General features: G+C 48.7%; 8 protein-coding genes across 8 annotated transcripts; 3 read left to right on the top strand and 5 right to left on the bottom strand.

The window, feature by feature from the left end:
• Positions 1-3102: 3102 nt before the first annotated feature.
• EI90DRAFT_3118990 (uncharacterized protein) lies at positions 3103-3584 on the top strand (the record flags this gene model as incomplete). The annotated part of the gene is made up of 2 exons (XM_039063163.1): positions 3103-3459; positions 3531-3584. The coding sequence occupies 2 exons, from the start codon at positions 3103-3105 to the stop codon at positions 3582-3584; spliced, it is 411 nt and encodes a 136-aa protein (XP_038920018.1).
• Positions 3585-9961: 6377 nt separating this feature from the next.
• EI90DRAFT_2909896 (uncharacterized protein) lies at positions 9962-10393 on the bottom strand (the record flags this gene model as incomplete). The annotated part of the gene is made up of 1 exon (XM_039054379.1): positions 9962-10393. A coding segment is annotated over one exon (432 nt), but the record flags the coding sequence as incomplete, so codon positions are not given.
• A 5321-nt stretch (positions 10394-15714) lies between these two features.
• Positions 15715-19142, bottom strand: EI90DRAFT_3013741 (uncharacterized protein; the record flags this gene model as incomplete). The annotated part of the gene is made up of 11 exons (XM_039056691.1): positions 15715-16125; positions 16212-16367; positions 16396-16631; positions 16710-16999; positions 17047-17076; positions 17128-17330; positions 17389-17559; positions 18001-18140; positions 18187-18408; positions 18610-18744; positions 18806-19142. 11 exons carry the CDS (start codon positions 19140-19142, stop codon positions 15715-15717), a joined length of 2331 nt encoding a protein of 776 aa, XP_038920020.1.
• Positions 19143-19676: 534 nt separating this feature from the next.
• EI90DRAFT_3118996 (uncharacterized protein) lies at positions 19677-20016 on the top strand (the record flags this gene model as incomplete). The annotated part of the gene is made up of 2 exons (XM_039063164.1): positions 19677-19746; positions 19790-20016. The coding sequence occupies 2 exons, from the start codon at positions 19677-19679 to the stop codon at positions 20014-20016; spliced, it is 297 nt and encodes a 98-aa protein (XP_038920021.1).
• Positions 20017-20237: 221 nt separating this feature from the next.
• EI90DRAFT_3013742 (uncharacterized protein) lies at positions 20238-20669 on the bottom strand (the record flags this gene model as incomplete). The annotated part of the gene is made up of 1 exon (XM_039056692.1): positions 20238-20669. One exon carries the CDS (start codon positions 20667-20669, stop codon positions 20238-20240), a length of 432 nt encoding a protein of 143 aa, XP_038920022.1.
• Positions 20670-36834: 16165 nt separating this feature from the next.
• Positions 36835-38325, bottom strand: EI90DRAFT_3118999 (uncharacterized protein; the record flags this gene model as incomplete). The annotated part of the gene is made up of 5 exons (XM_039063165.1): positions 36835-36948; positions 36995-37246; positions 37299-37789; positions 37849-38004; positions 38058-38325. 5 exons carry the CDS (start codon positions 38323-38325, stop codon positions 36835-36837), a joined length of 1281 nt encoding a protein of 426 aa, XP_038920023.1.
• Positions 38326-38827: 502 nt separating this feature from the next.
• On the bottom strand, positions 38828-41541 carry EI90DRAFT_3119000 (uncharacterized protein; the record flags this gene model as incomplete). Its single annotated transcript, XM_039063166.1, has 9 exons — positions 38828-38949; positions 39004-39229; positions 39292-39486; positions 39536-39645; positions 39703-39772; positions 39835-40012; positions 40175-40435; positions 40498-40750; positions 40803-41541. The coding sequence occupies 9 exons, from the start codon at positions 41539-41541 to the stop codon at positions 38828-38830; spliced, it is 2154 nt and encodes a 717-aa protein (XP_038920024.1).
• Positions 41542-42099: 558 nt separating this feature from the next.
• EI90DRAFT_3013744 (uncharacterized protein) lies at positions 42100-43139 on the top strand (the record flags this gene model as incomplete). Its single annotated transcript, XM_039056693.1, has 6 exons — positions 42100-42168; positions 42218-42293; positions 42333-42377; positions 42492-42562; positions 42613-42616; positions 42820-43139. 6 exons carry the CDS (start codon positions 42100-42102, stop codon positions 43137-43139), a joined length of 585 nt encoding a protein of 194 aa, XP_038920025.1.
• Positions 43140-57828: the final 14689 nt, after the last annotated feature.

Consider the following 57828-nt stretch of genomic DNA (forward strand, 5'->3'; position numbering starts at 1 on the left):
GGAATCCTTGTTCCGTGGTACTTCCATCCTTGGCTACATGTGCGGACGTGGGAAAGTAGTTTCCGTGGAGGTTCTCTGATTGTTTTTATAGTCAAATCTTGGTCAATTGTCCTAATTCTTGTTTTAATATTTGCTATAAATTCCCCCGGAAATTCCGTCTCGTTGATGGTAAGCTTGAAGTATTTTTGCTATTTTTCTTTCTTTCAATTTATCGTGTATAGTCATAATAATTCGTAAAAATTCGTAAATATTCGTCCTTCTGTTTTCTCATATCTACTTGTTGTATGAGGTTTGTGATTTATCTGGCATATTTCCATAATGGGTTTCCATAGCGTGACCGTTATTTCTCCTACAACGTGCGTGAGAGGGGGTGGTAGTTGGTAGGGGTTGTCCTAGTGGGAGTGGGGGCCTGGATGGCGGTGTGCAGGGCTGCATTGCCTGGAAACATCACCATTGGTTATCGAGGAGGGTGGCCTCACATTTCCATTCAGCCCAGGTGGTGGGAATGGGACGGAGGTGGTAAATGCTCTCGTGGAGCCGGGCCTTGATTGCTTGCTTGAAGCAGTCAACTAGCCCAACGTCACCCAGCTGCAAGGCGGGTCCCAATATTTCAAACTCATGGATAACCTTATCCACAGAGTCACTCCCCTGTCAGATGTTCACCAGTTTCTGCCGGGCTGTGGCTTCCCGGTTTGGATCCTGGAACATGGCATCGAGTTCCGTGTTGAACTTGTCCATGGTGAGTGCAGGCGAGCCAGCCATCAGCAATGTGATGGTGTGTTGCATGGCCCATGCTCCTGCAGTCCCTCCCTTCATATAGGAGAGTATGAAGAGGATCTGCAAGAGGGCGCTGGGGAACTTGGCCGTGTGGACGTTGTAGGAGAAATAACGGTCACACTATGGAAACCCATTATGGAAATATGCCAGATAAATCACAAAACCCCATACAACAAGTAGATATGAGAAAATAGAAGGACCTGAATTTTAACGAATTTTGACGAGATTTTACGAATTATTACAACTACATACGATAAAATGGAAGAAAGAAAATTAGCAAAAATACTTCAAGCTTAGCATCAACGAGACGGAATTCTCGGGGGAATTTATAGCAAATATTAAACCAAGAATTAGGACAATCGACCAAGATTTGACTATAAAAACAGCACACATAAGCCCACTGCATTGAATTGGTAAGTTTAGTTTTACTGACAGACGGACACTTCAATCCTATCAGCAAGGACATAGTACCACATTGTTCTCATGTGTTTCCCTCCAATGAGAGACCCAAAGCCAAGCAATCAATTAGCAAGAATGTCCAAAGAAGAGGGGGGGAAAGTTCAGTTGTCCACCCCATGCTTGAAGGTTTCGGATAGTGCATTTGATGTTAATTGCATCGTAGACATTTCTGAGGTGGTGCGCCTTCTGAGCTGTGTAGAGGCAACACTCCCGAGTTGGACCAGGGCAGACCACCCCCAGGGAACCTCCAATTCCACACGCACTCCGCTCGATGGTCATTTCCCTCATCTTGTCCTGAATCGGGGAACCCAGCCGAATCATCAGAGCTAGATTCTCGAGTCCGCCTGCCCGATTCTTCGCCTCGCAACCCTGAGCGCTTGCTGCCTTTGTGCTTGCACCATCCGGACTAACAACTTGTCCATACTTAAGTTCCCAGATATTCTCGCATTGTACAGTGTGTCCCACTTCAGCTTTTCTTCCGCCCATCGGTGGACCATGTCATATCCATACAATCCCGACCTCTGCTCCGGGCTCCCAGAACTCCGAAACTGATTACAGAGCCCTACTTCCCTTCTGCCACCTCCTCCTTGCTGACTTCCAAGAGGTTATCCCACCTCCGGCTCCAACACCACCTTCGGTCCGACTCCAGTCCGGGTCCGACCTCAACCTCGACACCTCCCAGACGAGCACACAACACCTATGCCCCTGACTCCGGACCTCCGCTCCGGAATCCCGTTTCGCATCTCTGTCTCCGGAACCTCCGGTCTTAGCTCCGACCTCGGACTTTGACCCCACCTCTGCTTATACCCATTGTATTGGTTAGCTCATTCCATTTAATTACATTTGCCAATATTCCGGAGTTTAACTTCCGAGTTTGGACTTTCGGACTTATGTCGGACCTTGCAACTATTGCATTGTTCCATTCAATTCCGCTATACTCCCTCATTCCTATTTGGGCTGCTGCTTCCTTTCTATTCAGTCAGCTGGCCATTCCCCACTCCCATCCTCCTTCCTTCCTCCTTGGGCCTTGGCCCTTCATTCCTCCATTGGGAAACACCATTGAGTCAAACCCTTGACCCTCGGTGTTGTCCCTCCTTTCAGCTCCCTTTGTCTCCTTTCGGAGTACCCTCGCTCCTTTTGATTCCGGACCCCTCCTTATATACAATGTACATAGTAACTTGTAACCTCAGTCCGAAATCGACTTGAATTCCCCCAAGAGACTTTCCCTCTGCTAGATCCATAATTAGGGACCCCCAGGACAACCAGCAATGGCACAGTGCTCCACCTGAGTCGCTGAGGCCGAGGTCCTTCCATGCTAAGTCTCCGATTCCACCCTGGAGTCGTCCGAATCCGCACATTCTAACAGACTGAAGATCATCTTAAACTCAAGTTGCGATCCGGGGTTCTCACTGACAACTGTTATGGTTTAGCCGTAACCCCGAATGGACTTGATGGACATCTCACGTGTCGACTTGACGGATGTCTCACATGTCTTCCTCTCACGTGTCTTGCCTATTTCAGTTCTGTCCCAATTCATGTAGCTTTGCGACTACCTGTATGACTCAGATGTCTCTCTTGTTTCATCTCGCATGTGTTAGCCTGTTTTCATGTATATAAGGAGTTGACCAGTGAAGACGGATTCTTCAACTGGTCAACACAGGTTGCCAACCTGAATTGACTTCTTGTGATCTTGTGACTTGTGTGGCTCGTGATCTTCTTGCTCATGACCTTGCTTCTCATGATCTCACAACTCTCGCTCCGTTCCGCTCCATTCTCACGCTCTTAGCACCGAGAGGTTTGTGACAGTTTGACCAGTTCCAAAACACACAACTTCCGGAACAGGTTATGTCTTTCTCGGATCAAATTATGTCTGCAAGCTCTACTCCTGGTCCTAGCAATCAAGACCCTACTGTGCTCAATTTGGAAGTCTTGCTGAACTTGTTACAGCAGCAGATGGTTCAGCATCAGGATCTGATGACTGCAATCCAGGCACAGCAACAAGATCAACAGACTTTGATGAACATGGTTCAGATGCAACTTCAGAATGTAATGCCTGCTCCAGCTCCTGTCCCTGTGGTGGTGACGACTTCTAATCCTACCATCAAGTTCCCCAATCCTACAGCTTTTACTGGCAAACCTTCTGGTGTTCGTGTCACGGCCATGCATTCCAGCCCATTAGCTGCCCATCCCGATGCCGCCCGAGCCCATTCCCACTACACAAGTGTGAGCGCGAGCCCTGACCTCAGCCCTATCCTCCATGAGGACTCCCTGCTCACTCCCCCACTTGCCCCTAGGCTCCCCTGCACCTGGCTGACTCCCCCACTGCCACACCAACCTTCCCGCCCTGAGTCCGCCTCCGGCACCATGCCCAGCGTGACTCCTCTACCCCACCCACTTGGCCCCTACAGGGCCGCTACCATTCCTGTGCCCGACTCCGGCCCAACTCCGAGTCCAGCGCTGCTACGATACCATCGCTGCTATCGTGGCCCTACGCTCCTTCCTTTATTTATCTGTTATTGTTTGTTTTGACCCTCAGTCATTGCCGGCCACTGTGTGGCCAACCCACTCTTTTGCTTCCGGACCCTTCGGCCTTCAGCCTGGGTCCGCTTCCATTCATTCTTTCTCCCTATATATATCCTGTATGTTACTTTATTGTACCTTAGCTCTAATATCGGTTTGACCACGACTCCCCAAGTCCTGACCCCAGCAAGGCAACCCCAGTGAGTCTGAAATGAGGGCCAAGAGACAGCTAGGGGGCACAGCGCTCCTTTAGAGTCGCTGAGGCCAAATGCCCTACCCTTGGGCCTTGTTTGCGGCATCATGGCCATCATGGCCTATAGCGGCCCACAACGGCAACCCTCGGTGCCGACCCCGGACCAGTGTCTAACAGTTCGCTCCTACATCACCGAAATCGAGTCCTGCTTCACACTTTATCCGAACCAGTTCAATACCAATTACACTAAAACTATGTATTTTGGCACTTGGCTCAAGAATGAGACTGCAATGAAATGGTTTATGGGAGTTACTCGCACTGATGCTACGTTGTTGAGCAATTTTACGCATCTCAAAGAGGCTTTTGAGAAGCACTTTGGAGATGTGGATTATGTCAAGACCACTCATCGCAAACTTCGAGCTCTCAAGCATACTACTATTGGAAAGGCTGCCGATTACGCTGCTGAGTTCAAGCACATCAAAGTTGACTGCCAGCATTCCGATCATGACTATAGGTCGATTTACTTTGATGGACTACACAACACAATCCAGGCTTACTTGATCATTAACGTGCCTGACAATTTGGACGTATTGATGGCTAAGTCAATTGAGATTGATCTGCATCTGTCTAAGATGATTGCCCGAAAGGAGATGATACCTGCTACTCAGACTCTCATGGAATCTGCTCTCCCATCTCTTCTTGGCTTGGCTTTGGATGGTCCTAGCCCAATGGAGATCGACATTGTCAGGACGAGTTCTAGGATTGCTACAAGTGGATCTAGGTTCGCCTCAGGCTCTAGTAACAATCCTCAGGGTACTCATCACCCTCGACTCAGTCAGGATGAAAAGGACCATCATTGCCGTGAAAATCTTTGTCTCTATTGTGGACAGCCAAACCATCTTGCTGCCAACTGTCTCAAGAAATCTTCGGGTCAGTCAGTGAATCGTCCCACTGCCACCATTGCCGCAACTTTGAGCTCGATTCCGAGCACCGAGCCTGTCTTGGATGATTCCGAGTCGGGAAAAGTTCCCCCTCAGATGTGAGAGCCCATACATCTGAGGATGCTCCCAGGGCATATCCTTGACACATTCGTTTTTTGAACAGCTCTTGGATGCCTATGGGGACTGCTCCTTCTTACAATGCCCATTCAAGTTCTGAATCGCTAGTATCGCAACACTTGCTATGTAACGCTATAGTCTGAGTACGAATATGAAAGCATTTGTTATGCGAACTATGATCGACAGTGGCTCGCAGTCCTCGTTAGTATCCGAAGATTTCGTTGAAAAACATCAGTTAAAACGTGCCACATTGAATCCTGCTATTCCCATCTGGGGCTTGGACGGAAAACCTCTATCCAATGGCTCCATATCTAAGTTGTGACTCTCAATGTTAAGATTGGGAATCATTTGGAATTCAAGTCATTTGGCATCGTAAAGATGCCTTGGGATCTTCTGTTTGGTGTTGATTGGCTTCGGAGGCATACTGTATGCACATGACCAACTACCTGTCATGTGTCATGCTGGCCTCGCAGTCCGGCCAATTTGACCATCATGTCACACGTCACGCTGGGCAAAAGGTTGAGTGACCGGTGTCATGCAACACATCGCTGGTGGCACAGTGGCTGTGCAAATGTATTTTTCGGGTACATATTTAGGTTAGAAATGAAAAATTGCCAATTCCTCATCCAAATTGCGTGCCCGTCTGACTCACATTCCATGGCCAAGGTCACAGCTCTGAAGGTTAGATGTAGGAGGTACTACAGTGGTCCCATCAAGAGTATCGGACTCAGCTTCTTCAGCACAAGTCCATGCAGTTTGTAAGCCACTGTTGACTTCTTCAACCCCATCGGGCACATGACCAGCCACGGATTCAAACACCTCCTCCACTGTCACATCAGCATCATCTTCCAGGGTATCTGTGAACCCCTCCTCATGTATGACAGGACCAGAACATGGGTGGATGCCGCTGTCGTCATGGGGTCACTTTCGTGGTGCTGTGATCGCTCTTGCAAGATCAGGAATGGTTTGGTGAAGCTCATCAAGAACTTGGCATAGTGGGTGGCTCGATAGGCTGGGGTGGGATAGGTTAAAGTTGCCTGAACGGCATAGCTCAAAGGCCTAGGTATAGTTAGCATTGTCATGTAGAAGCATCAATTTGTTCTAACTTACTTTCTGAATTCTGTCCTGTTGATTTATAGCATGGAACGTATGAACCAACATCTCGGGGACACGGTCCCTTAGTATGCCAAGTCTGGTATCGAGTTTTATATCACTTGAGTGGATCCCATTTTTCAACTGCGAGAAAACCTCCTTTATGGCTGCAGATTGCTGACACTGTTTCACAGCTTGTTTCAATGGATGCTGGATACCCACATCGCAGGGCTGCCAGAGACCTGTACAACTGCCAGGAACATAATCAAGTATTATCCAAGGATAGTTATCGTAAATCCAGACACGAAACTCGAGGGATGCATGAACCGGCCACACATCCAGTTGCCACACACTCTTGCAGTGGATCGAGAGAAAGCTGTGACTTTTTAGCGTTGAAATAAGGGACCAGGATGTGTGTTACAAATGACTTCATAGTCATGATGTTTGCCCAGTATGTGTCACTTCCAGAGACCTTGAAGATGAAGCCAAGTCTCATTGCTTCCTCATAACTTGGGACACTCTTTGATGGCAAACTTGTGGAGGTCTTGCCACGGAAGATGGCCTGGAATGGAAGGAGAACTCCACTAGCAGAGATTGCGACATTAAGAGTGAACGCACTGAAGGAGCGGAGCTGGATCACCTTATGTAACCAGTTTCCTATGTCCAATAACAATATTAGAGTTTGTGCTGATTTGCATACTGACCGTGTTTTGGTTGCCAAATATATAATTGTTCACTGTCTAAACAACAATAAACACCCCCCAACGATCTCACCTGACGTATAGATCGTCTATGGATAAAATTCTATATTGACTTTACTATGATTTCTAGTCAATATTACACCTAGATATACCACTTTTCAGTAGGACGTGATTTTCCTGATAATTTACTGAAGGAAAACTACTAATAAAATAATTCCGCAATAAATGTTACTCAATACAGGAGTGACCAAACTGCTCTTTCTATCGCTTAGAGTGCGTGCTAGTTATCTAGCAGGTTCAGGATCGCTCACTTTTCTCCTGTGGTGTGATAACCAAGTATTGCTGAGAGATTATTCAATTAAGAAGTCCCTCCACCAAATTCTCACTAATTCTCACTATGACACTTTTGTTCAGCTGTGTCTAACTGACCCTAACTCATGCTTAGAGTGATGTGTTAGTTTTATATTAGCTAACAACTAATATTTGCTTTTATCTTTTGGAGCAAATGAACCAACCACTGGTGAGGAGAATTAAACTTATATTTCTACCTGAGGTTTGAGAGGGGGCCGAAGCGGTGGCCTTTTATGCTTTTCAGAGGCCTCTATACTCCCACGCCTCGCACTAGTTACATGTGCTACATTTGTATTATAGATAGTTCTAGAATGATATAGGGGCTTGGGCTGTGTAAGCTTAATAATGGACTTAGGACATGACTCAGCAATAAGTAATTCAGTTATTTGTCTTATGGGCCGATCTTAGCAGAGTCTTGTAGCGCTAAAGCTATGCTCTACACCGCCTTAATTACGAACGGTTATCTTTAGAAATGACTCAGCTATAAAGGAACTTTCTAGACTGTTCTCTAATTCACCCCTTTTTGTGAAGCTGCATCATTACCAATGTTCTAGAGCTTTCCCAATTAATTAACTGATCCGCGGACTTCTGAATCACTTTATGCTTATGATCCGAGATCCAGATCATCAATCATTCCTTTGTTCCGATTTATTTGAGCTTAAAATCAAAAAGTTTTGATGAATCATGGGAAAATATACAAGATCCATCTTTTTAGCATTTTCTCCTCTTCTGATGCGATCAAAAACTGTCCGCCCGCGCCGGGGAATACTCTGTCATATGGTATTTGATCCGCCAGACTTCCGGGCGCCAATATATTTCCCTTGAGTCACATTACTTTTTATAAGAATTAGCAAATAAATATATATGAATTATAAGGTGTTTCGCCGTTTGAGCGATATCTCCGTCAGTTTTGAAGCTTTTAGAATGAAACAAAACCGTGGATAAAGTTTAGAAACAGTCCTTTCAGATGGTAAAAAGATTACAGTCAAAAGTCTACTGGCTCCCGAGATATTCACATTTCTTTCCCAATGTTCCTTCTTATTCTGCCATCTATGTGCTATTTTCTTGTTGTAGGGATATATTCTTTGAATATTACACCTATGCCAGGTTCTAGGCATGCTTGTAGTAGATTAAATCTCATGCTACATGGGTGTGGATAATTTATAATGATCTTCTGATGTCTGTCCAGTCTCATAAAGATCATGAGATCTGTTAAACATCTGAACTTGTCACCTGGTTGTTGACTATTCTGATAGATCATTGTTTCATTCTTTGAATATTATTTCTCCTACAGCGCACTTTTCATCATGGCCAACAGCAGAGACCTGGTGTGATCCCTTCTGTTCATATGTGGATGCTGAGTTCTGTTGATAGATGACTTGCATCTGATCTGAATTCATCAGAGACTGCTGGGGATTGCATAATGGTGGATAGAGTAAGCTTGACGAAGCAATGAAGCGTGAATTTTCTCATCAGCATCGGCAGGTATTTTTTGTGTGGCGCATGTCACATGTTGCAAGGTCCAATTCATTTCCCCTCAGAGAAACTTTCGAACCCAAGACATGCTTGCTGCAAACACACTCCCATCTTTGTTGACAACAGTTCTTAGGATGGTAGGTTGGGTGTGTTGAATTTGGGTGATGATGATGCCTCAGATTTGGTGAGCATCTAATGCAGCACCAGTCTGTCAAATGCTCAGTAGCGTCTGTTTAATTGTGGCAATAGTGTCTGGGTAGGACACCTGTCCCAATCATCTCTTAAGCTTTCAGGATAGCTCCAACCATTCTTGACTCACCAATATCCCTTGCTGTGTAACCTTTCCTCCCAGACAGTTCTCTTTCACAACCTTTGCCAATGTTTCCTCAGACCAGCATGGATGTGTCCCAGTACAGTCAATCCACTTGCAAACAACATCTGCATGCAACAAGCGAAAGAGCTTTGGGCTCCTTGTTTGGCACCCCTTCACTATTTCAGTGGGACTCATGTTCCAGTCAATAGTTGCCACCACTTCGGTTATTATTGTCCAGAAAACAGGTTGGAACCAGTTTGTTGCCTTAGCAAATCGGTGCACCCTCTGCCTAGGAGGCCGGACCACATTATTTGGGTGGTGAGTGATTTTTTGCTGTTTTTGTTCCCTCAACCATTGCTCAATGCAACGCTTCAGCCTTGATATCTCTGCAATTTGGGCTGAGTGTCTTGAAATGCTGGTACTTCGGTCCACATTAAGCAAGTGCTAGAAATTATCAGCAGCCATCACAATCCTGGTGAATCAACATCACCTTTTTCTTCATGTTGTTACTGGCCACTGCCAAGCTTGCTCGGTGACACTGCTGTCTTTCCCGGGCCAATGCTTGACTTCTCTCCAACTTCACTTCTGCTGCTAGCTCTTTGGCTGCCCTCACTTCTTGATATCTCTCGGCAATTTTCTCAAATTCAACCAGTGATTGCTTCTTAAATTCCTCGTGGCTGGTTCGGCTGAAGAACTGGAGCAACCCATGCCCCTCATCCCCTGTTGGGACCATGAGGTCCAATTTTGTTCTCTTCCTTTTTGATTCCCTGACATCAGAATTTTGCAGGGATCCTGTCGAGGTGTTATTTTCCTGGGCTACTGTTATTAGTTCCCGAGTTTCCGCCACTGGGACAGCCACCAATGATGAGAATGCCATTGGTGCCGGCTCTGCTGTTGCTTGAGCCAACATTGTTGCTGCTGAGGTTGGTACTACTGGGGCAACTGTCATTTCCAGGGTGGTTGCTTTGGGGATAGGTGCACTCTAGTCACAGGCTGGTGAGGTTCCGTTCCATTCTCTTGGCTATGTGTGTTCACTTACATGTGTAGCATGGTGGTTAAGGATTGATGTCAGCAATCTAATGTGCAACATTGCAGTATCGATGCAGTCACAGAGTGAGTATTTAGTCGGGTTGAGATGATGCATCAGTGCATTGAGGGCGAAGAAGCCGCATGAAGAGAGGTCATTTTGGTAAGCAATAGGCAGCCATGCGATCCAGAATGGAGACACTGATTTGTTCAATTCCAAGTATGATGCATCAAGCCACCACTGAAGGGCACAAATTGCTTCAGTGGCTGGAACTGATGTCTTGTCATCTCTGGTTGGTGCACGTAAGGAATCTGCAAGGTAAATGGTTGATTCCGTGGGGGAGATGAGGAATGCAACCCAGTGGTTATTGTTAACATGCGTAATTCCACCAAACTGAGTCACAGATCCAGATGACAGCTCAGAGCCAAATTGATGGAGATTTTTGCAGTATGATCATGCCAATACCTTTCAAGGCCATTTCCATCTGGTTGTGTGAAACACCCAGTCAGGTACTGAACATCAATGGGGCTCAAGAGCCTAGCGCTTATTCCACTTGCCATCAAGTCCCTTTCCAGAAGTTCGATGTGATATGAGATATTGGTAGTCACAAGACAGGATAAAGTGAGGTGCCGTAGCAGTCCCCCAATAGAACTCAAAATTGATTTTGAGAACCCAAGGACTTTTGTGTTCCACTCACACAATAGCAGCTGCTTTTGGGCTCACTTTATAGCAGTGCGGTGAGTAGGGTAATTGCTTGCCAATTCCTCGACTTGTCCTTCTGACTCTTTCCACATTTTCTGGACATTCCTGACCTGAAACAGGACTTCCCAGATTCGGAGGATGCAGATTGGGACATAATGGATGCCAATCTTGACTGAACAAGGAGGGTTGTTGTGGTCAGGATCATACTCAGAGATAAGTTTCTTTATGGTGGGGAGGGATGGACTGGGGATGTTGCGGAGGTCGCTTTTGGCTAACTCTGTGATGGAGGGTGGGTGATGACTGAGACATGTGGATATTGTTTGTAAATTTGTCTGGATAGTTGGGAGCTTAAACCGGAGAAATTCAGCAACACACAGGGTTCCCTCAGGAAAGTATGGCCCGATAAGAGCACTTGGGATGTCACTATACAAGATGGGCTCATCTGTGCAAGAGCAAAAGCATCCATAAGTGAATTCCCAGCTCAAAGAAAATTTTTGCGAAGATGGCAAGCATATTTTCAAATTAATTACATTAAAGCTAAATGTGACCACTGGCACACTGCTTCCTATCTGAGTCACGCCCCCAATGGGTTGGGTGTCACACATCAAAATGAGGTGCCGGTTCATCATTTTGTGTCACGCTTGGGACCCTGCCGGTTGTTGGTCATGCACGTACAGTAATCCTGATATAAATTGGAGTAGCAGCTCCATCCGGTTTGCTTGCTGCAATTCTGACCACTCACATGCCATTTGGTCAAAATCAGGAAATGTTGGTCCTATTGACATTGCAATGCTTTCAGCTTGTGATTTCTTTAGAATCAACGATGTTTCTCAATTTGGCCTTCTTGCTTATGATCCAACTCCAGTCTCAGTCCTTGGTGCTACAACCATGCCTTTGGGTTCAAAGGACATTCCCCAGCCCTCAGATGTTCCCATTGCATCTAAGGTCCCAGCTAAATATCACAAATTCCTGAAAGTCTTTGTCAACAAAGAAGCCACAGAGCTTCCTCCCCATCGTCCTCATGATATAGGAATCGAGTTGGAAGAAGGGAAAGTTCTGCCCTTCGGACCAATTTACTCATTGACGGACAAGGAGAGGGAAGTTTTACGGGCTTATCTAGCTGACAATCTAGCGAAAGTGTCATATCCCGGAATCCCGACCCCGTGCACTCCCACCACATCACACCTTCCTAACAACTTCACCATCCCCTACACCTTGCCTCCCCACTCTCCAAGTCACCTTCCCTCCTGACTGTCTCAGCTCCGGTCTGGTTGCGGCACACCGAACCTTGGCCACTCCCATCCCGGAACCTCGGTCCCGAGTCGGAACATTCGGAGATCCCGGATTTGCTCCGATATCCTGATGGACCTCCGACATCCTGTGACATGCCCTTAAACCCTTCCTCCACCCATTTCATTTATTTGAGTCACCCAACATCCTTCGGATACGCAACTCCGCTTTCGGAGCTACCCGCATCCTTCGGTGATCTCCCTCACGTTATCACTTATTAGTCATCTCCCATTCTTAGCACGACTACCTTCTTACTACCATTCAGTCGGCTAACCCCCTTTATCCATTTGTCTTCCCCATTCATTTTCCGGCCTCCAACTCCGCCCTCCTTGGCCCGACACCTCGGTTCCCCGTTTTAGATATCGTTCGGAACCTTTCGGTACCTTTCGGTGTTTTCCCCATCTTGTCATTTCGGGCTTTGATTAAAGTCCTCCCCATCCTCCTTTATAAATACACGTAGATTAGAACCTGTAGTTCCTTAGTTCTAATCTCAACTAAAATGCCACCCAAAGTCCCTCTGAGTGATTCCTGTCCCTGTTCTACAAGACACCTCAGACATAAGAAATACAAGGACTAACTGAGACGTAACGGAGGCACAGCGCTCCCTCCGAGTCGCTGAGGCCGCATCCTTCTTAGAGCCTCTTGTACCATCCAGCAGAACCGGGCTCCCTGAGAAGCTTCGGTTCACTACCGGAGCCCTCGGACCCCCCTCTAGTTGAGCCCCGCCTGCATTCGGACTCACGCATTTACCCCTCTTCCACAACCTCCGGGGTTTTTAACAGAAAGGGTTTATCCAGCCCTCCACCTCCTCTGCTGCCTCGCCAATTTTGTTTGTGAAGAAAGCAAACAGATCGCTAAGGTTATGTGTGGATTATCGGGGTTTGAATGCGATTACGAAATGGAATCGCTATCCACTGCCGCTTGTCAACGACCTTTTGGAGGCAATCCGTGGTTGCAAAGTATTCACCAAGACCGACCTGAAATCTGCATTCAATCTGCTTCGAGTCACTGCCAGGGATGAGTGGACAACCGCATTTAGGACAAATGAAGGGCTGTTCAAGTATTTGGTCATGCCTTTTGGTCTCACAAATGCTCCCGCAGCATTTCAGAGTTTTATCCAATGGGTTTTACACAAATATCTGGGAATCTTTTGCATGGTCTATCTTGACGACATCTTGATCTTCTCACAGTCCCAGGAGGAACATGATCAGCATGTTTTAAAAGTGTTACGGGCCCTTAGTGAACATGGGCTGCTTGCCTCAGTGGACAAATGCAAGTTTGACAAGGATGCGTTAGAATATCTGGGATTTATTATTGGACGAGAAGGCATTTCCATGCATCTGAAGAAGCTCGAGACAATTATTTCTTGGCCAGTACCGAAGTCAACGAAGGAAGTGCAATCTTTCCTTGGTTTTGCAAATTTTTATCATCAGTTTATATCCCATTATTCCAAAATCGCATCTCCCCTCATTGAGGTCACCAAGGAGGGTCCTCTTGAAAGGTTTCCGCTCAAGGGAGATGCATCGGAAGCATTTAATAGTCTGAAGAGAGCATTCACAACGACACCTGTCCTTGCCCATCACAATCCTAGCCTTCCTATCTTCCTGTTCACTGATGCATTGGATTTCACGATTTCAGGGATCCCCCACCAGCCGGATGAATCAGGGAACCTACACCCATTAGCATATTTTTCAAAGAAATTATCTGAATCCGAGATCAACTACAGCATCCATGATAAGGAAATGTTGGGGATTATGGAATCATTCCGGGAGTTTAGGCCATGGTTGTCTGGAACAACTATCCCAATATCTGGCATTTCGGACCACAAGAATCTGGAGTATTTTATGACTTCACAACGTCTGAATCGCCGGCAAGCTAGATGGACTTTGGAATTGGCTGAGTACAACTTCAAATTGTCCTACACTCCAGGTGCAAAGAATCCTGCCGATCCTCCATCTTGACGACCAGACTTCGTAGTGGGTGATGGAGATGTTCTGAAGGACTAATATGTGCAGAGGTTGTTATCTCCCTACCACACGGAGAGATTGTGGTCCAGCGATGCGGCATCCATTTCTGCTGCAGTCTCGAATCACATGGTCACATCAATCCAAACTATTCAATCATACTTGTCCAACGAAGAATTTAAGGAAGCTCTTTCCAGGGACGAGACCTGGAAGGATGCTTCTAGGTTGGATAAGGATAATTGGAAAGTGATCGACAGGGTTGTTTTGTATCAGGATAAAATCTACATTCCACCTGATTTGCATCTGATTATCATATCCGAACACCATGATAGTCCCCTAGCAGGGCATTTGGGCCTGGCAAAGACTACAGTCATTCACCCCCCAATGGTGCAGATTTCACTAATCCGGGCCTCAGTGTAACGAAGTTCCATGAAAAAAATTGATAAATTTGAATAACATGAAGAACATAAATATGAATCAGTGGCCGGCAATATTTTGAGTGGAGTCCTGTCATGAAGTGAGTACGGGAGTATGAAATGGGTGCTTTCACCCCTCAGTGGTATCCTGTGACAGAGTGTGACAGTGCATTTGCATGCTCATGTTGGACCCCTGCTGACCCCATCAGCCACTTGTTCAGCACACCCTGGCACCTCCGGCATTGCAGGGGGCTTGTTCTGCTGGAGCTGTGGATAATTCTGAGCCATCCAACCCCTCATTCAGATTTCCGATGGCTTTGCTGGCACTCTTTGTTTGAGCACAACTGTGAGGCCCCAGCCCATGTCTATATTCCGCCCACAACATCAGTTGATGTTGTGTTGTCTAATAATTATGTCGCAACGCTAATTTAGCGTCGTGGAAGCTTCTCTATTTATTTGTGCCGAGAATGCATTAGATTGTATATAAACCCTCGGGGTAGCTGTAAAAGGCGGATCAGCCTTTACTTCTACCCCGTTAATATACAGCAAATCAAAGCGTATAATCAGACGGACAACTGAGGCCTGAGGCGAATGGGGGAACAGAACGTTACCATCCCCAAAATAGTAAGATACCTTTCACTTTTATATGCTCTATTCTCTTTTCCATTCTCGGCACCGCGTTACCAGCGCCGAAACCCCATTTGGCAACATGCATGTCGTCGGCCCCTGACAACGCGCAACTTCGATCAAGTTCTCACGCTGTAACGGGTCTATCGCCTAGACTTGAGACAGAGAGAAGGGGGAGGGTGGTAGTGTGTGCGGGTGTGGTTCGTGGAGCCGGGTTTTGGTCCTGGGGCACTACTGAGTCTGCAAAAACCTCAAACAAACACTCACCTACATCTCTCTTGGACGTCAAGGCTGAGTATTATGATGAGAGGGGTCTTAGACATGAGCAACAATCTCAAGGGGGGTGTTAGGGTCATGGATGGCACCTCTGCCACTTGGATGCAACTTCTGCTTGTCCCTTCACAGGTCTATTCAGTACTAACTTGTTATGTACAAGCTGTTATCTAGTTTATATATGTTTGAAATGGAATGAATGGCATGGGGGAATGTAAATGGGCTGTTAGGCAACCGTAAATGATGAATATCCAATTGGCAGGTGGCTATGTCCCGTTTGGGGGGAATGCATATGGTTGCATGATATAGGAGTGATGGGGTATGAGTGGTCAAATGGGGGTGGCACTGCCACCACCCACTAAGGTGTCAAAGGTGGGAGGCTCACCGCTTAGGCTTGATACGGATGATGGTGCCTCCGACAGTGCCCGGGACGTTGGACCTTCATTCACAGTGAGGTGCATACTTCCATTAATCTTTAACACTGGTTGAACTTTGAGGGGAGTACTATGCGGTGTTGGATGGATGAGCCTAATTGGAGGGATGACCATTGGCATATGTGATTCCGGAACGGCTTGCTCCATGAAGACGTCGTTTCTGGGTCATCAGGGAGTTTCAGCCCACATCCTTGCTGGAAGCCTGAGCATACACCCGATGGGAACATTGTCAGGTTTATTGCCTCTAACTTTACTGATGATGATGAAGACCCGCCTGGTTCAGGTGAGTTGTGAGGTGGTGTCTCGGGTACGATGCCATCATCCTGTGGACCTTTCACCTCGTTCTCTGGTACCGCAGCTTCATTCATTTGGTTGTGGCCCCCAGGTGTCACACGGGGGGGTTTTGCCTTCGTGAGGGTGCGTGTGCGAGTGGCTTTGGACTTCTTGCATTGCTTGGGAGATGGGGATGATATTTGATTATCACCAACTGAATCTCCTTCCATCTCCACAGTTGGGGAGTTTGGCATGCTTTCCTTACGTTTTTGGGTTCGTGCGGGACGACCGCTGTCCTCACAATTGCCCTCCTTGTCTCATGTTCAGGCAATAGGTATTTCGTAATATTCCCTTTCGCATCTGGTGCATAGTGTAGCACCTCATGCATCAGGTACTCGTCTGGTAAGCCCAAACCGGTGAGCTGTGTTTTTTTTTGAAGTTTCATTGACATTTTCCTCACCATCTGTCATTTGTTCCACCCTCAACATCTGCTCCGGATCCTGGTGAGTGAGCTGCATTATACACCGTGCAGACTCGCGTGGGGTCCAATCACATGGTAGTGACTTGTTCAAGTGTGGGACACCACGATGCCAACCAACAAAACGGAGACGATGCTCAAGCATGAATGAAAGTATGTTGGCAACTCTCCAGTTGTGCCCAAGCTCAGTTATCCCTGTTGCCTCCACTACAAGTAGATGTCAGATGAGCAATCAGACGGCACGGCAAAAGGACATATGAATGATTGCTTTAAGCCACCCAGCACACTCAGTGTGGCATTGGGGATGCGAGCTGTAGGTCTTGTCTGCAAAGGCGAGGCCTTCCTTCCTTTTTAATGCGGGTGTGTGGTAATCCATGTCATTCGCATCGCCCTCAACCTCTGATTTGATGGCCGTGTTTCCCGTTCCATTTCCCAAATACCTGTCCAGATCATTGCTGAAATGGACACTTTGCTTCATGTGCATCATGATGGTCTTCATGAGGCTTGAGGCACCAAACACCTTGCTGGTAGATTTATTGGGGTTCGTAAACACCCCAAGATGTTGAAGAAAGGTTCTGCGCCTATTTCAGCCAATGCGGGCTAGGAGACAAATTGCTCATACCTCTGTTTAATGGTGTTGGGTTGATATGGGCTGGAAGGATATGAGTAAGTTATTTGTGCCTTTCCTGCATAAACCTTGTACCTGAATGCCTTTATCCCGTCGTAGAAGTTCCTCATGGCTAAGGCACTATCCTCTGTGAGGGGTAGGCCCATAGCTTTGACCATTTCCGCAATCATTGGTGAGCTCGTAAATGCGATAGTCGAATCCCAAGGGGCAAGCTTGTCATCTGCTATGAACCCCACTAACACCACCCCAACAGGATGAATGGAGCTGAGTGCAGCGAGCTATCAGCAAATTTTTCAGTACAATCGATTGTGATAGTTACTGGATTCTGTACTATACCTGAGCAGCATATTTTCTCGTTATTTTCTGCAACAGATAAAGGCCTTCATTTGGTTGAGCCTCCCTCTCGTCCTTCGATAAAACAAGGTCCCTGCAATGTATCAGAATTTTATCATAGAATGCTTTTGCTTCTTCTGCCTGGTCAGGGTACTTCCTATCGATATCCTGTTGCTGTAATTTATGCAGGCATTGTTAAAAACCCGGGTTGTGGGAGAGGGGATAAAATGCGTGAGTCCGAATGCAGGCGGGGCTCAACTAGAGGGGGGTCTGAGGGCTCCAGTAGTGAACCGAAGCTTCTCAGGGAGCCCGGTTCTGCTGGATGGTACAAGAGGCTCTAAGAAGGACGCGGCCTCAGCGACTCGGAGGGAGCGCTGTGCCTCCGTTACGTCTCAGTTAGTCCTTGTATTTCTTATGTCTGAGGTGCCTTGTAGAACAGGGACAGGATTCACTCAGAGGGACTTTGGGTGGCATTTTAGTCGAGATTAGAACTGAGGAACTACAGGTTCTAATCTACGTGTATTTATTAAAGGAGGATGGGGAGGACTTTAGTCAAAGCCCGAAATGACAAAATGGGGAAAACACTGAAAGGTACTGAATGATACCGAGAGGTACCGAAAGGTTCCGAACGATATCTAAAACGGGGAACCGAGGTGTCGGGCCAAGGAGGGCGGAGTTGGAGGCCGGAAAATGAATGGGGAAGACAAATGGGTAAAGGGGGTTAGCCGACTGAATGGTAGTAGAAGGTAGTCGTGCTAAGAATGGAAGATGACTAATAAGTGATAATGTGAGGGAGATCACCAAAGGATGCGGGTAGCTCCGAAAGCGGAGTTGCGTATCCGAAGGATGTTGGGTGACTCCAATAAATGAAGTGGGTGGAGGAATGGTTTAAGGGCATGTCACGGGATGTCGGAGGTCCGTCAGGATATCGGAGCGAATCCGGGGTCTCCGAATGTTCCGACTCGGGACCGAGGTTCCGGGATGGGAGTGGCCAAGGTTCGGTGTACCGCAACCAGACCGGAGCTGAGACAGTCAGGAGGGAAGGTGACTTGGAGAGTGGGGAGGCACGGTGTAGGGGATGGTGAGGTTGTTAGGAAGGTGTGATGTGGTGGGAGTGCACGGGGTCGGGATTCCGGGATATGACAGGCATGCTGCTTCTTGACTGTCAATTCCAGCTAGGAAATGATTAGTTCCTAATATCTTGCGAGTATGTGGTTAACTTACGGTGAAGCTTAAGCCATGTTTGCCAAGCCATTTGGCCCGCTTCAGTGGGATTGTGTAAACGGAACCTCTTCATGACTTCTTGGGGGGACTTCCCCTTTTTCTGTGCATAACCGGCAATGCAAGCTTCTAAAAAAACTGCAGGGGGGGGGTCTTTGAGTATTTCTAAACGGTGTAAGCAACAAAGACACCAACACACCTTCGAGGCTCAAATCATCTGTAACGAGTCCCTTCTCCAGTATATCGCCAATATCTCCGACTGTCTCAATAGATGAATGACCCCATATTTTCTGCACAATTCCCTTCACAATTTGATCGGGGGGGACAAGTGGTTGGAATTGTGGCCTGTCTTTGATGGAAGTATGTTGTGCAATAAGCTCTTTCAACTCTGCGAACGGGCCATCTGTAGCTCTGAGGAAGTTGTTGGCAGTGGAAGCCGTAGTCAACAAGGTCATGCCACTGGAGAAAGTGGCCTGAAGGGTCAGAATTGATGAGTCAAATGCATTTGAAGATGCATTCTGCAGGAGGGAAGGCATTCTGGGGTGATTTCTTGTTCTACCAGTGATTTTTGGTTTGGGGGGAACGGAAAATTTTCCTCAAATTTGCATCCGAACTATCAATTTTGATCTAGCAACAAGCCTGAAGAGAGGAATTTGTATCTATGCCATTTCACCAGCCTTTACCCCGTTTGACCCATCCTCTACATTGCAACCTTGTATCAGGTAGCAGACACAGAATTCAAACAGAAAATTGGACATTCTGACCCTTTCCTCAATGCTGCACATCTACACCCATCTGCAACCAACTACAGGCCGATTTCCCCTTTAGCACCCTGTTTGACTTGTTCGCCGGTCCAACACAGTGTGCAAGAGCTCTAAGTGGCACTCCAGAACATCGAGCAGGCTGCGATCGGAGCCGCTATTTGTATTGTAAGTACGGTCAGGGTTTCAATGTAAATAATCGGCATGTGAACGAAATGTCCCTGGATCTGAATCGTGTGTGTCGGCAGAGACAGTGGGGCCCAGGCTGCATCCCTCAATAACCCAAACGGTGTAATCTGCACAAGGTCTATGGAGGTCAGGTGTGTTCAGGTGTGCACGAAACTCAGTGTGGCAGGCTACATCGAAAATGTTGCCAGTGGTTCGTTTGAAGGTGCTAATGGAAGAAAACGTTGAACTCCTAGTCAACATCGACATCATTGCCCTGCACATTACCGAGAAGGAGCCACCTCCTGAAGTCTTAGATGTCGCTCAACACTGGAGAATGATTAGCACCGTTGGAAATGAGCTTCGTGACAGGGGGGCTGATGTAGGAAAGGTTGCCAGGAGGGTGGTCCAACTGCTTGACGAGTTGGAAGTGAACGACGACGAGGATGTGATAGCTACGTGGATACAGATGTTGCCCAGTTGAGTGACCCAAACATCACAACCGATCATTGGAAGGATACAGTATCTTACAATGAAAATATTGCATATGTCATTATTAAACCTATGGGCTGGGCACAAGTGCAAGGCATAAGCTCAGCAAACGTAAAATACATTGGGAAGTTATATGCTACAAATTATTCTAGAGTATATACAAAGTGAACAGAAAACGGTCACAGACAGCTACTGCGTGATGCTCTCCAACTACTACTTGCCGCTTAACTCTTCTGGAGTCGGCTTGTTTGGGGGAGCAGGAGGGCTCTCTGCAACTTTGAGTGCAAAAAGACCAGTTTTTGGCTGCCAGTGAATGGACTCAAACTCTTCTTGAGGCGGGTTTCCTGATCTCTTCAACATCTTGGTTGATCGGAATTCGATGCCCTCGAAAAGCTGCCTCCCAGAATTGGCAATGAAACGGACAACACGAGGGTAAATAGAGTCTTCGGCAGGGTAGATCCGCTGGCGGAATGCACGTTTGAAGCGGTGAAGGCGACAGAGAATGAGACAAAAATGAAGGAGGCCAAAGTACTCTTCTTCACTTAACTCGAATGGCCTACGCAGGCATATTTTTTTTAACACTTCGCATTTGAAGGTCACCTCCACCATATTGAACGGCATACGCCCTTGGCTGGTTGTCGTCATCATAATCCGGAAGTGATTGTATTCAAAGATCCTGTGAATACATGCATGTCCATAGCTCTGTTGCTTCAGATGGTAATGTGTCGGGGCCCTGAGGGATGAGCAGGGGCAGAAAATGTGGTCTTTTATACCTTTCCTAAGGGCTCTGTTTTCACATGTCACTTTACTATTTACATTGCTGAGTAATCTTATATTGAGCTTAGTAATACTCTTATGTAAGCAATCAGCATCCCATTCTGCTTCTAGAACTTTCTGGAAGTTTTGGTGTGGGAATCAACCAATTGCACTGTCTAACACCCATCATGACCTTGTTTACCCTTGTTTACTTACTTTATTCTAAGTCACATGTCATGGGGTTATTTGTTAGCTTAAGAGTGTAGCTTTCCGTCGGTATAAACAACAGTAAACTACGAAGATTATTTATGAAGATATGAATTTTTCAAGATTTAATTTCAAGGTTCTCCAGATTGCTTTGGCATTAGCTCATCCATTTTCTTACAATTAATTCTGGATAAATTATGCCTCGTTCCTGGACTCGAACTCTTTAGTTTCGCATTTCTAGCTCATCCGTTTCTTCCACAAACTTAGGATGTTTGAGCCAGTCTTCTCTGCAAGTGTGTTTTAATCTTGTTAAATCCGTTTCTCTCTCAATTATTCAGATTTTAACATGAAATCTTTTCGCACACAGACCTATACTTCAACTCTTTAAGACTGTCAAAGATTCATATTTTTCCCTATTTTCCTCGTATAAATATTCCCAATTCTTTCATCTTTTCCTTGTACCCGACCATTTTTCATTATGTGAATTACTTGATTTTCTTCCGATTTCTCTTCGTCATTCGTTTCGTACGTTCGTAAAACTATTTTCCCACGTTATCGCGAATTTCTAATATTTTATTTGATACAGGAAACCTTGTTTTTGTTTTCATGTGGGTTTATTTGCTGTTTTTCTTCATTTTCTGAACCATCTTTTAATCCATAGACCTGAAAGTTCGCGTAGATACTCATCCCATTGACTCTGTTCTTCAGTATTTTTCCGATAATTTATTTCAATTCATTTCGCTGAGTTATGATTTTATTACTATTTTTATTTCTGGTCCGCAGAGGTTGTATGATTTTTATCTAATTGTTTCTGGTTGTTTTAGTGTTGTAACTTTTATATTCCTACAGCGGAGATGACGTGGCTTCCTCCATGTGACCCTAGCCGCATGTATATAATAGTGCCTGGGGTGAGAACAGAAGAAGCAGCCTTCTTCTCAACTTCCCACTTCAGGTAAGTACTGTAGCTTTCCCCCTTTAATGATAATCCCAACTTCCCACTTCAGACTAAGTGGTCAGGGATGCTCACCCCGCGACGGATTGCCACTACGCACAGCCGCTATTCGTCCCACCAAGTCCCATGCACAGGGACCTCGCCGCTTTTGGAGCTGTCCCTGACAGTTTTTCACCATATTCCACCCTCCAATGAGGAACTCCCCACCGTTCCAGAGTGAGGGCAAAAGCCTGAGCAGAAGCACTGAGGGTGGAGTCATGGACCTCGGTGTGAGTGCTGTCCGAGCTGTCGAAGATGGTCCCAATGGCTAATTTTTGAATTGGCCATGTCGGAAGTTCCATACCACCCAGTATGGCACATGCATCGAGGGAAATTGTCAGGGCACGCCGCCGCCACCACCTCCTTTCCTTCCGTCTCATCCTCTCATTCTCTCTTCTTTCCCTCTTCTCTTTTTTCTATCTTTATACAGACAACCTCTCTCTTTCTTTCCTACACTTGTAGCACGGACACGCCCGATGCTGAGCACCCCATAGGGGCACCGCCACGCCAGATGCGCTGTGCACTCCTACTTGTACTTCCCCTCCAACACTCGGGATCGACCGTGGAGCCACCCGCGGTAACCCGGCTTTGTCCGAAGGTGACGTGGCACTTCCACGTGACCCGTTCACACATGTATATAAACTAAGCCGAAGCAGGACCGAAGAAGTAACCTTCTTCTCATTTCCCGCTTCAGGCAAGTACCCTAGTTTAGTCTAGCTGTTACGGATACGGAGTCTCCAACGACCATATCCATCGCATGGTCAAAGACTTCCCCTCTCTATCGTTCCTCCCCTCTTTCTCCCTTCCATCCTCTATCCCGATACCCTATCCTCCTTACCCGTTCTACCCCTTTCCCCCCCTCGTGCAAAGCTTTCCCCATTGGGGTTTTGGTGCTGGCCAAGGTTATTTGTGTTTTGCGGGATTTCCCGTGACCTTACCATTTGTAGATAGTCACATGTCTTGTATGGAAACCACCGAAGGCGGTTCCCGCTAACTAACAACTGCTCTACAACTGTCTCATGTATCGTCTTCTGTAACAACCCACCCTGTGACTCAACTGAACCTGTGTGACTGTACAACTCTCAATATGTCTTATAAGTCTGGTTATATCAAGTCCTCTAACGGCCCTCGCCGCGAGAACTCGAGGTCGAGAGTCAAAGACTCTCGACATGTGTATCGTCCTATTGAATCTGTACCCTATGGGTCCTCATCACTCCGCTCTCCCCCCAGTACTCGACATACGACGTCACATCACGATCATGGAGATCGTGAATACTTTGAGGCCCACTTTCCTGTGATGCCGGCACGTTCGCTACACGAACGCCAAGTCGCGCCCATCCACCGTCTGTTCCCTCCTTCGTCAGTCATCATGTTTCCCCCCAACGGTACGTTCCCTTTGGGAATGCCAAGTCACTGAAGGCCCTACTAGTCAGTCCTCATTGCACGCTTATGACATCAACCCGCTACCGGTACGTTCGCACTGCGAATGCCAAGTACCTGATGGCATCTATACGAAGTTCTCACCCATCTCACAAGTCGTGACCTTGCACACAGTACGCTCCATTGAGGAGTGCCAAGTACCCGTGGCTGACCCGTCCGTCCTGGCATCTCCGACTACCTACCATCAATCCCTTAATAGCTCACTACATCACCAATTGTGATCGATGGGAATTCGATCGTCCACTCCCAGGCAAGACTGGGATCACTCATCGATTACATATCCTGTTATGGTACAGACCAGATATGACCTTCGTCATCCCACTATAAGAACGGATTGAGGAATGGGGAATTTCCCCCATCCCCATAACACTAGCTTCCCACCCTAATAACAATACATTTCCCGCTTCAGCCTAAGAAGCCACACAGGGACGTAAGCCCTAGTGAGGGCTGCCCACTATACGGTCTTACTGCCCCGCCGCCGTCTGGGCCGCTAGCGCTGAGCGCTACACCGCTACCTCTGCCTCCCTCGAGCCGTCCCTGACAGAAATGAGGAGGCAATAACAAAGATAGCCTCATAGCTCTCCAATCCGACGTTCGATCCCAACTGTTTCATGGTGATAGTTCTCAAACTCCGCAATCATCTGGGATTGAAGCAGCTTCTCAAGGTAGACATCCGATTCATGCTTGAGTATCGCCATAGTTTCACAATGTGAAGGGAGGATTTCTGTGCGGCAGAGATGAGAAACGGTAGTCTGAACGTGGCGAAGAAGTTGTTTCAGCAATGAGTTCGTGCCTATAATCGAGGTACTCTCCAAAAGTGTAATCCTGCGTCATGAAATCATGACTCCTCATGACGTGTCATGAAATTTCATGACTCCTCATGACATGTCATGACAATTGAATTGAATCAAACATTTTTTACATTGAAAATTTTGGATTTCATGACAGTTCATGACTGCTGGTGACACAATATGACATGATGCCTCATGGAGGTTCATGAGTGGTCATGATGTTCATGAACCTTCATGACCTTTCATGACAGGTCATGAAGGTTCATGGAGTGTCATATGTTTATTTTGACCTTTCCCCATCATGTAAAATGCTATAATGTCCCATGATGCATCATGGACATATGAACATGTATGATGAGTCAATGCATGAGATGTCACAAGCACTTATGAACTGTCATGTGACAGACCTTATTTGTGACAGTGCTGACTGATCAACCTCCAACTCATGGACTTGTGTCAGCACTGCACTGAACTCCACTTTTCCTCCAGCCACCTTTGCTGCTTGGTGTCAGAAACAGTGCTTGAGGGTATTTGTGGGAAGTGGAGCAGAGTATGGCAGTGTGAGTGATCACTTAGCTGATAGGTTACTCCATTGCAAGGCATCAGGGGGTTGGGATGTTGGTTTCAACAGCTCAGTGGGAGCATTGTGCCACATGCTCTAGGCTATCCTGTATTCAGGTGTAGTGGAGGGAACCTGGTGGCGATGTAGGCTCAAGTGAAGACAAAGGTAGAGGTGAACTATTGTCAGGGCATACCCTGCCTGACCCCACGCCACACTGTGCCACCCTACTCCACTTCCCCTGCCATCACTTCTTGCTCCTCCTATCTCACCTTCCCCCTCACCTTTCCTTTTTCCTCTTTCTCTATGTACCACCGGTGCACCCACATACCTGGGAACGCTGCACACCCCTCCTGTACCACTACACCCTAATGCCACTGCCCCTATCACCACACCCACTGCACACATTCCCACCCACACAGTGGCCACCCCCAGGATCTCCCACAGAGACACCCAGAGGGGTGCAGCTGTGTGCAGAGTGACATGGCTCCTTCCATGTGACCTCAGCCACATGTATATAACAGCACCTGGGGTGGGAACTGTCATATCTATACATACCCGATCCCGATCCGACTCCTGGACCCCCATCTTCACCACCTCTGGAGTCCTACCCTACCACCATCCGTTCCAATATTCACCTTTGGACCTGACACCACTCCTCCTCTCACCCCTCATGCCACCTCCACCCTTCCATCCTTCTCCTACCTGTCTCCATCCGCTCTGATACTCACCTCAGACTGAACATCACTCCTCTCACCACCCTCCTCCTCTTACTCCCCACAACACCTCCACCCTTCCATCACTCTCTTACCCTTCTCCCATCCGCTCCGATACTTGCCTTCGGACCTGACACCTTTCCTCTCCTCCACTCCTCACCCCACTCCTCTCTTCTCTCTCTTCCCTCTGACCCTCTTCTGCTGAACCTCTGCCAAGTTACAACCTTCCGCTGCTGTCCCATACCCTGTACTCAGACACCGCTCATACCTTTGCCCCGAGATCCCATCATAGTTCCAACCTTGGACTTTGACTTCACCTCAGCTTAAGTCCATTGCATTGGTGACCTCATACTATGTAAACACCATTGCCCATATTCCTCAGACTTTCAACCCCACCTCTGTAACCTCCATAACCTCCAAGCTCCACAGATCATACTTGGTGCTTTCACCGCTTGTAATGTATCTTTCGCGTTTTCCCCTCATCCTTATTTGGACTGCTGCTTCTTCCCATTCTAGCCAGTTAGTCATCATCCCACTTCACCTCATCCTCCTGCCCCCCCCCCCTATCTCCTTTCAGATGTACCACAGGTTCTGACCTATGACCTTTGGTACCGCTCCGCTTTCGTCTTCCCTTTGTCCCATTCAGACGCCTTTGTTCTGATTTGGATCCTCCTTGTTTCCTCATGCTTTCACCCTCTCCATTATATACTGGTGCTTGTACATACTCGTTTTAGGCCCTTAGTCTAAAATCAACCTGAAATGCCCCCTAGAGACTTCCTGCTCGCTGCCTCTGAAATTAAGGACCAAATGGACAAACAGCAATGGCACAGCACTCTGCTTGAGTCGCTGAGGCCAAGGTCCCTCCTTGCTAAGTCTCCGGTTCCCCTCTGGAATTGTCCACCCTTGCCCAGTTCTAACAGGAACAGAAGAAGCAGCCTTCTTCTCACTTTCACACTTCAGACTAAGTGGTCAGGGATGCTCACCCCATGACAGGACCACAGCTATGCACAGCCGCTACTTGTCCCATTGAGTCCCCTGTGCCGGGACTTTGCCACTTTCGGAGCTGTCGCTGACAACTATGGACAAGAGGACTTGGGGGGGGTATTCTAGTTGACATTCAAACTGGGGTACATAGGTAGTATACTATATACAATGCATAAATATGAAAGGGAGAACAGAAGAGGGGCTGGTCAGTCTGGCACCTGAATGGGAGGCAGAGTGGTGAACATGACAAACTAAATGAGGGACGAGAACCAGGGAGACAGAGAGTGAGAGAATGAATGAGAGTGGAATGAACAATTAAACAAAGAGGCAAAGTAGGGAGGCAACTGACAACTTGGGTGCCAATATAGTAGCAGATCAAGTGTCAATATTTTACTTATTCATTCTTCACCTGGGTTCTTGTCTTTGATAATCCCCACTCATTTCTGGACTGACTGGCCCTTCCCATGATTTCTCTCCCTTATTTATACCTTGTAAATACTTTCAGGAACCATAGTCTGAAATCAACTAGAGCAACCCCCTCTTGTGTGATGCTTTCATATCACTTTCAACTTAAGGGTAACATGTAATTAACCATTATGCCCCCAACTGTCATTGTTGTACCAACAATCCTAATTTATGATCAATCACAACAATTCTTGGGAAGACTCATAGTGATTCATGAAGGTCCATGAGGGTCCATGATCCTTTATGAAGGCTCATGACACTTCATGGCACTTCATAGACAGGCATGTAACCACTCAAAACCTGCCTGGAACCACTTAAGTCATGAGCAATCATGACCCCCCATGCAGGTTCATGACATCTCATGAAATTCCATGATGGTTTGTCATGAACCGGCATGACTGTGTATGACACTTCATGCTGCTTCATGAAGTTTGGTGACCATTCATGAAATGTCATGACTTCCATGACGGTTCATGAACCGCCATTACACTTTTTGCAAGTTACTGCTATAATCCACTCCCTCCACTCAGACGTTGGGAGCCAATTCAAACCGTCAGGGGAACGTTGCAAGTCAATATTAAGAATAGGTGACGGGATATAATGAAAAGGGGAATGGCATTCGATAAGCGGGAGGTGCAGGCGGAGCGGGTTGAAGCTGACTGGTCTCCGACAAAAGTCCACAAACTCGTGATATCTTTGAGAGGTGTTAAGGACACTTGTCCTCGTTGAAGGGGTGGCGTTCACCCATGAGGCATACGATCCATCGTAGGAGCACATAGCATGGGTGTTCACCGCCATGATACGAATCGGTGTCTGATGGTAAGCGCGCTTCACGGTGCCACCTAGGACATCCTTTATGTATTAGACTGGGAATGAGGCGATAGCGATCAGCTTACAGGATAATTCTGTTCTCCAATTTTCAACATGGGCTGCAGCCTCGGGGGTGGGGGAAAGTGGCTGAATGGGTCAAAGAGGCGCACCTGGCGAAAACATCACACTGTGTGAGAATAACAATTAAAACATTCCTAGACATACTATGCATACCTCGAATAACCATAGCATCTCTTAGCAAGGACGTTGTTCCTCCGTCCTGTGCCATGATCTGTTCAACTGAGATGAAGCATGCGATATCTGGTGGTGGTGCCCTTAGTCTTGGTGGTGGATCGTAGGAGGATGTCAGAATCTGGAGATTATTGTCAGAGTCGGAAGTACTGTCAGAGTTGGAACACTGTCAGAAGGTGGATAGAAGGTGGATTGGGTTCTGTCTGAGTTGAGGTCAGAGGTGATGCAGAGGTCTGTTGGAGCGCGCACACACGGATATGCGGGCGGAAATGTGCGGCATGTCCGGAAGTGCTGTTCAAGGTTAGCAGAGTGGGATCGCGGCCTCAGCGACTCAGGTGGAGCGCTGTGCCCTGAGCTTGACGTTTGGGGGAGATCCCATATTTACGGATTGACACTCACAGCGGACTTCAAACAAGACTTGCAGGTGGAGCGGACCTGTAGGAGGAGCGCGGACTCCACGAGCACGGACTCAGAGGGGGGGAAGCCCCCTTTGCAGAAGGAGGGACTCAGACCAGACAGGGGGGAACTCTAGTTGATTTCAGACTGAGGTCCCCAAAAGTATTTACAAGGTATAAGTAGGTAAGAGAAATCAAAAGAGGGACCGGTCGGTCCGGTGTGGAAATAAGCGGAAATGAGCGGGAACTTGTCAAACTAAACCAAGGACAAGAACCTGGGAAATGGGAGGCAAGGAATGAATAAGGTCAAAGCGGATCAAGTACCAATATTGACAGATTAAATGAATGAATAGGAAAGTGCAATAGCACATGGATCAAATGCCAATATTGGGGTGAGCATAATAGGCACTTGGCAAGGAATGAATGTTATGTTGCCGAGTGACAAAAATGGCCAGAGGACAAAAGTGGAGGTCAGCGCACGGCGCCGATACAAGTCCGCAAATAAGCGGGGTCAGTGCGGTGCCGACACAAGTCCGCAAACAGAGGTTGATCTGTCAGCACTGTCACACAAGGACAGCATGAAGGCCAACAGAGGTACAGAGGGGAGTGGGAGTGTTGACCTGACCAGAGGTGTCAAGGGCAACCAGAAGTGGGCAGAGGGTGCAGAGATGGGCAGAGGGCATGGAGTGGGCAGAGGGTGCAGAATGCACGGAAGCGGGGCATGGCTGTGACCACATAACAGGAAGCAATGAGTGTGGTTCAGATGGAGACAAGGCTGGCATAGGAACTCTGAATTCCGGGAGTGCCAAGGGCTCGGGAACTGGAGGTAAGGTCGGAATGCCGGCAGGGTCTAGGTTCTGATTATTGGCCAAGTCTCATGCAATAAGGCAGGGGGCCAGACATGGGGTTGGGGGCTGGTTAGGATGGGTTTCAGGTTGGCAGATTCGCCTATCGGCATTGGTTCGCTGCTGACAGAGCCCTGGGATTTGTCGGTCGTGACAGAGGAGGGCAGGGGGAGTGGACGATGGGGCGGGGATTCTGGATGGTACTGCGAGATGGGGACTGGGGTATGGGCCGATGGGATTTGGGCTTCGCTGAACCAAACGTCTTCCATGGATGGAGGAGGGTGATGACGTTCTGGGTCATATGGAGGTGCTGGCAGCTCTGCGGAGGATGGCAAGGGAAGTGAACGAGAAGGCTGGAATTCTGGTCGGTATTGGGGAATGGGAACGGAAGCTTGGGCCGATGGCATTTGGGCTTCGTGGAATCGACCTTCCATGGCTGGAGGCAGGGCGTGGTGGCGTGGTGGCGTGGTGGAGCGTATGGAGGCTTTGCAGGCCCATGGCGATGGCGTGCAAAGGTTCTGGATCCTGAACGGTGCGTGAAATGGGAAGAAGGACGAGAGACTTCGTGGGGTGAAGGCGATCTGGAAGACACCAGACGTGGATGCCAGGAGCTTCGATGAAGTGGACGCTGCTCACCCTCTCGCACCTCAGAGCGATGGTACGAATCTGGTGGGAGACCAGGTGATCCTCTTCTTTGTGCAGGTGAGCGCTGGTGAGGGGAACAGCTTCGTCGACGCCACTGGTGAACAGAGCTTGGCCTCTGAGGGGGGACCTGTGGATGTGGCGAACGCCCCCTAGGCCTTCCACCGTGCTGGGAGCGGAGGCGAGAGGTGCATGACGTTGATAGTACAGGAGAATTATCCCTTTCTGAGGCTGATGCAGAAGGCTCCTCTTCATCCCAGTCGTTCTCGCTAAGGAACTCTTCTGGATCAGATGAAACCCCATCATCATCCTCCAGGCGGCAGAACGGATGACCATGGAATCTCAGCAGGATATGTCCATCCTGTGTCAAAGTGTACAGAGAAAAGAACTGAACCGCCCCAGGAGGGTACGTTGGTCCGGCGGGCCTGTAACAGTTGCGATAACAGGTATCGTCGAATATTGAGGCCATCTCATGCAATATGCCGAGCGATCCTGATGCTGCATAATCGATATTCTCTATGTAGTGCTGCACGCAGATGCATTCCACAATACCCTGGTCATTTTCCATTGTCACCTTCCTCATAGACTTCGTCCACTTGGATGGGTCAAGCCTCTTGAGGAAGACTTCTCCAAAAGTCTTTCCTACAGTCCAGCCAGCTTTACCGTCAGGGTATGCAAAGGGAATAGGCTCGGGCGATGGTATAGGCGGCAGCATAGGATGAACAAAACACCGCAAATACCGTCGCGCTCCATGGGGAAATTGGTTATATTCTGGAGGAAGGAGTTTGGAGTCGTTTTGTATACATGAATTAATCACGTTTTGAAGCCACGGTCGGGGAATGAGGATTAAGGATGGAAGGACGTATACATCAAACACAGCATGGTAGTAATGCGTCGAGTACGATGGATCCAGTTTACATCTCTGAAACGTTCCATCCAGTGAATGATCCACAACAGGACTAATCACCTCCTCCACCTTCGCAATTCGTTCCACACCTGAAAGAAAGCGACCGGGATGCAGTGGGCCATCCTGTGTGGGTGGCCCAAGTGCATGAATATAGAATACACCCTGATGGTTTACTTTCCAGCCTTGGTGAGCGCGCTCAGCATTGGGAACAGGGATAGGTGATGTCACAACAGCTTCAGAACTCATGTTCGCGAATGCAAATGCAGTGCAAGCTGGAGGAAAGTGGCTTCGTGGAGGAAGGGAGTAAGATGGCAGTTGGAAGATCAGCCGTGTGTAAAGCCAGGTGTGGCCTGGTATCGGGCTTCGAGCTAGGGTGCTGGGCGAAAAGGTGCAAAGGCGACAAACACAGAGATATCTATCGTACCCTGGTACAGCAGCGTGTAAGCACTCCGCACGACCTGAGTAGTTGGAGACGTGTTGAAAGCCAGGCATGGCCTACCGGTGGGCTTTGCCCTGGGATGCCAAGCGAAGGGAAGTCTGTCAGGGATTGGCCCCTGACCCCATGTCAGGGCACCCAACCACACCCCAGAACCACCCTCCCAGACTTCCCCCACTTCCCTGACCTCCCCATCCCTACATATCTCTCACAACTTCAGCCTGCATGTGAGCCCGCAGGAAAAATCACGTAGGTCAAGGCGAGCAACTCGCCTTAACCCATGTGACACCTTTTCCGAGTCGCGGGAACATGCTCAGCTTCTACCCAGAGTCACATTATGAACTGTACAGTACACTTCCCTTTTATAGTAGCCAAGCGGGGAATAGGGAGACTTACCCTTCTTCTCAACTCAATCCCCACTTAGGCAAGTTGTAGTTACCCTCTGTAATACATGACAACTCAATCCCCGCTTAGTCCCTTCAGTGAGTTTGAGGAGCTGAGGACAGGGTCTAGCACCCAGCCACCCGGAACACCGCACACACCTAGGCCTGAGGTTGGGCTGTCCCTGATCGAGGACTGAGCCCTGACAAAGTCAAAGCGATACCGCAGTGGAAAGATCTCTCACACCCTGGTACAGCAGTGTGTAAAGACCTGAGTGATTAGAGTGGGTGGGGGCATCTGATGTCTCTGTAATAGCAGCAAGTCGCTAGAACACTCTGCTTTCCAGAAACACCAAACACCGCTAAGCTGCGGCTCCTCTGTTTTGAATGGGAACTGTAGAATATATTAAGTGAGGTTGTTACTTACTTGACGATGCGGCTATACATCTGGGACCTGACTGAGAGAAAAGATGTGACACTGGCCATGGTGGTGGAGCCACAAGGTGAGGAAGCAAGATGGGGAGAGGTGGAGCAGGCAAACGAAACCACTGGCTCGTGACCTCTATTGAGTTAATTGTGACAATATTGTCATGGACAATCAAGGGGGATGCCACCCACCTCTTCTGATGGTTCTTTAATAGTGTATTATAGAACAGATGTGCACTAATATTTAATGGCGGGGCTCAGAGGCGATATGCATATTCGAAAAGATAAACAGTGTTGAAAACGGTGTTTGATCTTGCAGGCTCATGACTTCAATTGGCATGTGAAGTTGTCATAATAATTCTGAAGCTGTCATGAATAATTCTGAAGCTGTCATGAATACTCATGAGGTGCTACCTGCCTCTTCTGATGACTCTTTAACCGCTGATATAATGTATTATAGGACGGAAGCACCGTATCAGCTGGTGTTGTGGAGAAACGGGGTCGCGGATGCCCCTGATTGTACACAACAGCTGATGAGCGCCGGGCAGCTAATACACTGAAACAACGCAATCGTCGTGGAAGACTCAAAGCGTAGGAGACAATCGTGAATGTCAGAAATAGATTGTAGGCTAACATGACGTTGAATAAGAGAGATCAGGCTTGTATCGGAACCCCTGAATGCCGCAACCAAGGTATCCGCTACTCATTCAATGGGAACTCACAAACCTGAGCGGTAAGACGCCTCGCTAATAGGCAAGGCTGAATACTAAGGAATACTAAGGCAGGCCAAACCAGCACTACATCCAGTACCGCGAATGGCGCATTCAGGCATGCTAGAAATGGATGACGAATTCTCAGCTATGGAACGTTGGCCTGCCATCGGAGAGAACCTGAAGTGCCCCCACTGCGGTGTCAATGTCAACAAGTATGCATGGCTCACATCGAGATGCATGGAGCTGGAGGACGATGTTCAGAGACTTCGAACAGAGATCTCAACGGGTGCCTTAGTTTAGTTTACTTATCCAGAAGTTACTGCCCAGGTTCCGGGTGTTTGTTGGGGGGAGCTGAAAATACATTATGTTGACACGTTTTAGCCATTATACATCATGCGTGCAAACGGACAGAGCATGGGCCTGGACGTACAACGGTAGGGGAGAGGAAAAACTAACAAGAGGAGATAGGGGAGGGCGGTAGTGCCGATACAGAAGATGTGAAAGCCCAGGTTAGAAAGAGAAGAACCCACTTGTAGATGACAAAAAGGAAGGGCGGTCACAGCACAAACTCATTCAGGGCCCAACTTGCCGAAACCCACCGAAGATAGCGTCTTCACCATTGGCAAGAATGAATGACTTACTGTATCATGCAGTGAAAGGTGAGGTAGGAGAGAAGCAAGCCAACAAAAGAACAACACGCTCTGAGGAAACACAGGAAAAACTAAAAGGTACGAGATGTAAGTTAGCATAATGAACATAAAGAGAGAAGTTAAGCCGAAATGTATGGGAGATGCGGGGAGATCACTGCGACAGGGTTTACAAAGTAGGAAGTTCACCCATTATGCGCTTGGTGATGCGAAATGGTCCAGCTAGAGGTTACGGGCTTATATGATGGATGTCACTGCACCTTGTGCAGACGTCGAACACCCCAGCTCACTGTTCATGAAACCAGATGGCACACCATTCGAAATTTTGAGCGTTTTGCAGTGAGGATGGTTATGAAGTGTGGTTTCAGGCCGATCTGGATTTTGAGCATGTGGACCGCTCAAAAGCTCCGGAAGGGACGATGTCCTACAGGTGTACACATGTCCGTTTCATGCAGTGTTGCAGGAACGAGAGCGGCAAGAAGTCTCCCAATACAGGCAACCTTCTGAATGACTTCACTTAAACGAGCATAGTACCATGTAGCACCACCAAATTTATACTCGCCTACCACTTCCTGCAGTTCAAGTCACCAAAAGACGATTCGGATGGATTGTCTTCCACTTCGCCTGCCTCAACGTGCTTGTGGAGTACTGGAATGTATGTCTGCTTAATTGGGAACGTGAGCTGTTTTCATACCGATTACAACTGACAGTTCTTCAAAATGACAGAACATAAGCCAAGGAGGTTAAGAGTGCCTCTGTCAAAAACCCGTCGGTTATGGAAGAGGGGGGTGAATGCGTGAGTCCGAATGCAGGCGGGGGCTCAACTAGAGGGGGATCCGAGGGCTCCGGTAATGAACCGAAGCTTCTCAGGGAGCCCGGTTCTGCTGGATGGTACAAGAGGCTCTAAGAAGGACGCGGCCTCAGCGACTCGGGGGAGCGCTGTGCCTCCGTTACGTCTCTGTTAGTCCTTGTATTTCTTATGTCTGAGGTGTCTTGTAGAACAGAGACAGGAATCACTCAGAGGGACTTGGGGTGGCATTTTAGTCGAGATTAGAACTGAGGAACTACAGGTTCTAATCTACGTGTATTTATAAAAGTGGATGGGGAGGACTTTAGTCAAAGCCCGAAATGACAAAACGGGGAAAACACCGAAAGGTACCGAATGATACCGAGAGGTACCGAAAGGTTCCGAACGATATCTAAAACGGGGAACCGAGGTGTCGGGCCAAGGAGGGCGGAGTTGGAGGCCGGAAAATGAATGGGGAAGACAAATGGGGAAGGGGGGGTTAGCCGACTGAATGGTAGTAAGAAGGTAGTCGTGCTAAGAATGGAAGATGACTAATAAGTGATAGCGTGAAGGAGATCACCGAAGGATACGGTTAGCTCCGAAAGCGGAGTTGCGTGTCCGAAGGATGTTGGGTGACTCCAATAAATGAAGTGGGCGAGGGAATGGTTTAAGGGCATGTCACGGGATGTCGGAGGTCCGTCAGGATATCGGAGCAAATCTGGGGTCTCCAAATGTTCCGACTCGGGACCGAGGTTCCGGGATGGGAGTAGCCAAGGTTCGGTGTGCCGCAACCCGACCGGAGCTGAGACAGCCAGGAGGGAAGGTGATTTGGAGAGTGGGGAGGCATGGTGTAGGGGATGGTGAAGTTGTTAGGAAGGTGTGATGTGGTGGGAGTGTGCGGGGTCGGGATTCCGGGATATGACAGCCTCCTGGCATCCCATGTCATCGTTTCCAGGTTGCTGCTACCTGGCATCGGCCTAGAATGCTTGACTCTTGACTGGTGCATCAAGTATCTTATTAGGAGAGGCTCAACACCGGCATACATAAACTCCGCTAGTCAGTTAAATCTATTTTTTCCTGTTCATTATCTAACACTAAAGGAACGTCTGTATGATCAATTCCAAGCTGGGCATAATCAACGGGAAAGTTTGCAGCCACTTTAGCAGTTCGGCACCGCAGTTCACAAATAAGGTCAGGATTTAGGGTTCTCCAGGTAGGCTGCCAGCTTGGTGTTAACAGAGGAATAGAAAGGATTTGGTGTTTCACCCTATCCTGAAAATCATCGATGTTTGTGTCTTTCGGTGCAGCATTGAGCCCGATGTGTACAGCTTGAATGTCAGCCATGGTCCAAACCCCACAATCATACCCGTTCCATTGGCACTGTTCCATCTAGGACTTGTAATGTATATGATGTTCATACAGCAAGATGGCACACCTACAGTGTTACAGGAATGGGTTCCGGGGAACCCAACCTGAGCCGTTCGGCCCACTAATGGAGGTGGCTGCGTAACCATCGGAGGGAGAGCAGAATAGGATGAGTGTATGGAAGTACAACCTGTGTGCCGGCCAACGGTAACTTGGCGCTCCTGGGAGCGCACCGGTAGCGAGTATGATGTGGGCTCCTTGAGGGAGCCACCTGGCTGTCTGCTAACGGGGACTTGGCGCTCCTGGGAGCGTGCCGGTAGCGGGTGTGCTGGGAGTGTTTGGCTAGCGGTGACTTGGCGCTCAATGGAGTGTACGGTAGTGAGGGATACTGGGACTCCCAAAGGGAGTCACCCAGTTGGTGGCTATCGGTGACTTGGCGCTCATGGGAGCGTACCAGTAACGGGAGTTGTTGGGGAAAGCGGGCTGGTGGACCAGTGCACGGTAGTGGGTGACCGTGGGAAGTGGGACCTGCAGGTGCGTGGCCAGGCATCCTGGAGCTGCCTGGACCGTATCCTTCTCCTGAGGAGGTGGGATAGGCTACAGTTCCTGATAGGGAACTTCTGGTTGGATGGGAGTAACCACTCGACCACCCGGTGGACTGGTGGGAGCGGGCAGCAGGAGGTTGGGCATGGGAATGCCCTCCTCGTTGCGGTTTTGTCATAGAGAGGAGGAATAGGGAGGTGGACATGGTTCCAGGGTTACAGGTTGAGTTTACAGTGGTGACACAATGGTGAGGATGTTACAATCGCAGTACAAGGTTTGTGGGTTATGTATTTGATAATCAGAAAACATCTCGGCATTTGCCATACATGTCATATGACTTGTGTCTCTCTAATACAAAGGTTGTAATGGCCAAGGGAAGTCCCTTGGAAATCAACAAATCCCCCAGCCAGCACCAAAACCCAGTGGGAAAGCTTGGCATGGGGTTTGGCGAAGAACAAAGTGAAGGGAAGGAATTGTCTTACCTGTGTGCATGGTCCATAGGAATCTCCATTTCCATAACATACAGTGATTACTCTGGTGGACCAATTGGACCAGTTGTATCCATGCTCATCATCAGGGTGAATGAACAACCAGATGGCATTAACTAGGCCTCGAAGTATCTGAAGAAAGCAGTAACATTAAGACTGGAATGTGGGCTAGAATTAGGAAACACACTGTAAACACCCACTGTGGACCGTGGCGATTGATATGGGCACTTTGTTGTAGAGGTATGCTGTCAAGATAGCGCAGCTCTCATTGTTCGAAGTTGACAACACCGAGCAGCCAGTGACCATGCCTCCTTGAGTAACACGGAATCGTCCAACTGGTTGCATCAAAAAGATCGGTTCGGACCTTCTTTGTCGCTCGCTAAAATATTGGTCAGTACAGATTCCATCGGTGTATTCCCACATACATCCAACAGGCGAACTGCCATACAATGTCTCATTCCTTCACACTGGGTAGGAAACATAATCACACGGGGACGAGTGGTCTTGAGTATGTCCTGCAGCTTTTCGTCTGTAAGGTCTTTCAGCATCTCAACATAGGCATCGATTATTGCTCCATGTATCAGCCGCCGGCGATTGACTGTTGGTAGTGCATCAGGGAAGATCGCAATATGTTTGTAATATCTTGCTTTGTCTCTGGTCTTGCTGTCATTCACTATCTAATGAGACATCAGTGGCATCAGTTACAGGGGAACTTGGAAACATTCTTACTTTTTCAGTCTCTTGAGGTAAATGCAACTCCGTTATTTCCTTCCAGATTTTTGTTGGCTTTTGTTGTTGGGTAGACTGGGTGGGTGAGTGGATGGCATCAAAGATTGTTCTAATTGGAGGAAGGCTTTGGGGACGAGGGTTCTCATTCCAGAACCTCTCCTCAATATCCTCATCACAGCTGGGACTATCCACATCTCCAAACCCACTAGGAGGGACCAAGTCGGTAAGAGGCTCAGCATGTGTTTCGACATTGTCTGTGGGGTCCATTGTCTCATCTGGCCATGTCTCAGGTTCGCTATCTGGAAGGTTTACCAGCATCTCAGGGCCGAGAGTATCGCCTGGGCCACTGCCACTGTCAGTAGACAGGTAGGGCTCAACATGCTCATCATCATCAGCTACACCCAGCTCTGGGCTCATCCTGATAAGTCCATTGAGTGCGCTTAGCTCATTTCTAACTTGAGAATCATCTTTGGGGTCTATGCCGTTGGTTCCTGAGGCCAGAGTGGCAGAACCAGGGGGGGAAGGCAGAAAGAAGAATACTCCACGGTACTCGGTGCAGCTTGGGAGTCTGGACATTCTAGGTTTGCTAGCAGATAGTGCGGCAATGCATGCCATAGATTGACATGAGGAAACAGTCCGTTCACGATCGTATCACGGCATTTGAGTAACGACTTTAGGCGGAGTTGCCATCGATATTTAAACAGGGCTGGGATTGAGGACAAATCAGCGCATTGGTAATGTGGAATTTGTAGGACATACGATGAATATCGTCTGTGATCTGAATCAACAAGTCTACTGATTGGACAATCCAGGTGCACGCGTTAAGTTCCTCTCGAGCGAGCCTAAGCTTTTCCTCCTCAATACGAGCGAGTGATAGCACCGCTACTATGCCATGGCGAACCTGTTGGTCGACGATAAAAGCTGGTGGTTTCTCATCCAAGTTCCAGTTGGAATCCCACAGGCTCTCCCACATCTTTGTCCACTGTTCATCACTGGGATCCATGTTAAGCAGCTCCTTGACATTCATTTTGGCGTGTTTCAAAGAGTCTGGGAGCCAGGATGGCCTAACAGAACACTCGAGGCAGTCGACAAGCTCATTATATTGCACAACATGGGCGGAAATAATATGGGCACGGTCATTTGCGCTATTGAACACTGAGACCATTTTCGAATATCCTCAAAGTACCGGATGAATTTTCGAGCACATCAGAATTCACCTCAAATGGGGTATGCTTACCGACTTTTGTAACCAGCCGTCCTCCACGCCGTTGTGAGCTCCAAATAGGGTTAATCTTGTCCTGGTACTTGGCTAAGCAGATAAGGATGGCATGTTTGTGGAATCGGGCCAGAATGCACTTCTCCATGTAGTCCCTTTCTGTGCTAGACGGATTTTGCGGAAGTTTCAAATCGGACAGGCCAATTTGAGCTGTCAGATCGCGTAGGCATTCTTGAGATTTATCATGCAACGATCGTACACGCTGAGCGGCTTGGAAATGCTCTGTGAGGTCGATAGGACTATGGGACAGTGTTCATGCCAAGCTGATTCGGTCCAGCTCCTTCTTTACGGCATCCAATGCGTCCGAATGTGCCTGGGCTGATCGTTCAGCTTCCAAAAGTTTGGCGAACTTTTTCATTCCGGCTTGATCATTGTCTAGGGCATAACAGCATAAGTCAATGCCGAACATGAGATCGGGAATGGGCATACAGGCTCGAACGGAGAGCTGCAAAGACTTTTGCTCTTCCCACTGGGATTGAAGGAAAGGAGTTGTGAATCCCCTCTTACTCTTCAAATCTTGCAGGAGGTCGGTTAGAAGCGCCTCCTCACGAACAATGGCAGCCAATTTGGACCTAGCCAATGAAGCAAGGCGGTCTCGGCCACAGCACACGATCATCTTGATTTTGTTGTTGATAGTTGTGATTCGTTTTGCCGGCTATAGTTTTGGGACAACATTGCATAAGAGAGGGTTGTCGACCGAACAGTGTTGGGACTCACACTCATTATGCGTTCAGGCACAATTGTATCAACAATCAAGGACCATAATCGCTCATTTCCTTCCCCATTTGACTTTCCGAACCCATTTCGTTTCCAGGGGTGAAATGTGATTTGACAACAGAATTGATGTGCATAGGCATGGAAGACTGAAATGGCGATGCTCAATCTAGGAGCAATTTCGGGGATAAGATTGTACTTTGTTCAAATATCAGAGGTTGTAGTTGCAGACCATGCGAGGCCATACCTTGGCGATCAATCGATCAAGAACACACCCAACATCATACATTAATCCAATAGTGGCATTTGAGGGTAGTTGGCAGCTAAGTGCAAGGAGCATGGCAATCGAAAGTGCTGCTGTTCACCCGGAGTGCGTACATCGCAGAGGAAAAGGGGGATGTCATGACGGCATACGGTTTCCATCAGGCCCTTCAAACGGAAGGTATCCATTTTTGAGGCTGACTGCTTTCCATGTTTCATGGCTCTGTGTGATTCTTCGCATTCATCAATAGCACCATCTGGTACAAGGGATGAGGGACGAGATACTTCTGAACAGCCTCTAGATGCAGCTCGTGCATCAGAGATATGGCGGGCAGCTTCCTCGATTTCGGCATCGGTGAGGAATGTGCAAGTTTCATTCCAGGGAAGAATCATCTCTCCTCCAACAAACATGTATTGCTTATGTTGCATATTACCATCCATGGCGACGATGACATCAGGATATCTAGGGAATCGCTTAGTATACCTGTTCCCGAAGCATATGTATGAGAGGACTAACCCGTTGGCTGAATTGCCCCACATCAAGCCTCCAAAACATTGCGGGCATCTCGTGCAGAGGTATGGACTTGCACTGCTGTCAGACAGGTTGCGAATCAGCTTTGTTCACTCATGGACCATCAATGGAAGGTCCGGTGATGTCCCTATGGAGGTTGGGATGCCGTGGTTAACAGTCATCACACCATGGGATGCAGTGACCGATGGATCGCCATTGTGGGCAGGAGCGACATGGGTAAACGCAGTGGACTCGACCAGCGCGGAACGACATAGCGGTGCATCGGGTGCCGCAGGGGATGTGGGTAGGAGAAACTCTCTCTCCGTTTCAACCTCTACCGAGTCACGTAGGGCTTGAAACCATGTTATCGCCTCACTAAACGACTGCAGAAAGGGGTCCTATATGTGCGCTGGATCATGAAGGTGCCAATTCCCGACATGCAACAAATAGATCTTATGTTGTGGGTGAATTCGTAACCGTTCTCTTGTAACATGGCAAACAAAGCGGCATGAAAGGAGGCAATCGGGGTGTATGAGTCCACATGCAAAGCTGAATACAGCGAAAGGACATCGAAATGAAAGGCAACTTGGGGTGTTACAGGTGACCCTGGAAAGTAGCCAGACTGGATGATGCTAAGCGGGAGAGTATTGGACGGACATTTGCAATATTTGAACGTCTGCCACGTGGCACCTGGCTCGGGGTCATTGGGACACTGCTAAGGGAGGTCAGAACGCAAACGTACCTGAGAATGCGATCGTCATGAGTGAATGAAACTGGAAAGATGTATTGCAGTGGGAGCACAGCGATGCTGCTGGTGTTTGCAGTTTTCCGTTTCTATCATACAACGTCTCGCTGGGGGCGGCAAGGGGCACACGTCCTGCCTTCTTTGCCTCTAGACCTAGATAGATTTCCACCACTTTGTGTATTACATCGTGGCGCCAATGGAGCCATGCAACTTGCTTTTGCAGATTTCGTAATGCTCTCTTGGCCCATTTTCGGGAAGCTGACCGCAACAGTGTAGGGGACAGAGCAGTGTCTGGGCCCGAAGGAGTGGGCTCTGCGATATTTTCCAGCCAACCCTGAGGGGATGCTTCCCATATTGGTGATTCCTTTTTTAGAGCTGGCGTTGAAGGGGGAGTCGAAACATTGCTGGCATCCGCTGACATTGCATTTCCTACGTGATCGTGGCGATTTGGCACCTGCCACCAATGTGTAGGCTCAATGCCAGGCCCCCAGCGTTGTGTCATCATGGTGCCGCTGGCGTTTGCTATCTCAATGCATCGTGACGGCTGGGAAATAGGGACTTCAGCGGCTGGGACATGCTTATGTCCTTTCTTTTTTGACATTGAGGGTTCGGATTCAGGTGCGGATTGGGGGCCAAGGAAATCAGCATATTTTTTAGGTCTTTTTAAATTATATGGCTGATATTTTTTCACAGGCGAAGTAGTAAGGGGTGGAATTACAGGCTTATGCCTTGGCATGGGAGTAGCTGCTAAAGAAACTAATGGGTTCGGGTCAAAGGAGCAGAACGGGATAGGTCTCCCCCAACAAGTGTGGGTATATCGGCTGAGTTACGCCGGTAGCCGACCTGTAAGAGAGACATGCACTCAGCTGCATATTCATGTGTGTAGCTGTAGTACATACCAATAGGAACGGACACCAAACGGGGCGATTTGCGGCGAAGAAGGGCAATTACTGGTGCTCGCTCGGCACTGAGGAATATATGTATAGCACGGGCACTGGTCTTATAAAGGTCTTTGGGTATTGGATATTCAGCGGCAGGCAGTGGCGAGGGCACACGTCGGGTTGAAGTCCCAGCCCAACTGTACCGTTTCTGACGTCGCTTTAGCGCTGATTGAGGGGTGCGTGGTTGCTGGACAGTGGATATGAATACGGTCCCACTGATACGGATTGGACAAGAGGATAGTGCGCGATACGAGAGTGTAGAGGATCGTGGCGAACACCCAACAATTCTGAGATCTTTTGCACCTGTTCGATGACAAAAGACGACGCACACAGCGTTTGTCGCCGTTTTAGGGATGTATGAGCGCAGACGGCGAGATCTGAGGGTCAGTGCACAAGCATGCAGGGAGGGGAATTGTGTGTCGGTGCGTAATGCAATACACCGTTTGGGTAAGATGATTTGATGGGGGCCAGGAAGGTGTATGTATGACACAAAATCGGAGTGGGGGATCGGCTTTTGCAGCGGGTGGCCCAGACGAACCAAACAACTGTGAGTACCAGGGGTGCGTGATTGCTGGACAGTGGATAGCGAATATGAATATGGTCCCACTGATACGGATTGGACAAGAGGATAGTGCGTGGTGTAGAGGATCGTGGTGGATACTCAACAATTCTGAGATCTTTTGCACCTGTTTGATGCCCGTTTGATGACAGAAGATGATGCACAGAGCGTTTGTTGCCATTTTAGGGATGTATGAGCACAGACAGCGAGATCTGAGGGTCAGTGCACAAGCAAGCAGGGAGGGGAATCGCGTGTCGGTGCGTAATGCAATACACCATTTGGGTAAGATGTTCTGATGGGGGCCTAGGAAGGTGTGTGTATGATACGACTGGACAGCAGACAGCGAATATGAATATGGTCCCACTGATACGGATTGGACAAGGGATAGCGCGTAATATGAGGGTGTAGAGGATCGTGGTGAACACCCAATGGTTCTGCTTGCTGAGATCTTTTGCACCCGTTCAATAACAAAAGATGACACACAGAGTGTTTTAGGGTGTATGAGCGCAAACAGCGAGATCTGAGGGTCGGTGTGCAAGCAAGCAGGGAGGGGAATTGCATGTCGGTGCGACCGTTTGGGTAAAAGATTTTGATGGGGGCCTAGGAAGGTGTATAGCTGTCGATGTATGGCATGGAATCGGAGTGGGGGATCGGTTTTTGCGGCAGGTGGCCCAGACGAACCAAACAACTGCGAGTACCAGCGGTGCTAGGTGCAACCTCCAGCCCTCTGCAGGTGTCTCCATGGACAAGCCCCAAATCCTCACGCAGAATATACAGAACAGCCTGGAGAAACCGTTACTCTATGTAGATGGTGTACTCAGAGGGCTGGGTTGATTGGGGGGATCCCTGTCGTTAACCGTGGTGCACTAGCAACATGCTAAGCGCCTCCAGTGGATTTCAGTTAAATACAAAGAGTGGTCCTTTTTAATGATATCTATAACGAGATTGGAGGCGAACATAGTGCATTCTGTTAGGTGCAGGGCTGGGAATGATGCCAATGACAGATTTCGAGCTTACCGAATATGCCACTTATGGAAATAAATAGGAAGTAGAACACCCAAGGAATAGAGGACAGGTCTGTAGTGCAACGTACGGTTATCCTGATGTTGAGGACGTCGATCGATGTGCCTTACCTACAACAACGTTCACGGTTTGTGAATGAAACGGCTGGCCCGGCTTTGGCCGAGAGCCCATTTTGGGGACATGCATACCCCACGATTGAATTGGTTCTCACGGGGATGAAGGTGGTCAAATGGGTCAATATTTAGTGCCAATTGGGAACAAAGAAACAATAAAAGAAATATGAATGAATGGGGAAAATGTGACAACGAGTCCGAAATGGGAATTGTGAAAATTACCTCCGCAACAGCGCCCGCCTATCCTCCGTCAGCAACCTCCTCGTCTCCAGCTTTCCAACGAGCCCCTATTCGTCCCATTTGGTGCAGTACTTCTTGAGATGTGGCCATTGACAGGTGCTGTCAAGACCATGTGAGGCTATACACCATGCTGAGCCATCCGAATATGGGGTTGCCATTCTGGGAAGTGCTCCGGGGGTAAAGGAGGAAGGTGGAGCATCACTATCGGGTGGAAAAACGGCTGGGTTGTTTGTGTGGGTATGGAGGTCTGGAGAGGGGGTGAAATTGGCGGCATGGTTGGGCATGGGAATTTTGCTTGGGGTTGTCAGGAATGATGGGGAAAATAAGGAAAAATATGGAGTGAGTGTATGGAGTGTTGGATAGCGATAGAATGAGTATCGGGAGCATCAGCGGATATGTACTGCGTGTTGGTGACCAAATTCCGCAGAATCCGACTTTTTGCGGTACACGGAGTTGTCCCCACAACAATGCAAACTTGTTGAACGACTCGACACATCTTCTGGATGTCGTGGAGATACAACACCAGGAGTACATCCAACGCTCCCACCAACACAGCCAGCCCCTCCACTGGCCATAGGGTGGAAGACGACACCACCTCAAGTGATGGTGGTGATCTGGGCCTGCAAGGGCCCAGGGACGCATCTCACCTACATGAGAGACGTTGACCAAGTCACAATGTCTGAAGCCCTCACAGCTGAGACTCTCGCAGCATACGTCCCAATGTGCACGTCGCGTCCTCCATCCCCAACCCACTCTGTTACAGGGATGGGGGAAATTCCCCATTCCTCGATCCGTTCTTATAGTGGGATGACGAAGGTCATATCTGGTCTGTACCATAACGGGATATGTAATCGATGAGTGATCCCAGTCTTGCCTGGGAGTGGACGATCGAATTCCCATCGATCGCGATTGGTGATGTAGTGAGCTATTAAGGGATTGATGGTAGGTAGTTGGAGATGCCAGGACAGACGGGTCAGCCACGGGTACTTGGCGCTCCTCAATGGAGCGTACCGTGTGCGAGGTTGCGACTTGTGAGATGGGTGAGAACTTCGTATAGATGCCATCGGGTACTTGGCATTCGCAGTGCGAACGTACCGGTAGCGGGTTGATGTCATAAGCGTGCAATGAGGACTGACTAGTAGGGCCTTCGGTGACTTGGCGTTCCCAAAGGGAACGTACTGTTGGCGGGGAAACATGATGACTGACGAAGGAGGGAACAGATGGTGGATGGGCAGCGACTTGGCGTTCACGTAGCGAACGTGCCGGCATCACGGGAAAGTGGGCCTCAAAGTATTCATGATCTCCATGATCGTGATGTGACGTCATATGTCGAGTACTGGGGGGAGAGCGGAGTGACGAGGACCCATAGGGTACAGATTCAATAGGACGATACACATGTCGAGAGTCAAGACTCTCGACCTCGAGTTCTCACGGTGAGGGCCATTAGAGGACTCGATATAACCAGACTTATAAGACATATTGAGAGTTGTACAGTCACACGGGTTCAGTTGAGTCACAGGGTGGGTTGTTACAGAAGACGATACATGAGACAGTTGTAGAGCAGTTGTTAGTTAGCGGAACCACCTTCGGCGGTTTCCGTACAAGACGCGTGACTATCTACAAATGGTAAGGTGCGGGAAATCCCGCAAAACACAAATAACCTCGGCCAGCACCAAAACCCCAATGGGGAAAGCTTTGCATGAGGGGGGGAAAGGGGTAGAACGGGTAAGGAGGATAGGGTATCGGGATAGAGGATGGAAGGGAGAAAGAGGGGAGGAACAATAGAGAGGGGAAGTCTTTGACCATGCGACAGATATGGTCGTTGGAGACTCCGTATCCGTAACACACTCTCTCACGTCTGAAACAACGCGAGTACTAAGAAATCGCGTCAACCAAGTCGACGACGACATTGCCAACTTGAGGGGCGATGTCCATAACATGAATACCCAAATCTCTGGGAATAGCGATAACATCGCTCCTCTAGATCGCAACATCATTAAGGTGGAGGAAAGACTTAATGAGAAATTAAACGAAATTCTCCTCACGCTCTCTTGACGCAACGAGCCAAAGCCACCTGCAGCAATGGTGGATAACCCACCTGCAACCCTCCTGTGAACCCAGCAATGGGTGGGGACCCTATTGTCATCTCTGAGCAGACGAAAAAACCCGCTGTTGAGGCACAGGCACCCCAAGAGGTCCCTGTAGTCCCTGTTAATCAAACAGGTCAACCAATCATTAAACCTGCTGTGGAGGTGCAAGCGCCCCAGGAGGTCCCTGTAGTCCCCGTTAATCAAACGGGTCAACCAATCATTGGGGTCCCCATACCTGAAGGGATCCCCACTGTCACTGCCATCGCCACAGAGGCGACAAGTTCACGCCCGTCCGTCGAGGTACAAGAATCTGATGGACGATTTGTTCCCATCTTTAGTGGAACTAAGCCACCTACCCCGTCGACAGCACCAGTAACCACTGACGCAAAGGGGAAAGGTAGGGAGATCGACCCAGGACAACTGGCTGGATTGTCGACTGCAGGGGAGAGTGGAACTTCTCCATCCCATTTCAGGCCAGGCTTCGTGCCTGTGCTGTTCATTCTGTCGTCGCAACCCACAAATGGTGGGGTGAAAATACCATGCGTTGACGCTACTCAAACGCATAATTTCCCTCCCAACCATGGGAGAAAGAAAGCAGTGCCAATGAAGGCCACTGTGGAGACGATACAGGAGGAAGTCGGTGATGTGGAAGTCACCAGTGTTCCGTACGACTATTACACACGGAAAAAATGCCCGATCTACATTCAGGATCGTGTAGATGACATTGGCGGGCAGCCCACCAAGGTCAGACCAATATTTGCTGAGCGTAGTCTCAGCGAATCCACTTTCGACTTTAACGCCCGTGTCACGACCGACAAATCCCGGGCTCCGTCAGCGGCGAATCAATGCCGATAGGCGAATCCGCCGACCCAAAACCCATCCTAACCAGCCCCCAACCCCATGTCTGGCCCCCTGCCTTACTGCATGAGACTTGGCCAATAATCAGAACCTAGACCCTGCCGGTATTCTGACCTTACCTCCAGTTCCTGAGCCCTTGGTGCTCCCGGCATTCAGTCATGCCTGCCTTGTCTCCACCTGAACCACACTCATCGCTTCCCACTATGTGGTCACAGCCATGCCCCACTTCCGTGCATTCCGCACCCTCTGCCCACTCTGCACCCTCTGCCCACTCTGCACCCTCTGCCCACTCCCACCCTCTGCCCATCTCTGCACCTTCTGGCCACTTCTGGTTGCCCTTGACACCTCTGGTCAGGTCAACACTCCCACTCCCCTCTGTACCTCTGTTGGCCTTCATGCTGTCCTTGTGTGACAGTGCTGGCAGATCAACCTCTGTTCGCGGACTTGTGTCGGCACCACACCGACCCCGCTTATTTGCGGACTTGTATCGGCGCCACACACTGACCTCTGCTCTTCCTCTGGCCATTTGTCACTTGGCAGCTTATCATTCATTCCTTGCCGAGTGCCATTTATTGTTTGCTTCCCTGCCAATATCGGCATTTGATCCCCTCTTTATTGGCACTAGGTTATTGATCTCATTCAGTTATTCATCAATAACCCTTGCCACTTATTGTTTATTGATCTGTTCCTCATTTCCAGTTCCTGGGCTCTTGTCCTTATTTAGTTTGACAATCCCCGCTTATCTCCACACCGGACTGACCGGCCTTTCTATATTCCCTCTTGCCTATTTATATACCTTGTAAATACTTTTGGGGACCTCAGTCTGAAATCAACTAGAGTACCCCCCCCTGTCTGGTCTGAGTCTCTCCTTCTGCAAAGGGGGCTTCCCCCCCTCTGAGTCCGTGCTTGCAGAGTCCGCACTCCTCCTACAGGTCTGCTCTGCCCGCAAGTCTTGTTTGAAGTCCACTGTGAGTGTCAATCCGTAAATACGGGATCTCCCCCAAACGTCAAGCTCAGGGCACAGCGCTCCACCTGAGTCGCTGAGGCCGCGATCCCACTCTGCTAACCTTGAACAGCGCTTCCGGACGCGCCGCATATTTCCGCCCGCATATCCGCATGTGCGCGCTCCAACAGACCTCTGCCACAATCTCCGACTCTGACAATAATCCAGTCTCTGACAAAATCCGCGTCTCTGACAGCCCGTCTGGATACAGACGTGGCATTTGTATACAACGTGGGTCATGGGGCAAACGGTGAAAACCCCGATAGACTGTCCTCCGGCACAGCACTCAGACGGGTGCTGGATAATTACCACCATTTCTCACAACCGCCTGCAGCTCCAGAAGGGAGCAAGAGGCGTGTAGACCAAGTCAGGTCTAACTCAGGAAGAAGGCCCACCATCTGAGTGGGGATGGTGATGACGAGGATGGTGGCAAGGGTGGCTCGTCCTGGCCCAACCCACCATTTCTTGACCCATTTGGCACCGAAGTAAAATGGGAGCCTTCATCCAACTTTCCAAACTGCTCGTCTGTACGACCCAGTTTGTTTGACTCAACCATGTGTTCATATGCAGCACCTGTGGCACGAGTAGTGCCTGATTCATCTGAGTTCATGACTCTGCTTCTTGAATCTGCATGCCGAAGTGTAGAGGTTCGAATCCTGCAGCCACTGCCTGCATATGTACGCCCAGAACTGCTCAAAAAGATGCAGGGACTAACTCCGACCATCAAATGGTCTGGAGAAAATAACTCAAAGATATTCCACAACTGGCTGCACTCCTGGCTAGCCTATATGTCGTCATGTGGGTGGAAGGGTGAAGCTTATAATGAGTTTCATGTCCACACTTTGACAACCGCTGTTGAAGGCGAGGCGCAAGACCTCCTAATGCACTATATACGCATTGGAGTGCAGAACGGGGTAACTCCCCCATTCTGGGATCTACTGGAGATCCTTATCTGCACCTTCATCAAGAAGTCTGCAGCAGTAGCATCCACGAAAGCGTTCAAAACGCTTTCATATGATTCCACGAAGGGAATCAAACACTTCTATAATCAGCTGTATCGTGCAGCTGAGGAGATGATCATGCCTCCTGACCAGGCAACGTTCAATGAACGTTTCCTGAACACCATCCCTGGCGAAATGCATCGGGAGATGGTTATGCGCCACAAAATTTCCGTGGACTACACAACGAAAGACGAGTTGTGGACCGCCGTGCTCCACCTGGTGTCAGGATCGGCCCTGACCCGCTGTCAGGCACCCAACACACCCAGAACCACCTTCCAGACCTCCATTCCTACATACTCTCACAACTTCAGCCGCATGTGACCTGGAAAATCACGTGGTTAAGCGAGCAACTCGCCTAACCCATGTACACCCGAGTTGCGGAACATGCCGCTTCTACCGAGTCACGTTATGAACTGTACAGTACACTTCTTTTATAGTAGCCAAGCAGGGAATACTTCTTCTCACTCATCCCGCTTAGTCCTTCAGTGATTTGAGAGCTAAGGACCGGGTCTAGCGCCCACCACCTGAACACCGCACACACCTAGCCTGAGGTCGGCTGTCCCTGATCGAGGACCGAGCCCTGACACCTGGACCACGCGTACGATTCTATTAAGGCGATCTCTGTGTATTGTAACGACTCGCAGGCACCAACCGTGCCGAAAACGACACAAAAACATAATACCAATGCTGCAGCAGCACCCAAAAAGGCTGCTGATTCCTCGTCTGCCAAGAAAGTGTACAAAAACACATTTGGGGGAAACACGTCAACTCTGAAGAGTGGACAATGCTCGACCTTCCATGCGAGCTATTCACTGGCTCCAAAAACAGAAAAGTCGACATCGTCTACAGCGACGAAATCGATGCCATCCTTAGATAAGGATGGGAAACCGCGTTGTTATAAATGCGGGAAAGTAGGGTATCAACATGATTGCCCAAATCACGACAAGCCCAAACCACGCATGTACAACATAGCGGTCGAGTCTGACGAGCGAGACCTACAGGACTCGGAGCCTGTAGAAGAACCTGAAGGTGTTGAAGATCCTGCAGAGGTGCAGGACTATATGGCCGACGATGAGGCATTCGACGATAAACTCGTGGATGACCTGTATGACCCCAACCTCCTCGCTGAGGCGGAGGAGGAGTACGTAGAGGTGGATGCTGACATGTTCGTCGGTGCTATGACGTTCGTGGATCCCACGGATGAAAACTTCTCCATTAAATTAGCGTCTGCTCAGCAAGCAGACAAACTGCCATCTGATGAGCAGATAGTAGCTGAGCTTGTCGACGACGCAGTAAAATCCTACAAAAGGGACAGTGTAGTACCGGTCCCAAAATCTTCATCCAACAAACCGTCAACACAAAGTGTGGCGAGTTCTTCAGTGCCTAACAAGCTTCTGAAGAAAATCCTGCCAATATTCGACGCAAAGTTTAGAATCTCGCGAGAGGTGGGTAAATACCCTGAAAACCGCAGTGCTGACTTAAGGCAGATGCTCACCGGCGAGGTTAACATCACCGGGGTAAACGCTTTTGTCCTATTTGATAGTGGCACTGAAACAGATGCCCTATCTCCTGATTTTGTCCGAGCAGTACACATTCCACTGCTCGAGTTGCCAAACCCCTTGGTTCTCCAGATGGGGACCAAAAACAGTCATTCATGCATAATGTACAGCACGAATACTCCTATAACCATTCACGGGGTTACAACTACTCACTATTTTGACATCATCAACATTGACCGCTACGATGCCATTCTCGGAGCTCCTTGGCTGAATGCCAACAGAGCGTCCCTCAATTTCGAAACTCACACCATCCACATAAAGACGGGCGACATCAAAACGTTTGATATCCTAACGGAACGGGGTAAAACCTCCATGGGGGCTGCTGCACGCGGTCGCCCCAAACTTCCCCGTGCACCGAGATCCAAACTGCCATCTAAACAGACGGCATGACGCAATACGGCGAAGGCTGAAAACCCTTCGCCATGCGTCCTTGCCATGTCCGCTCAAAAAGATGCGGATACCTCCCAGTGGCCCAATCACTGGCCAAGCCCAAGGTCAAAGGACCTCAGGCTTCCCGACTGTTCCCATTTAGAAGGGCTGCCAATGACAGACCCTGAATTCATGCCACTCAGGAATTGGTGGCATGAACGTTTCAAGGACGTCATGGCACCAGCCCCTGAGGTCCTACCTCCATTCAGGGAGGTTAACCACCAGATCAACTTGATTGATCCGAATAAAAAATATATAGAAAGAAGGGCTACGTGCCCTCAAGCCCTCGAACCACAGCTTCAAGAAAAGATCGCTCGTTATGAGCGAGCCAAGTGGTGGGAACGAAAGGCAGTCGCAACGGCTGCTCCACTTCTTTGTCTTGCAAAGAAGGACGGTTCTTTACGGACTGTAATCGATGTGAGAAATCGCAACGTGAACTCTATTCTCAATGTCACACCCATGCCTGACATGCATTTCATCATGGATAGTATGGCTCAGGTAACTTATCGATCAAAAATCGATATGACAGACATGTACGAACAGATTCATATCGAACTAGACTGCGTACAATACACAGGGATGAGTACCCCGTACGGTACTTTCATATCGAATGTGCTGCAACAAGGGGACTGTAACGGCCCTTCCACGTTCCAGTGCGTTTTGACTTGGATCCTAAGGGACCAAATTGGTTGAGCCGTCCATGTATGGTTAGACGACATCTTCACTGGAACTACAACAGTGAAGCAACACAACGAGAAATTCTTGTGGATATATACTCGTCTAAAGGACGAGAAGCTCTATGTGAGCCCAAGAAAATTTGAGCCATTCACCCCGTACTCGACATACTGGGGTGTAAAGTGGACTCAAACGGAATCCACGCAGATTCCGACAAACTAGACAAAATAAGGAATTGGTGGACGCCAGAGAACCACACCGAGGTTCTTCGATTCCTAGGTCTCATTGAGTACCTAGCAAAATTCCTGCCCAACGTCAGTGCATACACTGGACCGTTGCAATCCATATGTACCAGCCATATGCCATTCCACTGGAGCACCCTACACGAGAAATGTTTCGTGCAAATCAAAGTAATCACGTGCAAAACGCCAATTCTAAAGCCCATAATCTGGGATATACCAGACTCAATTGCTTCAGAAGACCGAGACAAGTACCATGTCTGGGTGATCACCAACACCTGCCCCACTGGCGTTGGGGCTGTGCTCGCACAGGGTGAGGAATGGCAAACCTCTAACCCTGCTGCATTTATGTCGAAGAAATTCACCCCACTCAATGGGCGTATTTCGCCTATGAGCTGGAAGCTCTAGGCGTTCTGGAAGCGCTCACCAAATGGCTCGACGAGCTGACTGGTGGGCGAAAATTCACTGTGGTCACTGACCACAAGGCGCTTACTTACTTCAAAGAGAAGAATCACACTGCGCTGCATCACATTCGTTGGCAAAATTTCTTTCACGGTTTCAATTGTGACATCATGTATGTACAGGGCCACACAAACAAAGTGGCTGATGCCCTGTCACGATACTATGAATCCTCATCAGACGAGGATGTCCACTACGATGATTACGTATCCGCAGATATACGGATTGATAAAGAGGGCGACGACCTGCCCTTGGCACTGTCAGGGATCAGCAATGACCCTGGACCCTATGCCGGCTGCACATATGCGCGTGGGAAGTATGCCGGTAATTCCCGTCTACTCCGCTTACCTAAGCCCCGGTGACCCGGATCATCTCCGGCATTGTTCTGGAACATTCTATGATCACGTGATTCTATCGGCAATCCATTTGGTTTCCTTATTGCCGGACTCTACATGTATATAGCTGACCCTAAGATGGGGACATCCCTTTCCCCAGCTTTGATCACAACTAGGTTATCGGAGCATCTTGCGCAAGCATGCATGTCCCCTGACAGGTGCGTGCTGAAGAAGCACAAGAATTATTACACCTGCACAGGTTAAAACTGCAGTGCGTATGCCTGGGTGCGTCTCACTCTATCGGAGATGCTCAGGAGCCACGAGATCTCGAGGCATCCGAGCTCGATCCCCCTGATGATCGTCAAGGGAGGAGGGAGCTTTCCCTTGAAGATGTACTGCCACCATTGGCAGAACTACATCCTCATGTAGAGGACAAGGCTTTCATCGCGAGTGTGAAAGACAGCTACTCCAAGCACACTGCTTGGAAAGGGATCCTCGCAAAACCTGAGGATTTCCCTAAGTTCTCAATCGTCGATGGCCTAATTTTTCGTCTGAATGATTCAGGCGAACCACGACTTGTCCTCCCTGAATCTATTCATAAAGGGGAGAGGATTACAGGCATCGCAATCGAGCATGCACACCGAATCCTTGGTCACCTCGGTGTCAAGAAGATGCTCGAGTACACATGCAAACACTACTGGTGGTCTTCGATGCCAAAAGACATCGAGAAATTCTGCATGTCCTGCGGGACATGCCAGACGACCAAGAAAAGCAAACTCAGATATCCGGGACTGCTTCACCAGCTCCCAGTCCCTGAGAAACCTTGGGAGTCAATCGCCATGGATTTCATCGGACCATTCCCGATGAGCCTGAGTTATAACTACCTTTGGGTAGTTCTGTGCCGTCTAACGTGCCAGGTTCACCTAGTGCCTGTGACGACCCAGGTCAAGACTATTGAGCTGGTGCATCTGTTCCTGCAACATGTGTGCACTTGCACGCATGCCAACATCCATCGTGTCAGACTGCGACACGAAGTTTACGTCTCAATTTTGGACTGAGTTACACCGACTAATGGGTGTTAAACTCAAGTTAACTACCGCATTCCATCCTCAAGGGGATGGCCAAGCAGAACGAGCGATCCAGACGGTGGTCCAGATCCTTCGGTCATTCGTCTGACCCAATCAGCGAGATTGGGCCGTGCATATGCCCATGGTAGAATTCGCATTGAACTCAAGTGCGAATAAATCAACGGGATTCACCCTGTTTGAGTTGGTATACAGATACCTCCCACAGATGACCATGTCTCTGCTGTCATCCGAATTTCCAGGGGTAAAATCCTTTGCCCAGCGGGCCCTGGACAACATCCAGGCTGCTCACGATGCTATTATTAAGAGTCATGTAGAACAGGCTATCCAGGCAAACCGACATCAGCGCCCTGATTCCCCCAAACTGAAGAAAGGGGACTATGCATATCTTTCAATGAAAGATCTGAACCTCCCCAAGGGGAGGGCGCATAAGCTGTTGCCAACTTATATTGGCCCCTACGAAATACTGGAAGTATTTGAGGACTCATCAAACTACGTCCTCAGGCTTCCCCCAGTGTTGACGCAAAGAAATATCTTTGTGAAGTTCCACGTCTCACGGCTCACACCTCATGAGCCGAATGATTCTGTGCTGTTCCCTGGGCATGCTGTAGAAGTATTTTACGACTTTGGTGACAACCCAGAACGGGAATACCAGGTTAAGGAAATCGTTGACCATAGGTGGGATGACGATAAATCTTTATGGTTCCGTGTCCGATGGGGACTTGGTGACCTTACTTGGGAACCCTTGGCCAACGTAAACGATCTAATTGCATTGGATGACTACCTAACAGTACAAGGGGTAGAGAATGTCAAGGAACTGAACCATCAACGATGGGATCAGACGCTGGACAATAGATCCAGCGGACCATCACGACTGTGGCGTGAACGTCGCCTACCGGTCCGATACCAGCGGATATCAATGCCTTATCACGGCCAACTATGGCATTGAAGCCATGAGTTGCCTAAACTGGCAAGTCCGGGAATATCCGAATAAATGCGACGAAAGCGGGATCAAATCCCGCTTCCTACCCTCAAATTTGAAATCGCTCAAATGAACGCGACTGAATCCCCCCTCACTGATTCTTCCCTCGACCTTTCCCCCATCAAGGAGGCCCTCGTAGACTCCAGTCCAAACTCCCCACCTGTAAGTCCCACCACAGATGCTGCCATGTCGTCGATGGACGACAACTCCACAGTCGCTCAGACTGTCACCCCTGAAGTGCCCAGCATGGGCGTTTTAACCCCAAAACAGGACCATTTGGTCCTGCCCACTCGCATAAGTGCGAGTGAGAAATACCCCCACCTGCTGCATTCCATGCAGACAGGGCTTGATCAACTCGAAATGATTATGGAAGTCGTGTGCGCCCTATCGAGAAGAAACTCGAGAAACATAAAGAGACTATGTTCAAAGACGAACATAGGAATGATGAGCTCGACGAGCTCAGGAACAAGTATGAGATGCTGCAGAACGAGGCTGACGACCTGCGTTCTGAAAACAACGGTCTTCATCGATGGATCGAATCCCTCGAAAGGCCAATGACGAACTCAACGAGGATGTCTTTAGAGTCGCGCGCACGGCAAGGGGACGCCCTGCATCTCCCAAACCCGCCCCGATTCAATCTTCTGCTCCCTCGTCGTCACGGCCCACTGTTCCCCAAACCATTGTTATCCCCAGGGTTGGCCCGGTGGATCCTGCGTCGCCAAGTCTGTGCTGTCGAAAAAAAACCACCTCTTCCAAGAGATGGGCTCCCACGTCCGATGATGAGGAGATGGAAGGCGAATGGGTTGTCGACCCTGATGCCCCATTCGAAGAATTCATCGTGAACCGTCCACCCGGCTACCACTACTACGAGTACTACGATGTCAAACTCACTGAAGTGCATGGCGAACCCCTACCCCCACTGACATATTGTTGATCGGTGGCCCTTCCTACCCACTTCTACGACATCGACCATGTCGATAGAATCGAATTCCCAGATGCGGCTGCACTCGTCCGTGACAAAGAACCTAAGTGGTTCGAGTTGGTTCGAAACTACATACACACCAAGAAGGTGTGAGGTTCTATGCTACAATGTACCATCTTGCCTGGTTGTTCAAGACGGGCAAGCCCTTGCAAGAGGACGTTGACACCTGTACCGACTGGTACAGGGTGGCTACAAACAACCGCACCTCATGAATGCATATGTTGCACAACGACATTGAGATGGAGGCGAAAAGACTTCCCGACCAGTACCCCCAGCTCGTATTGCACGGATGTACATCCTCACGTGTCGATGGATAAAACCAATGACTGACGACGCTCGTGAGCGTCGTAAAATTCAACATCAGGAACGAGCACTTATGTACTCGAACCCTCCCCCAACGTCGTACTCAAACCCACCTATGATGTACACAAGCCCACACCCTGTGGCGTATTCAAACGCCCCACCTCTGCTGCAATACTGTCAGGGGACGGACCCCGGGTCCCCATGACCCCTCTCTCTATAGCCCACAGCCCAACCTGTAACAGCCTAGTCTCAAGGCAAAGAGCTACTGTGGGTAAGAAAGTGATATAAACAAAGGGGCAAGTAGATACACTTGCCTACTGTGGGTAAGAAAGTGAGAAGAAGGTTAACTTCTCACTTTCCCACAGTGGCCCCAATATGGCAAAAACTTCCGGGGATACCCGGAAGTCACATGAGGTGGGATCCGGGGTCGGATCATGCGGTGCACGGAGCGTGTGGTGCAGGAAGTGTGCGGGAAGTGGAGCGGGTCCGGACGCGGGTCCGGGTCCAGGCTAAGTCAGGGTATGTGCCCTGACAATACGATAGAATTTGAGGATGAGGAGAATGACATGATATGTTCCAGGTCATCAACAGCACGCTTCTTTGCCCGAGAGTAGGAAGGAGGGAAGGTAGGAGTTTGACAACAAGCGTTGACTGTTGCAGCATCTGAGCCAGAAGGTTGCGGTGGCATGCAGACATGTGTTGTCTGAGACACAGCAAACAATAAGGGATTAATGATCAGTCCGTCACACTCATTATTATCCACTTTGCTGTATGTTCCATCATGACCCCCTAGGTGCATCTGAACATCCTGTGAGTCATCCATTGGTGAGGGGGTATCATCGCGCTGGTACACACGGGCCATCAGCTGACCATGAAAGTGCATAATGCGCTGTAGGAGAAATAACGGCCACACTATGGAAACCCATTATGAAAATATGCCAGATAAATCACAAAACCTCATACGACAAGTAGATATGAGAACATAGAAGGACCTGAATTTTAACGAATTTTACGAATTTTTACGAATTATTACGACTATACACGATAAATCGAAAGAAAGAAAAATAACAAAAATACTTCAAGCTTACCATCAACGAGACGGAATTCTCGGGGGAATTTATAGCAAATATTAAACCAAGAATTAGGACAATCGACCAAGATTTGACTATAAAAATAATCAGAGAACCTCCACGGAAACTACTTTCCCACGTCCGCACACATAGCAAGGATGGAAGTACCACGGAACAAAGATTCCTCAGGAACTAATGCAAAAGTCAAAGTCGTGTTTATAATAGGAAATGTAGATGTCACCCAAACGGAACCAATGAGAGTAATTATAGGGGAAACTACCCATAAACGACGGAGATATGACTAAAACTCCTGCAAAACGAGGACAATGTCTAAAAAGCAAGCGCGAAGATTAACTAGTAACGACCGAGACAAGCTTGATAGCCCATTAGAAAGGAAAGGATCTACTCTTAATCCTCCCAAATTTCCATAATAAAAGGATCATGCGTTAATGAGAAATCCAATAACGGGAATAGCGACATCAAAAGTCCGAGCTCAGGGACAAGACGATGATTGCGTAGGATCCATAATTAAAACATACAACGAAATTTACACGGAAATTATGAAAAATAGGAAACTATAGTTATGCAAATTCTCAGCCCAAACGGTCCAGCCGTTGTGAAGTTATACCCATGACGGGAATATAGGAATCCGCATCATGTGTAATGACACGTGAGGGTGGCGATGCGCAGGGAACCGGCCGTCGGAACCGAGATCCGCACTTCGGCAGATCGCGAAGACCAATTTCCGTCCAAATAAGGAAGAGCCCGGTCAAAACAAAGTACGAAAGGTGCAAAACAACCTTAGATCATGAGGGAAAAATCTGAAATAAATCACAGAAGCCCATATGAAAGAAATAAACACCCGCGCATATCATAAATCCCGAACAACTAAACGAAAACGGCTCCCGCATACGAACAACTATGGGAACGACGCACGTGATTACCGAATGTGCGCGCGAAACTTTGCTAACTCAACGAATACAGGGAAATAGGACACAACCTTAGTACCATTGGAAAGGTGGGAATAAATGAAAATTTATGATACCAAGAACGTGAGAAAACATCCAGAAATGAATG

The sequence above is a fragment of the Cantharellus anzutake genome, assembly GCF_015039405.1.
Source record: "Cantharellus anzutake strain C23 chromosome Unknown EI90scaffold_9, whole genome shotgun sequence".
Taxonomy (NCBI): Eukaryota; Fungi; Basidiomycota; class Agaricomycetes; order Cantharellales; family Hydnaceae; genus Cantharellus; species Cantharellus anzutake.